Raw genomic sequence first — 70,306 nt, 5'->3', positions numbered from 1 at the left:
CCCGGTCCATCTTTCATCATCATATACTTGTTCTACATGTCAAGCTGTTTTACTGGTGCCATTGCTCTCATATCACTATTATCGCTGCTGTGTATTCTGTTACTATTGCTCTCATACCACTTGCTACTTTCACATCACCCCTCGTTGCTAGTGCTTTTCCGAGTGCAGCTGAATTGACAACTCAGTTGTTAAGACTTATAAGTATTCTTTACCTCCCCTTGTGTCGAATCAATAAATTTGGGTTTTACTTCCCTCGAAGACTGTTGCGATCCCCTATACTTGTGGGTCATCAATACTCTAGTGATGATCTTGATGAAGATTATGTAGAACTTGATGATGATTTCATTGATAAATGTAATGCTACTACTGGTACAAGTAATATTAAAAAGCTTCTTGCACAACATACTGTTAGATATAAACTGTCTCCTGATCCTAAATTTGCCACTTCTCCTATAAACATTAAGGATAAGGATTATGATTTTTCTCTTGATTTATCTCATATATCTATTGTTGAGAAAACACCTTTTTGTGGTACTGAAAAAGAAAGTGTTGTAGAACACATGATTGAGTTGTCTACTCTGAGTATCTTGTTTTCTGATGATGTTAAGAAGCGTACTTATTTCGTTGCTAAAAAATTTCCTTTCTCATTAAAGGATGATGCTAAAACTTGGTACAATAGTTTGACTCCTGATTCCATTGATAGTCCAAAATATTTGCTTGATGTTTTCTTTCGGAAATACTTTCCTGCTAGTGCTCAACATATTGCTTTGCAGAGAATTTATAATTTTGACAAGGGAGATGGAGAGAAATTGCGTGAGGCTTGGGCGAGATTTTGCTCTCTTATTAGAGCTCGGCCTGGACATGATTTGGAAAAGCATGATTTACTTGATATATTTTATAGTGGACTAACCATTGAGTCTAGGGCATACCTGGATAGTTGTGCTGGTTGTGTTTTCAGGAAAAGAACTCCAGACGACGCTGAAGAATTATTGGCTAGAATAGGCTGGAATCATGATGATTGGGCTACACCTGAACCAACATCGACACCAATATTGAAGAAGAGGGGTATGATTAAATTAAATGATAAAGATATGAGGGAAGCCAAGAAATCTCTTAAAGAAAAAGGTATTAAATCCGAAGATGTGAAGAATTTACCTCCCATAGAAGATTTATGCAAGATAACTTCCCCTTCATCCATGATTGAGGTACACTCTCTTCAACGCTTTACTAGGGAAGATATTCCGTATTCAAAACCTCCCGCTCAATGCTTAGATGAGTTTGATAATTATATTGTTAAGCAAAATAATTTAATATGAGAGTAGAGAATCATTTAATGGAAAATTCTCGAGCTATTAGTGAATTGCATGGTATTGTGGAGAGAACCTCCAATGATGTTAAGATGCTTGTTAAACATTTTCATATGGTTCAAACTCAAATTGATCAACTCACTAAAGTGCAAAATGACTTGTTAAAAAATAATTCTAAAGAAAAACATGCTTATGAAGTAACAACTAGAGGCGGTGTTTCTACCCAGGATCCTCTATATCCTGAAGGGCATCCCAAAAGAGTTGAACAAGATTCTCAACGAACTGAAACTAGTGCTCCATCTAAGAAAAAAAAACATAAAACTGTTGAAGAATCCTCTGAGCCTGTTAATGATCCTAATAGTATTTCTATTTCTGATGCTGAAACTGAAAGTGGTAATGAACATGATAAAGATAATGATAAGAATGATGCTTCTGATAAAGAAGAGGTTGAAGAAGAACCTGAAAAGCATGCTAAAAATAAAAAGTATACTAAAGAAGATTTTATTGCTAAGAAATATAGTAATAAAAGAGAACCTTGGGTTCAAAAGCAAATGCCTTTTCCTGCTAAGAAACTAAAATCAAAGGAAGAAAAACACTATAATAAATTTTGTGATTGGATGAAACCTTTGTTCCTGCAAATCCCTTTAACTGATGCTATTAAATTGCCTCCTTATTCAAAGTATATGAAAGATATTGTCACTAACAAAAGGAAAATCCCTAATGAGGAGATTTCCACTATGCTTGCTAATTACTCTTTCAATGGCAAGGTTCCAAAGAAGTTGGGAGACCCAGGTATACCGACTATTCCTTGTTCAATCAAGAATAATTATGTTAGAACTGCTCTATGTGATTTGGGAGCAGGTGTTAGTGTTATCCCTTTTTCTCTTTATAAGAGACTTTATTTAGATAAGTTGATACCGACTGATATATCTTTGCAAATGGCTGATAAATCTACTGCTATTCCTGTTGGTATATGTGAGGATGTTCCTGTTCAAGTTACTAATAATTGCTTAATATTAACTGATTTTGTTGTGTTGGAAATGCCTGAAGATGATAATATGTCTATTATTCTTGGGAGACCTTTTCTTAACACCGCAGGGGATGTTATTGATTGCAATAAAGGAAAAGTTACTTTCAATATCGATGACAAGGAGCATACCGTTTATTTTCCCAAGAGGATTGATAAAGTATGTGGAGTTAATACAATTTCTAATTTGAGAACCATCAAAGTGGGAACTATTGATTGTCCTATATATGAGCCTAAGCAAGGATATCAAAGTAGTATGATTGGATCCATATCAATTCAATACAAGGTAACATGATTGATTTGAGGTTTATTTCTTCTTATGCCATGTAAAATTTATTTGGTGGCAAGACTTGATCAACCTTGTTAACAAATACATTTTATATGCATAGAAGAGCTAAACAACATTTCTTTCTCCCTCCATTTGCTTTACTTGCTGTAGCACTACTTATTTTGCAAGATACTTTGTTGCTTAGGGGTTTGAAAATCTTTTCCTGTCCTGTAATAATAATTTTGACACCTAGAAATGTGCATTTTTCAAAGTTCTCAAAAATTCACAAAAATTATACTGTTGGTCTTATTTTTCGAAGAGGCATCTGGGAGCACCTGGGGATGACCAGTGGGGCACCACAGGGCTGCACCCCACCAGCCGGCGCGGCCAAGGAGGGGGGCGCGCCACCCTGTGGTGTGGGCCCCTCCTTGCCCCACTTACTCATCTCTTCCTCCCATTTCACTCTCTCTCCCGAAAAAACTCGTACTCATTTTCTCTCACTCGCGTTTCTGCTCAAGAGCTCAAGATTTCTCGATCTCTTTGCTCAGCCCAGATTTCGTCCGAAATTTGGCACATTTGCTCTCCGTATGTGACTCCTCCGATTATCCAAGTAGAATTTTGTTTGGTTGAGTATCTCTTGAATATTTTGCTGCTGTAGGTAACATGTTTAGTGAGCTTGCATGCTTGTTCTAAGTGGTAAAAACTAGTTTTGATGCATGTTTAGTACTCTACCAAGTTCCTATAGTAGTTTCCCTCAATTGTATGCCACCAAATCAAATTTTATAATGATTGTTGAAAAATTTCAGAAAATGGAGTGGAATAGGCACCAACTCAACCAACAAGAATTGGAGGTGCAACAGGTTATGAGAGTTCATCGCGAAGAAGGAGTATACCCCTCTTACTACCCATGCGTTGATTTTATGAGGAGTGCAGGAATCCTGCGGGATGTTCAAAATCTGATTGCTAATGCAGGGTTGTAAGGTTTTGTTGATGGTGAACCTTGCCAATATGCGAAACTAACCATGTCTGTAGTGCAGGATTTTGAATTCATTTGGTCCCAAACTAACCCCATGGTTTGATACAAAATTTATAATAAGACTGTCAACTTGCTTTTGATGATTTTTGTACAGCAATTAGAGTGCCACAATGGGGATCATGCGAGAAGGTTAGGGGACTACCGCAGGAGCTCTTGAGTCTATACAAGATGATTTGTCAAGGGAGAAGCTTCTCAGACGATAGTGGTAAAATCAGTAGTATTCAACTCCCAGCTATTCGCTACTTTGCTTATTTCATCACCAAGTGCGTTCTTGCTAGAAAGAATGCAAATAAGTTATCTATCCAGGATTTGGCTTTCCTAGCTGCTGCATTGCAAGGCGATAGGACTTATAACTTAGGTGCTTTGATAGCCTATAGACTTGCTACTAACCGTGAGAAGGGAGGAATTTGTGGAGGTCTCATCGCCTCTCGTTTATTATCTATGCATGGTGTAGAACCTCATCATCTTGATATTCAGCTCTCCATGGAGAAACTTGACATTGTCTCCATGATTATACATGACTTTGTTTCTGATTCATCTAATTTGGGTAACCTGTCTTACAAAATAACATTTTACAAGAAAACTAGGAGAACAACTAAGAAAACTGAAAGGCTAGTAGGATTACCTGCACCTGTATTGTTTAACCTTGATTCCAGGAAGGATTGGTCAGTCACTGAAGGTGAGCTGAATGCATACATAGAAGGGGAAGGCCATCATGCAGGGGATGGCACGGAGGAGGCCGAGGAACACCTTGACTTGTCATCCGATGCAGCGAGTTCTTCGCATCAACATTTTGGGCATGAGGATCCTTCACCCTTTTCTTCTGCACCAGGACCTTATTATGATCACGCCATGTATGATCCACCGGCGTGGAACCCTGACCCTCGCTGGGGTTGATCTCCACTTAGGCCAAAAGCCTAAACTTGGGGGAAGGTATACCGGCATCACTCATTCATTGCATATTATAGTTGCTGGATACTTGTACATACTTGTTTAGCTTCTTAAAGTGGTTTTCTAATAAGAGGGAGATGATATTTGGGGAAGTGCTGATTGAAAACAGATTCTGGACTGATACCAAAAAAAATTCTCAAAAACAGCCAGAACGTTATTTTACGAAGCCAATTTTTGTGCATGTTCCCCAGGTTGTTATCTAACTTTCATTAGTTGAACACTTTTCGAGCTGGGCAGCGGAAGAATTTCTTAAAAATCGATTACTGTACTGCTGTCAAGTTTGACGAATTTCTGCTGCTTGATGTTTATGTGACTCTTTTAGTTTTCATTTTCTTGTTTTTGCTTTGTTTCTTTCCTAAAACACAAAAAGACCAAAAATATTTCTGTTGTTTCTCTTTACCATTTGTTTATTTTGGTTTCTTGCTTTTATTTTGCTTTGTTCGCTATCGTTGGTTTGCTATAAGAAAATCCAAAAAGATTTTGCTTTGTTTGCTTGTTTCCTTTTGTTCTTGTTTCCAATTCGAAAACACCAAAAATATTTGATGTTCTTCTTTGGTTTTGTAAAGTTCACTATGGAGTTCAGAGGTCTTCGGTGGTTGGAGCTTGGCTTTCATTCCATATTATTCAAACTACACAAGTGAAAAGGCAATAATGACGATTTACGACAATTCGACTGTGGTGAGAGGCTGGTGTGAACTCTATTTGTTTTCATTTTTGTACATATACTCATCCATGTGAGCATGCTTAGTTGGTTCATGTGAGGTATATGTCATTTAAGAAAGTCTAGTAGTTCATGATCTCTCATGATTAGCTCCAATTTATTAATATGAGTAGCATGTCACAAATATTTGCTTGCATTGTTTTATTCATAGATAGATATGACATTGTGGTATCCTCCTCTGAATAATTCACTTGAATCAACATGGCACATGCTCACGCATGCATATGACTGAACAAAAGTCAATTAAGCCTCGATGATTTACTTTACCTCAGAGTTCTTGTGTCACTTTTATGCCTCCGTTAATTTATTTTGTCGCAAGCATGATTATGACGATTCATTGCTCTCTTGATTGTCGCTTCCCAGTCTATTGCTAGCCTTCACTTGTACTGAGCGGGAACGCTGCTTGTGCTTCCAAACCCCTAAAAACCAAGTTATTCCAAAGTGTCCACCATAAATAGCTATGCATGGCATTTCAAACCATTCCAAGTAAATTCTCATGTGCTACCTTTAAACCCTAAATTGCAAATAGACACTCCTCCATGGTATGTGAATGTTGGAAGGCACCCGAGGATTCGGTTAGCCATGGCTTGTGTAAGCAAAGGTTGGGGGGAGTGTCATCCATAATGAAACTAAAATATATGTGTAAACAAAAGAGAAGAGGGATGATTTACCTTGCTGGTAGAGACAACGTTCTTCATGGGAGCTGACATGGGCATACCCTTCGGGTACCCATTATTGGTATACCTGGATCGGCTTGGCCCAATATGGAGAAGGCCCAACAAGGCAACCCGAAGAAGTAGTCGACTAGGACTCTTGTAAAACCCTAGGCTGGTTGCATATATAAAGCTAGCCAGGGCACCCGAAATAAGAGGGGGAACAGATAGACAGAATATAGACAACATAGCTCCGCCTATGGCGGCACCATGTAAACATATTATGCTCATATACTGGATTGCTAGCAGCACGTAGGGATCCTCCACCGCGGGGACCCGAAGCTGGATACGTCGTGTGCCTAATCTCGTCCCCGGAATCTCCATCGTCGCTCTCTTCCGAAACCCTAGGCTACAATACGTAGGCATTACCGAGGTGTTCCCTCGTCAATTTGCGCCGTCTGTGGGAATCGCGGCGACTGGATTTTGTTATTCGAGCGAGATCCTTCTTCATCAACGATGCGCAGATGCGTTCGACCTTATCTTCTACTGCTGCTAGTTCAAATTCGACGATCAAGCTACACGGCCACGGAATTTCGCGAGATTCCGATCTACAGGGCAAAAACCTCGACGCGTGTCGGATCCACCATACTGCAGCGCCAAGGTCCAAGCTAGACTGGATTTTTACGGCACCTCAAGCACGCACGAGGAAGCAACAAGAAGTATTGTTCAAACACGACAGATGTTTGAGCAGGCAGATCCGACCAGATCCATGGAGATGTCTGGGTCAGCCTCCACTTTTTTTTTTAATCTCTAGCTGCAATTGGTTCCAATCAGCGCTGCACACAGTCATCGTGTTTCGTGGAGCAGCACCATCAATCATCAAAGAAGAAGAGATCGCATGGTCAAGTTTGAAAAACTACGATTTGTTACTAGCGGCTGTACTATAGTATTACAGTACTACGTGACGTGAAGGTCCTGGTCGATCAAGTGTTCAGAAGAAAAATCAAAACCGCGCCTAAACAAGCTGTACGCGCGTACCCGATTGTTATCATTTCTGGCGGACTCATTGGCGGTGGACTCCATGGCGAAGCTGACAACTTCGACTGTTAGGCAACACTCTCGAATTCGTTCTCGTTCGACATAAAGCTATCAGATCGGAATAAAACTTAGACTACTCGCCTGTTGCGGACTCGTCGGGGACTCGTCGCTACGAAATCATCACGCTCGGGGGCTCACCCGTCGAGGATCAACCATATCGGTTGTGTCTTTTTCATCGACTACGTCTCCTACATCGGCACGTTCGGGGGTTCGCCCGTCGTAGATCCACTTCATCGACTATGTTCCGCACGGAAAACAACTTTCGGCTAAACGACGTACGGCTCCGTTCCATCGGCTGCGTCTGCTTCTTCGACTGCGTTTGCCGGACAACCTACTTCCACGTCGACTCCGTCACACGTGATCAAAAAGCTAAGTGTTTCTTTCCCGAGTGTTAATTATTATTTACTTTCGCCACACCCGAATACTCGGGGCTGCGCCATTGCATTATTACAACAAATTCATCCAAACACTGGGGGCCGCGCCATTACTTTGTTACCACAAATATACTTGGTTACTTGGTGAATTTTTTTTCTTCGGCTCTGGATATATCTTCTCCGGCTCAGTGAAATTACTTTTTTCGGCTCAGTGGAATTATTTTCTTCAACTTAGTGGATGTATCTTCTTCGGCTCAGTGGATTTATTCTCTCTGGATTACTGGATGGTTTTCTTTGGGTTATTATTGGTTCACTTATACAATATTACCCGACGCGTTTCTGGGTCAACGGATTCATCTTCTATGGTTATTATTGGAATTATTTTCTCCGGTTCAATGGATTCATCCTCTATGATATCAACGGATTCATCTTTTATGGCTGTTACTGGATTCTTCGGGTCAATGGATTCATCCTCTATGATATCGGCGGATTCATCTTCAATATATGATGGTGTAATCTTTAATATGGATTCATCTCAAGTACTTTATCTCGGACTTTATCTTCAGTATTTCATCCTTAATGGCCTTCTTTCGGCGACACGGATAATACTCGGGGGCTCGACAACGACTTCGCCCCAAGTAACAATTGTGACACGGCGTCTAAGCAACAATCATGACATCACCCCAGCAACGCTCGGGGGCTCGGCTATTTCTTCATCAACAATTTGGCGGCATCCATTTTTTGCTATTTGGTGGTTTCTACTTTGGCTAGACTTCTTATCTACACTTGACTCATCGATTTCATCGTGTACAATAAGCTAAGTGTTCTTTTATTTTGCACAAAGTTGATTATCGTTTACTTTCGCCGCACCCGACACTCGGGGGCTGCGCTATACTTCTTCACTTTACATCTCAGGTCGACAGAAAGAATAATTGCGCATACAAAAAAGTCTTCAAGGATGAACCCGAAAAACTATCTTCAAGGAGGTGCCGAAGAATTATCTTCAAGGAAGTCCCGAAGAATTATCCTCAAGGAGGTCTCGAAGAATTATCTTCAAAGAGGACCCGAAGAATTGTCCTCAGGGAGGACCCGAAGAATTATCCTCAGGGAGGACCCGGAGAATTATCCTCAAGGAGGTCTCGAAGAATTATCTTCAAAGAGGACCCGAAGAATTGTCCTCAGGGAGGACCCGAAGAAATTTTCCTGAAGGAGGAACTCGACGAAATTTTCATCAAGGAGGAACCCAAAAAAAAAAGGTGGACAAATCTTCGGGTTCATTGACTCGTCATATTCTTCTGAGCAAGAGCATCGGTGATGAACCCGACAATATAGAAGAATCCAATATATTCGGTTGTCTCATCACGCCCGAGAAAAATATAGAAGAGCCCGTAAAATGGGTCATTGCATCAACCGAACAAGGCACTTGACAAAATATTCTCAGAGCGCCAAAGTCGCGAATAATCTCTGAATGCCGCAAAACTCTGCGTAGGTAAGACCCCGGATCCGTTCTGAGCGGCATGGCACCGTCTCTGACGTCGGTTTGCTACTTTTTTCCGTATCAACAGATACGAAGAAAAATCCTAACGGACGCGTTAGGTACCCGATAAAACATGACCGGGACTCGACGGAATGGTAAGACCTTAAGCGGCACTCGTCGAGTTAACACCAGTATCCCGGGATCATGTCCAGGGACGTGATCTTGAAGTAGGTTTTTGCGGATTGCCACTAGAGCGAGTTAACTAGTACCTGATCCGTCGGATGAACTAGCCCCAATTACCATTATCCCTGTACAATATAGATATGGATGTCAAATAAAAAAAGCAACGCCACGGAGTCGATAAAAAGAGGGGCTGCGCCCGAAATATAGTCAAGTTCTTTATCGAGTAGTACAACTTGAGCCTATGCCTAGGTGCAAGCACCTGCTCATAGGCTCGGGAGCTACTCTTATCGAGAGTATTGTTCACCCTCCCGATAAGATACAAGAAAGAGGAAAAGTTGTGGTGTCGATTAAAAGCAAGTTGAGCCTACACCCAAGTGCAAACACTTGGCTGTAGCCTCGGGGGCTACTCCCATCGGGAGCGCTGGTCGCGCACCCGATAGAAAAATAACTTCGAAAACATCTATGACAATCAAGGTTTGTAGACTCAACTCGATTCTACGACTCGAGTGGAGCCTACTCCCATCGGGAGCACATGGATTTCATCAAGTCTTCCAGAAATATAGTTAAGTTCTTCATCGAGTAGTACAACTTGAGTCTATGCCTAAGTGCAAGCACTTGCCCATAGACTCGGGGGCTACTCCCATCGGGAGCGCTGCCGCGCACCCGATAATTTCAAGAATCATCGACATTATCTACGCTACACATGATCTACGACATGGACCTCGCCTTGTATTTCTTCGACTTCGGAGATGGTTATGCTTGGAGTTTCTACGCAAGTCTTCGACTTCCCTATAAACTCGGGGGCTACTGACATGGGCATACCCTTCGGGTACCCATTATTGGTATACCTGGATCGGCTCGGCCCAATATGGAGAAGGCCCAACAAGGCAACCCGAAGAAGTAGTCGACTAGGACTCTTGTAAAACCCTAGGCTGGTTGCATATATAAAGCTAGCCAGGGCACCCGAAATAAGAGGGGGAACAGATAGACAGAATATAGACAACATAGCTCCGCCTATGGCGGCACCATGTAAACATATTATGCTCATATAATGGATTGCTAGCAGCACGTAGGGATCCTCCACCGCGGGGACCCGAAGCTGGGTACGTCGTGTGCCTAATCTCGTCCCCGGAATCTCCATCGTCGCTCTCTCCCGAAACCCTAGTCTACAATACGTAGGCATTGCCGAGGTGTTCCCTCGTCAGGAGCCACTCTTGAAAGTCTGGTTGACGAGGTAGTAAGAGTACCCACTATCATTCGTTGACAACAACAAACACCTCTCAAAATAATTTTACTCCTGTTTTACAAATGAAAAGCTCTAGCACATGTTAATCCCGGCTTCCCTTTACGAAGGGTCAATCTTTTACTTTTACATTGAGTCTCCATCCTTTCTTTGAGCACTTTCTTGAGAGCACTACTGTCATTCTTAGTATAATATGCTTGTCCCAAAATGTGATTAACTGTGGTATAACTTTGATGCTTTTATCTTTGATAATCTCTACTTACAGCCTTCCCATATACCTCAAAGGTGCCCGAGCATTTATGTTTTGCTGTACAAATACGGGCAAGCGAGATACCACTTTATCATATCCTTCTATGAACATTGCAATCATGCTGATAGACATGATTCATGATGCTCATTATTGGCCGAGGCCCCCACACACTAGGCCGGCGTGGCCCAGGAGGGGGCCGTGCCGCCCTATTGTGTGGCCGCCTCGGCTGGCCCCCGACGCCCTCCTTCGGACTACTTAACGCCTTCGACCTAAAAACGTACGGGGGGTTAGAAGAAATCGCCAGAAGACATCCAGTACGCCGCCACCGTCGCGAAACTCCGTCTCGGGACCGAAACTCCGTTCCGGCACTCCGCTGGGACGGGAATTGGAGGAGATCATCGCCATCATCACCACCGACGCCTCTCCATCGACCAGCCATGTTTCCCCCATCCATGTGTGAGTAATTCCCCGCTGTAGGCTGAAGGGGATGGTAGGGATTGGATGAGATTGGTCATGTAATAGCATAAGATTGTTAGGGCATAGTGCCTAGTGTCCGTAATTGGTACTTTTATGATATTGTTGCAACTTGTTATGCTTAATGCTTGTCACTAGGGCCCGAGTGCCATGATCTCAGATCTGAACATGTTATTGTTTCATGATGATATGCATTGTTTTATGATCTTACCTGCAAGTTGTATACACATATTGCTATCCGGAACCCGAGGCCCCAAAGTGACAAGAATTGGGACAACCGGAGGGGAAGGCGGTGATATGAGGATCACATGTCTTCACGGAGTGTTAATGCTTTGCTCCGGTGCTCTATTAAAAGGAGTACCTTAATTTCCAGTATAATCCCTAGAGGCCCGGCTGCCATCGGTTGGTAGGACAAAAGATGTTGTGCAAGTTTCTCATTGCGAGCACGTACGACTAAATATGGAACACATGCCTATTGATTTATTAGTACTTGGATACCGCTTTATTATTATCTGCAAATGCCCTACCTTGATTGTTACATGAGTTTCTCTCATCCATGCAACGCCCGTTCATCCATCCCTGTGCCTACAGTATTTTAATCCTGTTGTTTACTATAATCACTACTGCTGTCTTTGTTACACTGCTGCTGATATTTCACCACTGCTACTGCTATAAAACTGTTACTACTGATAAACTCTTGCGAGCAAGTCTGTTTCCAGGTGCAGCTGAATTGACAACTCCGCTGTTAAGGCTTACAAGTATTCTTTGGCTCCCCTTGGGTCGAATCAATAAATTGGGTTTTACTTCCCTCGAAGACTGTTACGATCCCCTATACTTGTGGGTCATCACACAATAACTAGTTTCAACATACGAGTGATAAAACAAAGGATACATAACATACCTCCTTGTCTCAACCATTTTTTTAAAGAAAGCTTAGTGATTATTGTTGCTATGTTGAAAAAGCTATCATTTGTTTGTATATCAGCAGAGGCGTGGATGGGTTTTTTCTTCATCTTTGTACATAAGACTTTTTAACTTTGAATAAAATTTTGCTGTGGGGCTGTTGCCTCACAGTGGTCGGTCAAAAAAAAAATATAGAGGCGTGGATCCTTATCATGGTCGCTCAGTTCTCCAAAATAAAAGTCTTGAGGATATTTAGCCAAAAAAATTAAACTCTCCAAATTAAAATCTGTCCATTATATATCTACATTTGACAAATAATTATTTCACATGAGACTTCAAAATTTCACAAAGGAAATGATACATCGGCCAATGCATTTTTTTTAGGGATTTCTATTTCTGTGCCCTCGGGTCCTTAGTTATGCTCAGTTTTTCCCAACTCCTTAGTTTTTCCTCAGTTTTCCCCAGGTCTTGTCTGAAACCCGCAGAAGGAGCTTGGATGGGAGGAATCCCGTTAAGTTGACCGTTAGTGGGGCCGCTGTTGGTGCCCCGCCGTGGACACGTCTCCACTTATCCAGATTATCGTGGGACCCACAACTTGTCCATGCTAGCGTGTCGGACCCACAGCTTACCCAGGTGACCGTTGCAAAATGGGAGCCTGGGCCAGCCCCGCGCCCGTGCCCGTGACATTGCTTCCCCTTTCTTTCCCCGCGTCCCATTGTTTTTCTTCTCCGCCAGCGGCAGCCCTTCTCCAGCAGGCGGGTGATGTCTAGTTTCTCTTCGACCTCCCGTTGATGCCCCTTCAGGGCTGGAGGATGGGAAGATCGGAGTGTAGTCCTATGCCTAATCCAGGTTGATGCCCCTCCTTGCTCTCCTCTACCGGAGTACCGGCGAGCCCTCCGGCAGTGCATGGCGCTGGCGAGGCACATCTGGGCAGTTGAGCATGGTGTACTCAGACGCCCAAGGGATCAAGTCGGGGTTCCCGGTCAGGATTTTTGATGCAGCAGTAGACAAACATACGATAGACCTATCGCTAGAAGCAGACCACACAGGTTTTCTTTTTTCAGAGTAGGAGAGAGAATAATGTGTAGCATTAATAGTACTTTGCAGGGATCTCAAGACACTTCAGATGTGTTCAGAAAAAAGGAGCTCGTGTGAGGTGCTCAGGACCAGACAACACTATTCCATGCGACGAGAGCATCACCACACTACCATTTATGAATCACCTGCTACATGTGGTGTGTTTGGTGGCCCGGGTCATCCCAGAAAATCTCTTCTCATCCCACTTTTACCAACTCAGATTGTGTTTGTTATCTCGGGTCGGACGGTAGAGCTTAGCCCACCTCATGCGAATAAGGGCTCTCAGCCTGGCCAGGTTGTGAAGCTCAAATCGAGCTTCACAACCGAGCTTGGCCGAGTCCATCCCGCAAACTGCCTCGAGAATCCCGCGACGCACCCCCAGACCCCAGCCCGTCTATCGCACCCGCTCCCGCATTTCTCCTTCGCAGCTCTCCCGCACCCTCTCCCGCTCCCACGCCCCTCCTCAGGTTGCCGGCCGCCACCGCCCCCGTGGGCACCGGCCGCCGCCGCCCCCGTAGCCGCCAGCCTCTGCCACTCCTCCATGGTCGCCGGCCTCCGCCGTCTCTCCCCTGGTGCCCCTCCCCTCGCGCATGACCGGCCGCCAGCGACCCGACCGACCTTCCCTGGATGCTCGCCGGCGACCAGACGACCGGGAATCGAAGATCCTCGACCCGTTCGACCGCCAACCGCCGTGCAGAAGCCCCCATGGCCGCCGTTGTACGTCCCCCGTAGGCATCCCTCCCTGCGCTGGTCGCCGGCCGTCGTTGCGCCTCCCCTGCCCTGTTCGCCGCCCGCCGGTGCCCCTCCCCTGGCCGCCGCCCTCCGTCGCCCCTTCCTTGGCCAACGCCCTTCGCCGCCCCTTCCTTGGCCGCCGACCATCGCCGCTTCTCCGCTGGCCGCAGGCCGGCTCCCAGGTGTAGGTTGTAGACAAAAGGGACTCGATTGCTTTCCATTTTCTCTTCTTCAGGGTCTTTTTGCAAAATAGCTAGACCTCTTTGTAAAACTGCTATGTACTATTCTCAGCTCAGCACAAATGGTACCAAACAACATCTCACGGAAGAATATCTCAACGTATACGAGCTGCCAAACACGTGATAAAATCTCACCTCAACTTAGCTAGGGTCAACATGTTGAGAGGAGATAGATATTCTATATTCCCCCGGGCTACCAAACACACCCGTAGTAAACCAATCACTGGTAGAACCTAATTTAAAGAGTGACTTTCTCGACAATAAAGACTCGAGCTGAGCAGACTGCCGCATAGTACAGAGAACAGAACCACAGGTTGCAAGACATGGCAGTGTATTTGGCCGGCACATGCGCATGCAGAGGGCAGGCCGTGACAATGTTCAAGGTGTGGATCGCATAGTCGAACTTGGCAGTGTATTTGGTCCCAGCTACTTAGCGTGTTCCAATGTTACGGATGCATTCAATGTCACGAGCAGTGAACTGCTACAGCTCATAGCTAGACCCGCTGCATCCTGCTGCACATCAATGAGAATCCTGCTGCACATCAATGAGAAGTCAGCGCCTAATTAGGATTTAAACCGGTTCTCAGCACGTTTCGATGAGTCTTAAACGCATCGCGTCACATGCCAGGGGCGGCAGCACGAATCTTCAACGCTCCATCCGATGGCAGCCACCGGGGGCAGTGTCACCCGGTGGCAACAAATTCACTCTCGTTTTAGGAATATGCTGTTTTACAGTTTTCGTTTACGGGATTGTTCTGCGCCATCAATTTTTCGACCCGTAAATACGAGTTCAGTGAACTCCGCGTTTTCAGTTCGCGTATTTACGAGCTCTGCTAGAGATGCTCTAACGTGTCCGCTCTAGGAGACAAAATAAAACTCCTACCGGAGACAAAATAAAAGTCCTACCGCAAAACGTCTTGAGGGGTAATGGATAACAGTTTTCAGTACCCATTTTTAGGGGATCTCCTATAATTTATCTAACTAGACCGTTTAAATTTCAGCTTATTTTGGCTTGCCTTCAGGAGAAATTATTCTCTACTTTTTTCAAGCAAAACTGAACTGAAACTCAAACTTGCTCCGAACCGTTTTGGTAGAAACCGGCATCAATCCTTAGTTAGTAAGCTTTATTTCTTGCCTTTATTAGGCTGGAACCGTAGATGAGCATTACTAATTAAGTTTTCTAAACTTATGGATGAGTTAGCCGCGTAACCTGAACCTGATCCCATATGTTGTGTTACACTAGTCATTGTGTTGCTTGGTGTGCCTATGTTTCTCGCTATTCAGCGCGCCCTCTCTATCTCGATAGTGTATACGCATTTAGAAATAAAAAATATAAAATGAAGATTATGTGATTTTGAACGCATGTAAGCAAAGGGACGCATACGAGAGTGGTCGAAGGAAGCATCAAAAAAATTGTTGCCAACTACCAAGCTATTCTACTTCTACCGATCTGCCGGCTAGGAGCCCGTTGGATTTTCAGGAATATTGAGTCTCAAGACTGCCATTGCTAAGCCCTTTTTCATGGAAATAATTATGTTCATTACATGAGCAATTGGGACTGTCCGAAATGATTCTATTTTGAAGGTTGTTCCTCCAAATATTTACAGATACCGCGAGAGATTTAAGGATGAAATTACCTTTTTTTATTCGCGAGGCAAAGAGGAAATCATTTCCTGTCTTAGCATCATGGGTAGATCATTTTAGATAGATTCTGCTCTTTGCTTTTACTTTGGCCCTATGGTCCTTTAAGTTGATGCTTTCAAGCAACTTTTTGTACATAGTTTTTCTTATTTTTTGAAATAAAGAAAAAATACACAGTTTGAAAACCCACTATTTAGCCTAAAAAAATTCTACTTGTGACGACAAAGTAAATACAAACCCGAGATTTGAGCAGCAGCAAGTCATGGACAGCCGTGTAAAGGCAAAGTCTCTACATCAGACTTGTATGCCGTGCCGTGCAGTACTACACATGAGAAGACCAAGATTCAACCCGAAGTCAACTACAGCAGTAGTAACTCGAAGATTAACAGGTTTGGTTAGAGCAAGTTCAATAGTATATAACTACCAGTTGTTGGCTGTAAACCAAGTGGTGTGTCATCTATAACTAACTTAGACCTAACATGTACAAAAGTGAGCTATAAAAATATCATACTTTATTAATGTATGATCTATATTTCACTCTTACAAAGTGCCTAAGCTGGCTCTTGCATAAGCTCACTCTTCTTCTCTCTCCACCTCTCTCTTCTACCTAGGCAAAAAATATTATTTTAATCCTTATAGTCAACTGATTAGAACTTATTGTACTTACTTTTAGGCTAACAGAAACTACTCAACTTGAATAACTCGGAAAAACAACGGCACACTAACGGCAAAAACACAAGGCTAAACTGAAATGTACCTTTTTTTTCTGACAATGAACTGAATGGACCCTAACTTGCGATTGCCTCTGACAGAACAGAACAACCGGACTGAATGCCAACACTGAAGCTGACGGACACATGCAATGCAACACAAGGAAGGGAGAGCGCGAGCAGAAACACATCGCGCCACTCCCTCTCTACAGCAGCCCAAATGATGTTGCTCACGTACGAAAATCCAGAGAGCTAAGCTAGTTGAGCGGCGCCATGCTGGAGTGGTAGCCGAAAACCGCCACAAAATCGTCGTCGATCTCGCTTCCGATCAGCTCCGCCACCGTCGTCGTACCTCCCGTGCGCATGTCGTAACGCAACACCTGGCGACGCCACACATCCGCATCCTCCACCTCCTCACCAAAGTCACCGGCGCCGTCGACGCCTTGCTGCTGCTGCTGCATGCGAGTGCCCGGCCTGTGCTTGATCCGCACCGCCAGGCCCAGCGCCTCCTCCACGCCGGCCTCCATGCCGGCCGGCACCACCGACCACAGGAAGCGCGACGAGGGGCGAACCACGCCGGGGATCTCGTCCCAGCTCCTCGAGTGCACCATCTCCCACCGCGCCGGCGACGACGATGATAGCGCCCACACGGCCAGCCCCGAGTCGACGCTCGCAGACACAATCCCGACCCGCCCGCGCCACGCCACCAGCTCTCGTTTGCCCTCCAGCCGCCGACCTCCACCTCCTCCTCCTTCTTCTGCCAGCAGCGACGATGGCGGCGTCGGCAGCTCGCCCGCGGCGTCGGCACGGGCGTCGTACCACGCCACGCCGTCCAGGTAGGAGAGCCAGTGCGCGCGCCCGCCCAAGTACAGCGGCCTCGGCAGGAAGACGTCGTACGGCGCCAGGCGCACCTCCGCCCCCGAGACGCGCCGGACGGCGCCGGCGCTCGCGAAGCTCCAGAACCTCCAAAGGCACCACTTTTCCTGGACGGGGACGACGATGTGGAAGCCGTCGCGGTGCGCCGTGGCCGGGTCGTACGCGAGGCAGGCCCTGAATCCGTCGCCTCCGGCGTACCTGACGGCGCGGAACGCGCGGGTCGCCGGGTTGACGACGAAGAAGCCGGCGCCGCCGCTGGCCATGCTCACCATCAGGCAGAGGACGCCGCTCGTGGCGGAGCAGAGCCGGAGGCGCGCGCCGGCCACGGGGAGGAAGGAGAGGGCGGCGTCCGGCGGCGCGACGGCGGCGGCGGTGGCGCCGGGGGTGAGCACCTCGAAGCGGCCCTGGTGGAAGCGGGCGAGGACGGCGGAGGCCGGCGAGGGGCACCGCGCCTGCGCGCGGGCGAAGGCGGGGTCGTCGAGGATGAGGCGGCGCCACGCCTTGCAGACCGCGGCGAAGCGGAGGAGCGCGCGGAAGGGGAGGCGCGGGAGGATGCCGTGGAAGATCAGATCGTCCGGGAGATGCACCGGCGTCGACGGGATCCGCCGGACGCCAACATCGTTGGCGTCCATGCCTCGAATAGGAACACAAAAAGATTGCGAGGTGTGCAAAGAAACACAGTACGTTTAGGGTTTCCTAGTACAATTATTATGCGCGTGCACCAGAACGCGGATTTTCTGATGGAAACGCGTCCTAGCTAGTAGAAATTTCGTGGAGCACTTTCACTCGACACATTCCGCCCTCGTCAACCCACTTATGATTTTTTATAACAAAGTAAAAGCTTTGCCTCGCCCGTTAATTAAAAAATATCTAATTTTTATGAGAAAATCAAGCAAAAACCTACAACAATAGGACCACGCCCACCCAAACACCATCTAACCATACTCATCACAGGTTTACAGCCAGGCCTAACAGAAGAGTCGGACAAGAGGGCCGCACCCACGCATGACAACACAATGATCACATAGCCACATGAACGAACACTCCAGACATAACCCATCTACACCGCGCCGACAAAGGCTAGGGCAAGGGAGGGGACAACCATCAAGCAACTGCATGTAGTACCCTCTTCTTGCTTCTACACTCATTTGGGCTAGCGCCATCACTCTTGGACGTAACCTTACACCGAGGGTAGGCAGCAGCCCCGGCCCTATGTATTTTGGTGCCCTTGGGCGACGTAAAAAAAAGGGCCCTTTCAAAACGATATGTGATATATATAAACTCTCAGTTTGTTCGCATATTACAGTATAAATAATTATAAAATGGCAGCAAAATATAAAATGTATTTTGCACTAGTTTCATTGCCTCAAATAAAGACCAAATTACCATGAGTACTTCGACAATTATGCTTCAATGCTTCTCCGCGCATTCCTCGATGCAAAATCATTGACAATTCTTTCAAGATCAAATACCTATAGTGATGAATGAATTTACATCAAATTAAAACCCTATAAATAGTTCTAGATTAGAAGGAAAAATTAGCCGAAAATCAGTAGAGGACTTACAAAGAGGCTGAACGGGCACGGTGGCCGGGGCGCCGGGCGAGCCGAACGCAGGGAGGGAAGACCGAAAGAGATCGGCCGGCGCAGCCCCTGCCTGGATCGGCCGGCGAGGCGACTGGCGAGGCGAGGGCGCGACCGCGCGAGGCGATTCGATATGTCTGGGGAGGAGCCGAACGGAGTAACTTCTACGTATTTCGTTTCTAGAGTTGGGCCTGCTGACCATTTTTTTCCAGCCCATATAGCATAGAAAAATGCCTCCATCTTGGGCCCCCCAGGCCTGCAACAAAAGCTCCGAACGTAGGTGTAAGCTACCACCTGCCTGCTAGACTCAGGCGAGAGAGACTATCACATCGACATTAGCACTCTTCTCAAGGCCAAGCGCCTCAAACACACGATCATGTCCATGCCCTTGCGCTTAGAGGCAGCCGACACATCAGGCAGTGACGACTGGCAACAATGAGAGAAACAACCGTAGAGGTGCTCTTCCTTAACCACGACTTTTGCTCAGAGGAGTCAAGCGCGACCGAAGCCTGCGCTTTGGCGAGCCCCAAATCATCATAAGGACATGCCTCAGTCGGCTCCAAAGAATCACCAACACGCGCCAACAACGGCTTGAGAGCTGCCACCTCTTCACGAAGAGGGCGAGACGCCTCCTCAACACGGGTGTCAACCAACTAAAGGAGCTCCATGCGCATCAAGGCAACATGGGGCTGGAAGAGAGAGTCCAAAGTGGTGTTGACCTTGAACTGCTTGCAAGTCCTAGGAAAGGGTCTTGGCAACACCGTTGCAACCGAGTGGCCCGTGACCACAGCCCAACTTCGGCAGGACGAGGGACGACACGAGGCTGAGCATATGGGGAGAGGCTCCGCTAGCAAGGAGAAGAAGCGACCAAAGAATGCTACACACCACCCATCGTTTATTTTTGATTCAAAACTTTCTACTCCTTTTATCTAAAAATATGTGTCTTAACTTTTTCTAGATACGGATGTATCTAAAGGTATAATTGTTGCCACCCCATGGCGCTCTCCGGGGCTATCCACGATGCGCACGTCGCACACGTGGGTTGGGTCGCTCGCCCTCGCTTGATCAGAGATTGGGCCACGCGTCGTGGAGCGGTTGGATGCAGATGGTCGTGGGAGGAGACAAAACGAACGCCCCCAGGCCAAACCCTATCCCAATCCCCACAACTTCTGCTCCCTTGCTCCCGCTCCAGGCCGCCGCCACCTCCCCAACTTCCGCTCCCATCCCCTCGCGCCCCCTCCCATCCCCGCCGCCACTCCATGTGCTATGGATCCTCCTCTGCGCCGGCCTCCTCGCTCCCGTCCAGAGCAGCACCGCCTCCGCCTCGCGACATAGAGGTCGCGGCCTCCCGAAGCAGCAGTGCCTCGCGTGGTGACCTGGACGGCGAGGAAGTGGAGCATCCTCCCATCGGCGGCGGAGAAGATGGACTCGACGTGGAGCAGCACCCAGCGCGGCGAGCCGTCCTTGCGGTAGTCAGACTACCCAGCTCCCCCATCTCAGTTTTTTTTTTTTTTTGCTTTTCCTCTGTCTCAACTTCCTTTGACTACTCCTCTCCCTCACCTCATCCTCCAGATCCGCCGCCATCTTGCCGTGCTCGCCATCCCTTCAGTCGAACCCGGTTGTTTTCCACGATGGATGTCCTTTGCCATGGATTGGGTTAAGGTAGTGGCCTGGTTGACCGGTGGGGATTTTATTCGTTGGGGATTTGATTCCTCTGACTTCCTTTTGGTCTTTTCTGCTTGGTTTTGTTTCTTTCACCTTTGTCTCCATCAAGTCTTCCTTCAATTTTTTATTTCTTTCCATCTCAGATTTCGTATTCTACTTGCTTTTTTTTTCGTGTTCTTGTGGTGTTTGGTCCTGCTCGTTTTTTGCTTTGGCCCCTCTTTAGATTATGTCTTTTGCTTTCTTTCGGATTTCTTAATTCTATTTTCGTTCTTGGTTCTTTTTTTGTGTTCTTCTGCATTTCTTCACGCTTGGTTGGTGAAGACAATGGACACAAAGAAGATGCTAACAGGTGCCATCGACATCTTCACGTTGTGCATCTCTCCCACTCTTTGGTGTTTGCTTCTATTGGATGTGGAAGACAGACGAGAAACCAGATCCTACTATTGTACAAGTTATGGTTGTGGTACTACAATGATCCTCATGGGCTACTTAGTTTAGCCGTTGTATCTTGCGACCGCCGCTACCTCCTTCGTGAACTTGTGGTGAGGACAATGCTCTAAATATCCGAAAAATTATATTTGGCTTACATCTCCGTTAATTCATAAACAAAATAAATATCTTCTTTTAGCTAAGCTGTTTATTTCTTGAATATTGCAGACTATTGTGCTCGTCTGCCTGGCAGGCATTGGATTTGGTCACTAACAGAGGTAGGTCTCGTCACAAGGTGCAATACTTTCATTCTATGTTCATTTCCGGTTGCACGACATGTGCTTGATAAACATTACAGTTGTTAGGCTGGGAGCATACACTAGAGATAGGCTCATGAAATTCATTTTGAGGAAAAAATTGTAAATTTCTAGGTATCCACAGTGCAGTAGGTAGAATCGCAAGCTAGGATGGAGGGGCTGTGCAGAGATCGAATACTAACAGTCACATTGGTTTCTGATGCGACATGATCAACTGTTGTTTTCTATTTTGCTTCTTCTACTTTGTTCAGAGAAAATGGTATATACCCATGTGGCCTAGAATTCTTGGCTCGTTTCCTGGAGGAACAGCCGCGAGAAGAGCTCCTCTTCAGTACCAGCAAGGAGAAGATATTTTCAGTGTTGGTTATAAGTTTGATTTGGTGTGAGAAATTAACCACGGGTGTACAAACTCCCTATTTGGAAATGATACTTGGAGAAGAGCAAAAAGTAATTAGCTTCATAGTTAATATTTCATACTTTGATGGTCCAATAGATTAAATCACAATGCCTTCCTTCGAATTTACTGTTTTGGTTCTGTCCAACGTTTTGGTTGATCCTATCATTCATCCAATTTGTACGATATGAGAGCTATAGTAGTTGCACTGGAGTCATTGTGTGCTCAATCTTTAATAACCGAAGTTCTTGATGTGCAGGCAATCTTGAAGTCATCAAAGGCGGTGCATGGTGGATTCGATCTGCTGTCTAGAGGTTTCACAATGTTCCATCATACATGAAGTTTGAACTTGACATCAGAGGTTGCAGTGATGATTTGAGTGGAGTATATGGAACCAACTTTAGTCCTATGCACAAAATAAAAGGAGGAAAGGTGTCTCAAGGTAAATCAAGTCAAAGGCTTTAGTACCTCTAATTTTTTTCTTCCAAATACATGATAATGATTCATAAGATTTAAGATATTGTAATATTCTATTAATGCAAAAAATACATTTAGTAGTTATGTTTTTCGTATAATCCTAAGGTCCGTGATACCATTTCTCTTTCTCTTATAATGCAACAACAGGTTGTTTCAATTTCCAAGATCATTTCTTACGGTCCAGTTTTCTTGCTGCTATAAGTACTTGGTTTGCCTAATTTCAACCCTATATTTTTAATTTGTTGTTTCCACTGTGTGCTAAGGTTTTTGTCGGCAGGCTTCTCTACAGCTTGGGATGTATCATGGCTTTCTCTCCACTGGCGGCGTAGCTGTAATGCATCTGCTTCTTTCTCCACATCTCTCCAGGCAGTGGCTACAGGTACCATATTTTATCTTTGTAGTATTGGGCATGCCATGAAAATGGGCAAAAGATAGATTAGATCTCATGCTCCAGTAGGCATGGAAATTCTATTTTGTTGCATTACTGCAACAGTCAAATTTTCATTGATACGATTAATTCGGTTGTCAATCTTGCAAAGGAAAAATATTAGTATGAGCAGAGTTTGAAGCAATGCTGGTAAAAATAATTAGGGATGGTTGAGTTTGTCGTGGTCTAATTCTTATTGATGAAATTGTGAACTCTTTTCCTTTTGTAGGCCACCATCATGTGATTGAAAGTGGATTGGTCAGGAACAAGGAGTGCGGCCGTGCCTGGTGATTAAAGGCTGCAGCAACGATGTGTCCTTCAGTATGTCCTTTTTTCTTGTGCTCTGCTCCGTTCATTTTTCGGCGACGCTGTGCTACAACAAGAGACTAGCGTTAGTGGGATATGAGGTGTTTGGTCAGAAATTCATAAGGTACACATCATTTATGCTGGTGTTTGCTACAGTCTTCTATATATGACTCACAGCTGCTTGAATCGATTTTTCACAATTATCACGTCATATAGTTTTTGATATTAAATCTAGCCCGACTATTTTTCATGTATCCGATGGAGAGATGCACGAGAATGTTTATTTTTTAACTGATCCAGCATGTATTTTCTACTTAAGTTAATTGGTTAACTAACTATAATTTTATTTTCTGTCACGCAATATATACTATTAAACTTCAGCTCACATCAGTCCAAAGACCTAGGTGTTTTTTCACTCTCCTTTCATTTGTTCATCTCCAGATCCGGAATTACAAATTCATTCATGTGTATGTGGTGACACAATGTTATGAATTGTTCAGCCAATTCTAGAGTTCAGCGTGCTCCATTATTCTGAATTTTGTAGTGTCAGTATTTGGCACATGTTGGTCCAGTGCCTGTTGAATGTGCAATTCTATTTGAACAAAGATGTCTTACATAATCAGGTCCCGTGATGTTTCTTTCCCGGTCACAGTTGCTAGCCCCAGACCCAGCCAATGAAGTTAGGCTGGCATGCCATCATGATCAAAACATGATGTACAGTGTGATCTGTTTTCTACATTGCAGCGTGATATAGTAGTCTCTAATCTATCTCATGAAAGGTTGTACTCTCCCATTGCAGCGTGATGTAATTGAGCTAGCTTCTCCTATCTGTAAGCCCAATTTCTGTGATATTCATGAAGCGAAGGAACAGCTCTACCGATGGTTGTTTGAAAGAAATAGTATTATTGTTGTCGTGAGGAACTACTGAGAAAATCTCTACCGTACATTGTCTGGGCCTCTTCGCACCAGCCCAGTACTAAGCATTACCACAACAAGGAGTTCACAGCGCTGACGACGCAAGAAGTTCAGGTTATATTATCTCTGCTTTATTTAATTTCCCCCTTTTTTTCCCTGTTTTCTAGAAGTACAAGTTATATTACCTGATGTGTCCTCTTTTGTTTTCCTTCTGTTTTCTATAGATTTGAGGGTTTAATTCTTGACATGGATGCTCTCAAAAGTATCAAATCTAGCCTTTTATTGTCTTAAGTTATGCTGGAAAAAAACTTTTGTTTGTAAAATGGATGGTGGCTATTCACATTTGGGTTGAAGTGGTTGAAGTGCTTTTGTGCTGAAAAGACCTTAGTGCATATATCTTTTCGTTTGGCTGTTCTCTATATCTATAGTTTATCTCGTCTCACTTCTCTTGACACAGTTCATATCACATTTTCAAAGGTAAGTAATATGCTCAGTACCGTTTGTAATAAGAATATAATTTATCTTTTTGCTCTAATCCTTCAACACATATTGCTGTTCCAATTTCCATTCCCTAAATTACTTAATTTTGTCATAGCTAATGACGTCTAAACTATCTGTAAGCTCCATTCTGTTTAATGTTCCATGCAAGACTTAGAGGATTTCAGTAACAACCTTGACCTGTACAGCTTGCTACATACCAGGACTTGAAGTTAGCATTATATTTTCTGTGGGTACTTCGCTAAATTTATTAAGTACCTTTTGATGATTCCAGAGCATATGATTGACTTTAGTTTTCAACATTAAGAAAAATCAGGCCTTCTGGACAGATGCAACTCATGTATCAGTCAGATACAGAACCCAAGTAAGATACAGGTCAGTATAGAGATGAAAAACTCTATCTTCCTTATAAGATGGTATCGTGCATACATAATATGTTACGTCGGAAGGTAACCCACAGTTGACAGGCTCGTGTGGCAAGCCACTCCATCCATGGCTCACATCGGGCAAAGAGTCAGATCAATTTTTTCTCCTATTATTTGTTCATCTTGAGTTCCAGAACCAAAATAAGCCAGTAAAGATTTTTCTAGCTGCACAATAACCTTTTTGATACAATCTAAGAATTCAGCCATGTGTTCTTGGTTTACATTGTTGGGAATTATTCAGGCACCTATAGAGATTGGCGTGCTCCATCATTTCAATTATTATTGTCAGTCTTGGGCACAAAAGAATTACTAAATCCTACTCATGACAAATCTACACGAAATCAATCACAGCGGAAAAGATCCTGAGATCGACATGAAGCAAGGATAGAAAAAGGCATGAAGATCAAGGAGCAGAAGCATATGATCGCGGCTGACCTATATTGTTTAATATTGGCGAGAAGCCGCACCTGGTGTTCACCCAAGATGGCAATGAAATGATGGTGAGGTAGAAGGTACCCTTCTAAGGCAGCCCTGATGGGTAACATGATGTACCTGATGACATGAGATCTGCATACTGGTGCCCAATGCAACTATCACAAGCAATAAAGATTTCAGATATGCTTATGTTCTGTCCCTTTTCACTAAGGATAAAATTGTCTGACTTAAACAATGTAACCAAGAAAACAAATATCTGATTCTCACATTTGGGAGATCCAAAAATGTTCTAGCTTATATAAGAACAAAATTTGTTGCTTCCAAGTAACTAAGTATGAGATTCAGTAGTTATAAAGATTTTTAATGTTAATTGCTTCCAGTATTGTAATGTTGGCAGTAATTTTTTCTTGCCTTAATATTAAATGAACATGGGCAAAGTATTACGGGATCGTGTATCTAGACAAAATTAAAACACCTATTTTTGGACAGAGGTAGACTGGTAGTAGTACTTATATGTTTTATCGTCTGAAATGGAGTTCCCATTTATTGTCCGTTTGGGATATTCTTGTTCTTGGTGTTAAAATCTTCAAAACGAGATCACTCTTGGATGCGTTCTGGAAAAAGTTTGAAATTCGAATTAGGAAACAATAGTGAAAGCTTCCACCAATTTGATTACTAACTTTGACGTGTTTATAGCAGAACGACACATGGTCAGCACTCAGCAATATACAGATTTCTTCAATGTTTCCTGTGGCACCATATACAAGAAACTATGTGATCTGGGTTCGGCAGTCATCTAGCTCGATCTGCACTGTACTGGTCATCAACCTTTTTTTCTTCCCTTTAATACAAAGGTGCACAGCTCTGCATATTCAAGTCTTGTAGCACTTTCCACATACATATAACCCCACAAGCCCTATCAGCCGGCCATCACCCCCAACCAAAGAATCTTTTAAAAGATTCTCAATAGCATGTATAAATTCTTGTTCATCGAATCAAAAGAGGCAAAAAGAGACATGCTTAATTTTGTGTATGTATGGTAATTCTAACTGGGAAACTATGGATTGAAAGTTGATTCCAAGGTTAAACTAGAAATATATGAAACAAGCGGGTTCTGATGCATACCTGTTCCACAAACAGTGACTTTGCATGGCATTTTATTCCGTCGATGCTCCAGTCATGCACAGTGGGAATACAAGAAGTTACAGGAAATAGGATCTCATCATCTTTCCCTTGTACCATTCAGTCCAGCGATTTCTATTGGCATCTTACCAGACTGTTGTGAATAAACAAAGTTCAGCTTCAGAAAAGCACTTCCAGAAAGGCCAGGGGAAGGAAACGAAGTTGGCAAAAGTGTACTCCACCAGATCATTAGTAAGGCCAGGGGAAGGAAACGAAGTTGGCAAAAGCGTACTTCACCAGATCATTTGTAAGATTAATAAAAAGTTCAGTTAAGGGGGAAAAAACAATGAGAGCTAATTCATAAAAATGACTGTCAAAGAACTATGTTTGCCCACTTACACTTCAAAGATACTTCAAAGCTGAAAGGGAAAAGTTGAGAAGGCGCAAGCCAAAAGGGAAAAATATACTAGGCTCAACTTTACTGCAAGTTCAGCTCAGATATGTTTTACTGGAAGTGAGATGATTGTTCAGAGAACTGCTAGAAATGACTACAATTTTACAACCCAAGTTTCAGAGGCAGTGAACAAGCCACCAGAGATCATCTAGAACAGCAGGTCAGCAGCAGTGTTACACATTTGGTACAAAAATTAAAACAGTTTCAGCTGCTTAACAGTTTCAGCCAACTGACACACCCTGCTAAGTGTTCTGCCTAAGAAATAGCGAACAAGTCAAAAGCATAATTTTATATGCCCAACTGACACGCCCTGCTAAGTGTTCTGCCTAAGAAATAGCGAACATGCCCAGCTTAGGAAGCCGAGAGAGGGATGGGCCTCACCGCGCCCTGTATGCGACGAAACGCGGTCTTGATCCTCTCTTTCAAGGCAGCATTTTCACACTCAACATCACCGCTCCTCCCGTCCAGGCGTGCGACAGCTCCATCCACGGATATGATGAGCATCCCTTCCTCCGCGACCTTGACTTCACCGAAGAGCGACACCATAAGAGCATGCACGACCTTCCGCGCCACCTTCTCCGTCTCTTCCTCCGTCTTGACCGCCTCCTCGACAGGAACGACCTTGGGGCCCTCGCGGCCAATGTTCAGGACCATGGCCACCACGGAGTCAGAGACCATGTCGCTGATGGGGTCGGAGGACCACTGCAGCGTGACGTAGCTATCTGAGTCCAGGCGGATGGTCACTCGCTCGTGGACGATCAGTGCTGGAACATCTGGTTCTTCGGTCGACAGTTCCACGCTCTCGTAGATCTGCTTCAGCCTGTACTTGATGACCTCGAATGAACCAGAGTAAGGGACGGCGATCCGCTGGGTGATGTTGGCGGTGGATAGCTGCGTGTACACGCGTAGGTCCTCGGGAGCCATGATCTGGTACGTGAAGCCCTTCTTCACGAGTAAGCCGCTGACTTTTTCTTCCACCTCTGGTACCTTTTCTGCCAGCCTGCCGATCGTCTTGGCCATCTTCTCAGAGCTGAAGTACATCTCCACGGATTGGCAGTTCTTGGGAGACACAATCTTTGTGTTTGTTCCGTCAAACTGGGTGATAAGTTTCTGTTTAAGCCTCCCCATCTCATTTGCTTCTCCGTGTACAAGGATAATATTGGGTGGGCGAAGCTCGTCCAGGAAGCCGCTCGTCTGCGGGAAGTCAGCGTGGGCTGAAAAGGAAATGTAGAAGATCTGCATATGAAGAGCAGCAGTGAGCCCGTTTGCTAGCGTAACTTCTCTCGGCTCATTGATAATGGTCTTCGCAAGGGAGCCTTCTACAGCATAACCAGGAATAACACATGTGTTCTTCTTATCTGTGCACCACTTGTCAAAGAGCTGCCTGGAGAGGCCACTCTGGAGACCACCTGGACTTGCCATCACCACCGACGGACCCACATCATGGAAGTTGTCTATGCTGTTCAGCGGCTCGATATGCTTGAAATGGAAGGGATTGGACTGTGCAAACTGGTTCCTGATCCTTTCATTCATGGAGTTTATGTATGTCTGGTAGACAGCCATACACTTTTTCGCGAGAGGGGAGGCGTAGTAGATTGGAATCTTATGGAGCTCCGGGTGGTTAGACCAATACTCATCCAAGATAAGCAACAGCTCCTGTGCTCTACCAAGAGCAAATGCCGGGATAAGAACACGACCCCCCTGAGAAACAGTGTTGTGGATGGCATCAGTGAAGCGCTTCTCTCTGACATGACGGGGTTGGTGCTGCTGAACACCATAAGTTGACTCGATAATGCAAATATCAGGGGAGAACTGGGGGATCTCAGCAGCTTTCAGGTGCCGGTCTTCTTCACGGGAGTAGTCACCAGTGTAAAGAATGCGAACACCAGCAATGTCCACCATGAACATAGCAGCACCAAGTACATGGCCAGCAGTATAGCACCAGAAGCGGATACCATTTACTTCCAGTGTCTGGTGGAAGTCTATGACCTGCATGACAATTAATATATGTTAAAACACAATATCCATTCTCCCGTGGGTAAATTAAAACTTTCAATCCTCAAAGCAGAATCATGCATTAGCTGTAGAGGAAAACAGAATCCTGGTATTTGGAAAGCAATGCCCATAAATTGTAGGCTTTTTTTAATTTGAACCAACAGTCCAATGACATTTCAAATGTTTTGACTATTCAGAATCATACCAACACACAAGCATTCCAAAGACAGAGGCAGGAGCTAGCGATGGGGGAAACTGAAACTAAATTCACTTTAAAATATCAACCAGACATATTGTCAATGACTCCAGTTTCTTAAAAAGCACAGTTAGTATCCTTCTTTGTTCCGATCGTATCGCTTAATCGCTCTTTTGTTTTCCTTCTTAAAAAAGTTCCAATTTTTTTATCGACCAGTCACTATCTACCATCCTCCTTTGGTAAATTAAGACTATTAATCTTCACAAGCAGAACCATGCATTAGCTGGCTGTGATGGAAAATAAAATCCTGGTACTTGGACAGCAATGCCCAGATATTGCAGGGTTCTTAATTTTAACCAACATCCCAATGACATTTTAAATGTTTTGACTAGTAAGAGTAGTAAGTTGTAACACATAAGAATTTGAAAAGGCAGCAACAAGCAGGAGCTAGGGTGATGGGGAAAAATAAATCTAAGTTCACCTTAAAATATCAACCAGACATATAGGCACTGACTCCAATTTCTTACAGAACACGGCTAGTATCCTTCTTAGTTCGGATTGTATCATTCTTCCTTTTCCCTTTTTAAAAGAAAATGTTCTGATTTGTTTCATCAACCGGTGGTTGTCTATCATATCATCTTATTAGCAACAAATTCTTCATGCATCGAAATGAAACCTCGACTGAACTCAAGTCACTCACATGCGCCAAAAAGAAGCGAGAAGAGAGCACAAACCTCGATCTTGTCCATGGAACGGATAATATCCTGCTCATCGAAGAGCATGTCCTCCACGGAGACCTTGCTGACTTTGACGTAATCTGAGAGGAGCAACCTGTAGATGGCCTTGGTGGCGTGGGTCATGAACACGCGACCCTTGAACGTGGTCTGCGAAGCAGAGCAGAGTAAAATTCAGACATCACTCGCCAGACTTCCGATGTAAATTAAATCGGCTAGCGGCAGCGGAGCATTGCGTACCTTCTCCAGGAAGTAGGGCAGCGAGGCGGCGTGGTCCAAGTGGAAGCTGCAAGCAATTTGAATTCAAGCCCGGACGGAAGTTAAGCGGAGATGGTGGGTGCAAGCGGGGAAGGAGGAGGGAGTAGGATTACTGGGTGACGAGGAGGACGTCGATGGCGGAGGGGTCGATCTCGTCGAAGTAGGGCAGCGCCGCCATGCCGGAGTAGGCCGGGTGGATGCCGCAGTCGAACTGGGCAGCAGCCAACAGAGAGCAGCAAGGAGTCAGATTCCACGAACGATTCTGAGCTGAGAGGGGAGGTAGGGTTCGGAGGGGTGCGTACGAGGACGGTGCGGCCCTTGAAGGTCATGTGGACGCAGGAGCGGCCGACCTCGCTGCCGGCGCCCAGCGGAGTGATGACCATCTGGTCGCCCTCCCGCCCGCCCGACGCCGGCCGCTTCCCCGCCGGCGGCGCCGTCGCGACGGATGCCATTTTTTCCCCTTGCTGAGAGCTGAGACTGGTGGTACTGGAGCTGGACCGGGGAGACGATTGGTTAGGGTTTAGGAGGTCCGTTCGCGTGTTGCTAGCCCACCCGTCACGGCCCAAAGTCTAGCAGATTAGAGCCTAGGTCAGCCTGGATAGCTGCAAGAGTTTTCTTTTCAGCCCAACAATTAGGCGGCCTAGGTAGCCTAAAATAAGAAAATCTATTAAAAAAAAAACTCAAAGGAGCATTTTTTTCCCTTCCCAAATAAGTCATTATTTTCTAGCACGTGTGCAAAATTCTAACATTTCTCGCCCGCAAATAAAATCTTCCATTACTCTCCCAGAACAAAAGCATTGCTACGGGATTGTTTTCTTTTTAAAAAATACTTGAAAAATCTACGGGAGCTCCTATTCGCAGCGGCGAATAGGATAAGGCTAGTGTACCCATCATAGATGATGAGCTTAGTCCATAACTAGTTCTAGTCTGAAGACTAGGCTTTTTTTTTTGAACTGTCTGAAGACTAGGCTGGTTCAGTATTGAACTGCATACTAGGTCAAAAGTGGAATATCTCCTCCTGATGGATGGACCAAATTCATGCCAAATCCTAAGATAATGTTAGAAAAAGGGTGAGCCACGGATCAGTATATCCCACTTGTAGTGTCGCCATTGTACGGTTTCCTTTTGCAAAGGTATATTGTCGCTATGTATGGTTTTGGTAAATTAATGACAACTCCTATGGAATAATTTTTTTTAGTTTATATGAAGGAATATTTAATAGGTAATTCTTGTAGTCCATATGTTGGATTCAAGTGTGGATAGCACGAATATAAATACATGCATTGGGTATTGGCATCAAGATCATCCATTTTAAGAGAAGAATATTATATGATCAAGATCTTGAGAGTTTGATTTCAAGAGATGAATTCAAGATATAGCTCTAAGACGGTGTTATGGTAGTATCATAAGTTGTGGTTGATCAAGGTTTCGAGCATGCAATCAAATGAGAGTTCTCTATGTACCTCGAGATATTTGGATAGAGTATGAGGAGATACAAGTTTGACCGAGACTAAAAATGAAAATCGAATTCAAATTGGTCGACACATGAAGCATAAAGAATGTTCCAATTTGGACCATATGATCTTGTGGTACGGTAAAAGTTTTATCGATTGTGATTTGTGAACTAACCCATCATATATGTGTTTGTGTTATCTATGTGGGTTAGGCATCTCGAGAAGATATTATGCTTGAAACTTGTCATCCATTTGGTGATAATGGACATGTGAAGATGTGCTTCAATGAAGTTTTTCCATAGTGGTGTATGGGGAAGAAATTGTCAATAAGCAACAATGATCAAGTGAAAAATTTCGGCTTGAATGGAGCTTGAAGTTTTGTCATCGAAATGAAGTAGGATGCGCAATATATATAAAGGTATGACCTTACTAGATTTTTCCTTCTATCGGTCTCAAGGTGGTTGTTGGGAGACTGGGTTATAGGATAGATAGTCGCACTATCAACTTGATTGCATCATCTTAGGGAGCTCAATCTTTTGCATACTTTGCATGCTCCATTCTTTTTTTTTTTTGCTTCTTGGTATTTCTCGGCGTAAGGTTCTTGAGCTTGTTGCTAGCTTTTCAACAAACCTAAGTTCATCAAAAAATGGAATATTTATGCATCTTACTTTTCGAGTTTGGACATTTTTATCGGTTCGTTGCGTAGAGAGGTTTCATCTCTAAATTCATATAAAATTATCCTGCGATGATTCCTAATATTCGTCGTTATCTTTTCAACACAATTGGTTTCATCTTAACCAGAGTTCGGGAACTTTGTGAAAGTTTAGTTCATTCGAGAAAATTGCTAAGGGTTTCTGTGCGAAACCGGCGGTGTCGGGCTCCCCACCGAAATCACTTCAACGAGCCATTTCGGTTTTGTTATTTGCCAAATGGGCTACCATGAAGCCATTCCAGCGTACGCCAAACCGATTCCGACGGACCGGATTGGAACCAGCGTGGGAACCGGCCTAGTCTTGTGTAGTGGGAGGTATTCCAACATGCCGGTTTGTACGCCGGACCATATCGCCGGAAGGGTCGGCACCACCGATTTTACCGCTGGATTGGGTTACAGAATTTTCTCTAAATGGATAGTTTTATCCCTTAGACTATAAATAGTTCTTCTTCCTTCTTGAGGAGGGAAATTCAACTATTACAGTTGCTCTCTCTCTCATACTCCATTATTGAACCTCAAAACACATTTGTCCTTTGTGGTACTGGCTTGAAGAAGAAGTGTTTCAAATATTGTTCTGATGGTTTGTGAAGAAGATAGTGAGATTTTTTTTTCAAGAATCATCAACAAAAACTTTGTGAGAAAACAAATAGATAGGAAGAACATGGTCTCTCAGATTTTTCAAAGATAATGTTTCATATGATGTTATGCTACTTTGCAAACCATCAGCTCCGCGATTTTAGTTTCCTTTCGTACATCTCGATCTTGTTTTTTCCAACGACATCTTTCAAAATGTGAATATTTTTGTGAACAATGACCTTTTTATTTTTATTTTTATTTCTTCTATATTTTCCTTTTTCTTTTATCAAAAATCATGTCAAGTTCGTGATTCAATTTATAAATTTAGCTTAGAAAAATAAAAAAATACTTTTGCAAATACTTATGCATGTCAAACCCTATGATGATATTTTGTGAAATGTAGAACTTGTTTTTCAACCCATGAAATTTTCTAATCCATTTTTTTGAACGACTGAACATTTTTTAATGCATGAACATATTCTTTCAAACCAGTGAACATTTTTTGAAACAAAATTATTTTTGGACCTGCGAAAATTATTTTGAATCCATGAATGTATGTTTCAAACTTATTACCATTTTTACACTATGTATTTTATTTTTCTCAAATACTACGTCAAGTTCTATATTTATTTAATAACTTTAGTTTAGGAAAAGAAAAAATGCATAGCAAAACAAAATACTCATGCATGTCAAACCATGACCATTTTTGTAACCCTTGATCATATTTTTTTGAACCCGAGAACATTTTTGAATATATGAACATACTTTTATCGAATCCGAGAACATATTTGAATCTATGAACATACTTCTATTGAACCCGTGAACATTTTTGAATCTATGAACATACTTTTATCGAAATCATGAACATTTTTAATTGCCTTTTTCAAATCATTAAGTATTTTTTGAATCCAGGAACGATTGTTTTCAAACTTGTGAAATAATTTTGAACAGGTGAACATTTTTTGAACTAGTGAGTACTATTTTGAATATGAGAATGTATTTCTTGCAAACTTGTGAACCTTTTTTTTACTATTTTTTTTCTATTCCGTTGCTAAAATATTATGTCAAGTTTGCTATTTATTTTATAAAGTCATTACAAAAAAGAAAAATATTTTTGCATTGCAAAACAAAATACCCATAGATGCCAAAATAGCCCAGTACCAACATTCGGCCCAACAACTAATCGCTTGCAACAAACGTGCGGAAACCCTACACCACTGCTCACTCACTTCCCTGCTCCTCATTCCCCAAACCAACGCAAAATCCTCGCCTGCTTCATCCCCGGCGGACAGGGATTCGGTAACATTGAAACAGCAGGGCACGTCGTGCCATTCCCCCATGATCCACCGTCCACACCTAATCCAAGGGCAACCATGGCGCGAAATTGCCCCATGAAGCATGGCGCCTCAGAGCAGGGCGTCATACAACCACGACGCCCCAGGCTAGGGCGCCATGCTTTGCTTTCCGTAAGCCTGCTGGGTGAATGGCACGGCGTTCCCTGCTGTTTCAATGTTACCGAATCCCTGTCCATCCCCGGCCGCCCGTCCTCCACCGGCGGCCATGGAACCGCAGCCGATCATCGGCCACAACCTGAGCGATATACAGGCCAGCATAGACCGCAACGGCTTGCATCCCCGGACGCTGGACTGGGGCAGCAACCTGATGCTCTACATGGTGTACCACTACCTCCCTCGCCCGCCCGTCTCCCCCTCCGCCGCCCCTTTCTCGCCCTCCGCCGCCTTCTGGATGCACCAAGGCGTCGACTACATCAGCCGCTTGCCCGACAATCTCCTCCGCAACATCGTCTCCCGCATCCCCGTCAAGGACGCCGCGCGCACCGCTGCCCTCTCCTCGCGCTGGCGCCCCGTCTGGCTGTCGGCGCCCCTCACCCTCGTCGATAGCCACCTGCTTCCGGACTGCGGCGCGGAAGGGCCGTACACCATCGGCGCCCCCTCTCCCCGCGCCGTCACCGCCGCGGCGCATCCGGGCCCCTTCCACTGCGTCCACCTCACCTGCACCACCATGAAGGAGCACCGGGGCGAGATGGCGCGCTGGCTCGACGTCCTCGCCGCCAAGGGCGCGCGTCAAAGAACTCATATTTGTCAACCGCCCGTGGCCCATCGACCTGCGCGCGCCTCCCCGCCACGCTTTTCAGCTGCGCCTCTCTCACCCGCGCGCCTCTACCTCGGGGTCTGGAGGCTCCCGGACACCGCCGCCGTACCGCGCCGCGCCACCTTCCCCAACCTCCGGGAGCTCGGCCTCTGCTTCACTGTCATGGAGGACCGGGACCTCGCCTTCATCCTCGAAAGAAGCCCCGTTCTGGAGATTCTCGTCATCTCGGGAAGCCAGACTGGAGTGCGCCTCCGCCTGGTCACTCACAGCCTAAGGTGCCTCCTAATGGGCTTGACCTACTTGGAGGACATCCAGGTGGTGGATGCCCCTCGCCTGGAGAGGCTCTTTCAGTGGACAACTTTTGGCCAGCGCACTACCAAGGGTAAGCTGCGCCGCTCCGTGATCAAGATTGGCCATGCACCCAACCTGCGTATACTGGGATACCTTAAGCCAGGAGATAGTGAGATCGAGATTACCAAAACTGTCACTGTGGTACGTTCCTAGGCACCACACTAGCTGTCATCATAAACTTATGATGATCTTAATTAGTTTCTATTTGGGTACATTGCAGGATGGGACCAATGAGAAAATTGTCCCCAGTGTCAAGATCTCGGCCATAGAGATGCAATTTGGACTGCGCCGTGCTCTGAAGAAGGTGTCTGGCTACCTCACAACTTTTCCAAATCTCGAGACGCTCCATGTCCAGGTAAAATTGGTTTTCTCCTAGATAAAGGCTAAATTTGGTTTAGCTTAACTCTGGCCACTTGAAGATTTGCTGCATTAGGCATTATGCATTAGCACTACTTATATATAACTATAACATGGACAAAAACTCAGAATATATAACTGTAATAATTGCTGATGCATGATATATCCTCATTTATATATTTATGGACCGATTTCGGTTGCAGTCCAAGACCAAGATAGCTGAAGAGCCCACTGGCAAGGTCAATCTCAAGTTCTTGCAGGAGGGCGGTCCCATTAAATGTGTGGTGAGACGCTGAAGGAGGTGTTTTTCTGTGAGTTCCAAGGGTCGAAAAGTGAGGTTGCTTTCCTCAAGTTCATCGCGGAGAGGGCTCGGGTGCTGGAGAAGATGGTGGTTGTGGTGGCCAGTGAATGTTTCTCTTCGGGGGCTAATGTGAATGTCAAACTGAAGCCCCTGATAAATGCAAAATGGATTAGTCAAGCCTGTAAACTTCAGCTCTTCAAGAGCCCACACGCTGGCGGGGGATCTCCAGTTTTCTCCCACCAACTAGCATCTGACTTTTCGTTTGCTGACCCTTTTGACCTCATCGACTATCAAGAATCTCTAAGTGTTGAAGTTAACTAGTAGCACCGTTCCTAGCTGGTAGAAGACTACTGGCACCTACACTTTTGCCGGACTTGCAGCAGCTAAATACCTGCATTTCATGGGATTTCTCTATCACGTGGTATGGTTTTCGCGATCTCTATTATGTTGCACAGTTTGTGCTAAGTAAGTAGTAATTATGTGGATGTATGCTGGTGGGATTCTGAGAGTAACAGAATCAGATAAAGTTTCAGCTAAGAGCTACAATGTTTCATATCATTCGGAATTTCCTTAAGTATGTTCCTTGGAAAGTCTGGCATATCTTACTTTATTTATCTTTAACCTTATTCTGTACTTTGCAAGTCAATTGACAGCAGGGCTATCTAGGAGTATGGGTTTTTCTGATTTAAACAGCTCCTGTTCTATCTATTACGTTGTGCAGTTATTGATTTTAGCATGATTTGCTTACCATACATATATAGGTCTGAGCTTGGTACTCTGAAATTACTGGGGAATTTCTCCATTCCATGCTGCCGGGCCTTAATGTTGCCATGATCGGTGCACTGCTTGCACATTACCATTATCTATTAAAGTTTCTAATTGCTTGTCATACATGGCCATTTCTTAGTTGGTGATTTTTTTGCTTGTCTCGTTATATGGACATTTACTCCTGTCTTACTTTATGTAGCTTTTTTTGAAAGTTTTATCTAGCTGTCTTTTGTTTTCTGGTACTAGCAGTATTTGAACACCTTTGCATAACCGATATACTTAAGTTGTGCGCATATATATTCGGGTTATAACTTATACATGTCTAGGAGATATACTACTTCAGATGCTTGTGTGCTCAAAACCAATTAGTAATGCTAGCACTTGATAGAGGCAATTTAACCGCTATGGTTCTTGGACCCAATGCATCCAATTTGGTTTCAGTGCTGCTTTAGATTCTTGGATGAACAGTTTGGTTTACTTAGAAACAACAGATTGAACAACTTGATAGAGGCAATTTAACTGATATGGTTCTTGGACCCATTGCATCCAATTTGGTTTCAGTGCTGCTTTAGATTCTTGGATGAACAGTTTGGTTTACTTAGAAACAACAGATTGAAAATCTGAAACATAGAATTTAAGATTCAGAACTACTATGCAAGTTTAGTCTGAAATTGTTATGCCCCTGCTATATCTCACACGCTCTACTCAGAACTTGCTCTCAAATCAACACAAGTTCAATGATACAGAAGGTTCTAGAAAGGACTAGAAGGAAGGGCATGAGATATCTGCAGAAGCTCCCTCGTCTCCTTACTTGCATGAGATGAAACACATCTCAACTTCTCAAGAATTGTTTGTCATCCATGTAGAGAAAAAAAGAAGGAATTGTTTGTCCTCCCAATAGCCAGTGCTCTATAAATCGAAGCTAGTAGTATTACCCAAGATTTCCTGTACTCTTGTCAGCGCAGTGCCATTACTAGTTTACTACCTTGTGCTCTCTGCTTAAACATTGGTTCATTAGACATCACATTTCCCAAAGAAAGATTACGTGGCTATATAAGGTTCCAAGAGTCAACCCCGTTCAGTGCCCCTTCAGGATCTGTACTAGATTTAAGGGTTACACAATGACCACTGCTGAGCCTTTGCCCACAGGGCCGGCCCTGAACCATGGCAGCCATAGGCAGCCGCCTAGGGCCCAGGCCAGGAGGGGGCCCAAGATCGGAGCTTTTCTTTACTATGCGCTGAAAAAAAATTAATACAGATGAATAGGCTCAGCGAGAAAAGGACGCAACAATTACACAAGCGAGTCCGCCGATCGTTCCAACTTTTATCGGGAGTCTCCCACGAAGCCACGACTACATGCTGTGGTCGATTCTCTTGAAAAAAGTAGAAACGGTCGATTGACTCAGGCCTGGGACTATTCGTCTGTCTACCTCGTTTCTGCGTCTCACCGATCGCCTCGCCTGCCGCTCTGCGGCCCGATCGCCTCGCCCACTTTTTGCATTACTTTTTTTTCATGTATACAGTGCTTGACACCCATGTGCACCAATGTATTTTCGTTTTGCGTACACATATATTAGCTTTAAGGGGCCCTTTTGTCGACTTTGCCCAAGGGCCCCAAAAAACATAGGGCCTTGGGCAAAGTCGACAAAAGGGCCCATAGGCTGTTGGCCTCATCACCGCCTAAGCCACATGCTTGATGAGATGGCATCGCTCCATAAGAGGCCTGACAGGATCAAGGAGGGTGAGGAGAGGAGATATGGCCACTGGACATTGGCAAGGAGAAGTCAATGGCACAACTTCTGTTAAGCTTCTCCATTTCCTAATTTATTGGGACATGGGAGGTTTTTTGATGATATGGACACGATTTGTTGCAACAAAACGACCAACGATCTTCCGCCCCCTTCAACCAAGAGTTGTGCAAAGGACACGATAATTTGTGTGCTAGACTAATCTAGTGCTATATAAAATATCATTTTGTCACATGAGTGCCTAGGCACCTGGTTCGTTCGAGGCAAGTATATGTTGGCATGTTACAGATGCTTTCAATCTCAATTGTGATCACATATAGATCAGGTGTCATATGGCTCAATACATTGACTTACTTGTCACAGATGTAAAAACTTCTGCATTGATGACACACCCAACGTTTTCCAGATGACATAAGGATACAACAGTGCCGGCAAGAATACTGCAAATGGACCATAATGAAATCTTCCTTCATTCGATAAATGGTTCCCCCAAGCTGCATACATCAAAATTGAAGTCATGTAAAGGTGCCATCCAATTTAAACAAACAATTACGTTTTCACGAAGACGAAAGAGAGGATTTCGAGAGAGATATTGTTACAATTACCGCGTACAGCTGAATCACTTAATAAACTTACCTTTTCCATCAGCATAGCATCCTTGGAAGCATTCCCACTTGTCTTACTCTTCTTATGAAGCTTTCGGTCATCTTCTTCTTGACGAAGTTGACTGATCATATCTTCAGCAGCTCCTGGCCAGTAATCTCCATCGAAGTAAGGTAAACGGGAAGCGGTAACTTTAGCCTTGCACTCCCCCATAGTAATGAAGAAATAGTCATACAGATTTGAAACCTCAAGAACAATCTCTTCCTTAATAGCTTTTCGGAGCATAGCTAGGTACCTGAGTGTAAAGACATTAGAAATCATGCAACCAGGGGCTAGATGTAAGCACAATAGCCCACGTCTCAATCTAAGGTCTTACCACTCCCGTAATTTGCCAGATTTTGCAGTCTTCCGAATCTCAGGACGGCAATATAAAATGTAATCTTCACCATTCAAAGGTGGGCAAGCCCATATGTAACAGCTTGTGAATCCACGCAGCTTGCAATATTCAAGATACCCTATCTGCGCGCATAGAGAGCTGTTGTAAGATCGGCAAAATTGTAGCCCAAAGAGGAGGAAGGCATCATATCTAATATTCATGCAGGAATGTTCCAACAAGCCTAGAACAGAAAATATTGGCAATTGTGATTAAAATCCAGCATATGCAGCAAGGTACCAGAATTTCATGGTAGACAAACTTGCGTAAGGCCTCTCCGGTGGCTGCTTTAATCTCAGGTCTGAAGTATTTCACAGAATCCAGGTATGACAAATAAACACAACGTTGGTTCGGATAAGCACATTCAGCACCAAATTCTTGAACATACATTCCAAATAAGCACACTTCTACACCTTCTATTTTCTGGAACAAAAGAACAGCCTGCCAAACATTCATAGGGACAGAATCATGGATATTGAAGTATGTTGTCACCAAATTTTACCTTATTTACAAATTCTTACTTTGGACTTGTATGGAAACTCTGCCGGGTAATTATCTTCTTGAAAAATTTCCAAAAAACATGGTTTAACTTCAACCTTCATATCCACTGATGAAACAACTCTGACCACAAGATCTTCTGCCCCAGCAACCTAACAATAGGGAACAATTAGACTTTATAGTGATGGAAAATTCCTAGCAAAATGCTGCACGATGATGCCAAAATGAATTGTGTCTCGTATTAAGGTGTCAGTACTTACATGGACTCCAAGGACAGGACAATCATAATAGTAAAGGTCAGTATTCACATGGTGTGTAGGCACTTATAAAACACTTGCAGCTTATTTCGTCACAAAGGTGATACATAATACTAATGTGCATTAAGGTCCCACTTATTGTTGAGAAACATAAACAAAGTACACACGCACTTCCAACAAGACTTAGTTTCACTAACCTCGTCAAAACTATGTCCTGACTGAGATGCCCGAGCCAGTCTCTCCAGCTTAAGCCGTTTATAAAGCCGTTCTTCTAGATGATCGCTAAGCACAGTTCTTGGTAGATCAGTTGCCCCAAGAACGGCACTCTGTGGTAAAGGCATGCGGAAGCCACGTTCCACTTCTTTGATGCGGCAATACTGGCAAGTATACTGCCTTTTGTGTTTTCGCGAAAAATACGGGCAAGCATACGGTGCATGTCCTCCATCATTGCTTCTGCCATTAAACAGAGCACATATCTGATGCTGCCAGCATTCACATATGTTGCACTGAACCCACTGTTGAATGTACCATTCAGAAGATTTCTAATGTCTTTACACAACAAGTATAACTAAAACTGTAGTCATACAACATAAGAACAGAAATGAGAACTAACCCATTTTTCGGTTTCTCCATCATTTCTTTTTTTCTCAAATCGGGCCTTCAAAATATTATGTCCTTCAACGTCAATGGTATCACCAGGGGACTCATCATAACATGGAGTACACAAAAAGTGGCGGATAGTACCATTATTAACAGTAAAGTATGGTGCATTTCTCTTTATCCGAGCACCACAAGGGGAGCAATGTATCAACGGAGGCTCAAAAGTAAGCTTTTCCAGTTTGCAGAGCTGGCATGAATTTTTGTTGTCAGAAGACATCATCAATTGATTCTTTTCAGCTTTAGCCTTGCTCTGTCAAATGGTAAAACATGTAAAACAGTTCCTTCTAAAAACATGTATTAGGCTTATGACAGGTTTCATCATGGCAATTCTATAATGGGAGTATTCGCACAGAAGCACAATGCACACAACAAAAACAGATAATAATTATCATAAAGATGAGTGGAAATTTTGGTAAAGCAACAGTCTGGTTCTTCTTGTGTAAGTGTGTGCAGTAATTAGATTTTATGTGAGAAAGTGAGGTAGGAAAATTACTTTTTACCCACTGGAAAGTACACTCTTGTATGTTTGCGTATCTAAAGAAGGACAATAAAAGGCACAAATAACAACTGATCTGGTGATTTTTGGGGGGTAAATACCTACGGTAAAGCAGGTTATTTCCAAGTAAAATACATACCTGGCCAACCCACATACTTAGAGTGTCTATATGTGATAGGGGTGACAATAATCGAATCTTAGTCTGTGTCTCATTCATCTTATCAACAATATCCCATAGGAGAGACGCCTTGGCGTGACACTTGCATGGTCCATCTTCCTGATAGAAATAAGAACAGGAAGCTGATGAACAGGGATTAATTACAAGTCTACATCTTAATATCTAGGAAGGTCATGAGCAATTTAACCATGTGATGTGCTCCTCTAGTTCCAAAAACAAATATGTGCTCTCCAACAACAGAGCAACCAAGCTTGCAAGTGCAAATCAGATAAAAAATAGTACTGTACGACAAGGAATGAACCTGGGAAAGAAGGATAGCGCTGTTGACAGAGTAACAGTGGTTGATGAGGCACTGTTTCAGAAGGAGAATGGGCAATGCGTCTAGGACTTATCTTTTGAGAACGCCGGTTGGACATCCCAATCAATCTCAAAGTCAACTAATCTGATGTGATCCACTGTTTGGGATGGCAGCTTTTATTTAAATGTTTTTGGAATCCCTTTAATTGTTTGTGGACTGCTGTGCCATTCAGACTTTTATATTGCCCGGTCAGTACAACATTTCTGGGCTTTGTTTTGTTACCCACTTGACTAGACACTTGCATTAATTATACACGCTCTAACAGAACTAGGTGACAAAAGACCAGTGCCATGATACCCAAATGAGGCATTCGGATTTTATGAGTTCCATCATTTGGATGCCATGAGCTGACACGCTTGCTCTTGTACAAGATGCACCACCAGTACGTGCCCCGCCACCCCGGCGAACAACATCGACCATACCGTCCTCGCAAAATATGGCCAGCATAAGAATCTGCACGGTGCAGCATCTCGACAAGTAACCACATAAAATTTACTACATGGTGCATTGTGAATTCTACAATGAGTGAATTGCAGAGAAACATACCTTCAAGTGGGGGTGTAAAAAAATTTACAACTCCATGGGATTTTTAACACATATCCCCTCCGTTTCCAAATTAGCTGAAGTCCAAGTCTATAGAAAAATATATCAACACCTATAACAACAAATTAATTTCATTAGATTCATCATAAAATGTTATAAATAGGAGCATTAGTATAATTGTTTATAGGCTTCTTCAAACCCAAAAAAGTGTAACTTATGACATATATATTACTTGAACCACCTCCCGGTACCAAGTCCAAACTTTTGCTCTAGAGATCTGATTGTATCTTGCAAGAGAATGTGACTTACAGAGTACAATATACATGAGTGAGGTCAAAAAATGGTACAAATACGGTTCTTTTAATCTACTGACCTAAACCTCTACTTCCCAAGTCCCTGATCAACCAGGAAAACAAAACAAAGACTTCCGACTCATCCGCAATTTTCTGGTAAAACTTGTGTCTATGCATCACGGAGTACAGATGAGGAGGTGCCGTTCACATGTTTGGCACTCTCGTCGGATCTTTGCGCCAATGTCATCAGTGATCATTCAGGCCTTTTATCCAGAGATATTCTTTAGGCCTTCTGGATAACTCTGAGCTTTGCACTTCTACACCTCTGATTTAGTTTCTCTTCCTCTTGTGAAGGGGTTATCGGTCTTTTTGTCAGCACAGTGCCATTAGTACCTTGTACTCTCTGCTTAAACCATGGTTCATCTTCATCGTCAATATCAGCATACGCCAAGTCTTCAACGTCCTCATCGGCTTCGCCTCCATGAATAAGTTCCAGGAATGTCTGCTTCACAATTCTATCCTCTAAACTGTGGAACGAGATCACAGCAAGACGGCCATCTGTTGCTAGGCAGTCAAAACAAGAATGAATTGTGTCTTCTAGAATTTGGAGTTCATCATTAACTGCAATCCTAAGGGCCTGAAACACCCTTGTTGCTGTCTTAATCCAGCCTTGCCGTCCTGTAGTTCATAAACTTGTTGTGAGATTCTTATTAATTATCTGCGCCTTGCAAAAACTACTGATTTACTTCCCTCTGTAATGTTATTGCAAATGCTACAGATAAACCTTGAGAAAAATGTACAAGTAAAAAAGCAGTAATTTGCATACATCAATGGTACACAAGCAAATCATTTTTTTTAGCAAATTAGCAAAAATTTATCAGAAAAACAAAAATAAAAGGAAACCTTGCCCCGTGTTATCACAATCATAGCTTCGTATATACCTCCTGAAATGGTACATGTTCTTTGGATAAGTTTGACAAGCTCCCCAGTAGAATGCAAACCCCCTGTTTTCCGTTCTTTAACAATTCTCCTCTGAAGGGATTGCCAATTGCTTTCCTCCCCATAATCACGGAGGATACGCCCAACTTCAAGCTCAGGCCAGGAATTTAAGATATCTTCTGCTGTTAAAGTTGCCTGTCTAATTTTACTAATTGGTTAGAAGCAGTAAACCGTTTGGACAGAAAACAAATGTCTAGGTTGAGTTGCACCATTAGACATTTTTCCTTTTGGATATTTGACACCCGAGTTCAATATAGTACAAATGAACATTTGATTGACAAATTTTAATATAGAGTATTAATTAATTCTAATATGCAAATAGTGTGGGCTTCTACAGAAAAATATTGTCCTGGGTTAGCAAATATTACATAGAGAAATAATAATTGCCATGAAAAGTTACTATGGAACTCGTGCATAATAAATGGTCAAAGTGAAACACAACAGAAATGAACTAAGGTGTGACTGTTTTACAAATTCCTAGATAGACTGCGTGATTGGCATTCTAAATATGACTGCATCTAAATATTTTAAGCGTGTGCTATCTGCTACAAAAATATCTTTTTAGCAAAGACAAAGAAATATAAGATCTAAGTTGCTTTAATCCTTATGCAAGATGCAACACTATGATTGTAGTAATTAGCAAGAAGCATAAAGCATTCATAGATGGTGCATTTTAAGTAAGGATGTAAGTAGGAGTAAATCAACACTGACCTTAGGGTCCATACGCATATCGAGTGGACCATCATGCATGACACTAAATCCCCTATCTGACCTGTTAACCTGCATACAGTGCAACAGCGAATTCAGATCTGCACATGTTAAATGCCAGAGGCCTATCATCAGTTTCACCACATTTTACTGAACTCTTGACCTGCATGGATGACATGCCAAGGTCTATAAGGATGCCATCAACTCCACAAGAGCCATCCGCAAAGCTCTCGTGGACACCACCAAGAACATTCTTTATGTACTTGAAATTCTTGATGTGAGTGTAGGCGCGCAGCTTCTCTTGCGAAGCATCCTCTCCTCCTTCATCCCTTGTCCTACTGGCAAGGAAAGCCTCAATGTGGCGCTGACCAATCTCCAGCGCAGAGGGGTCAACGTCCATGCCGACGTGCAGCTCCATCTCCGGGTGCGCCTCCATCATCTGTTATTACACAAGTCCAAGAGGCATTCCATCAAACAGCTTATAGGCACGAATGGGAATGCGGCATTTGAAGCCACGGCAAGTAGAGGCATAATCCTACCGAACTCGAGCAGCTTGTGCGCTTGACAGAAGTAACGTAAATAAATGGGAAGGGAATGGGATTACGGACGGCGAGGGAGTGGCCGGCGGCGCCGAGGGTGCAGTCGACGAAGGAGCGGAGCGGCAGCGGGCGGCGGAACGCGGCGAGGACCTCGCCGAGCAGGACGGGGACGTGCTGCGAGTGGGAATGGCGCCGGTAGAGGTCGGGGTCGAAGGCGCCCTCCGAGCGGGTGCGCCGCTTGAGGTGCTCCTCCAGCTCGCGCCGCTGCGGCCGCCACATGCTGGTGTCCTTGGCCTTGGTCCTCGGCTTGGTCTTGCCGGCGGATTTGCACGAGACGGCGTCGTGCTTGCGGCGGTGCGGAGCGGCCGCGACGCCGGCGAGGGGCTGCGCGGCGGCCGGGCGGAGGTGGAAGGGGACGAGGCGCCGCGCTGCCATCGCCATGAGAGTCAGGAGGCCCGCGCGACGGCGCGATGAACGGATAAATAGCGAGCGCCGCACGATCAGGGATGGACGGCTTGCTAACCTATTCTATTTTCTTACTTACCACGTGTATATCAGGCCAAAAACGAGAAATGAAGTAAGAGTGGACAAATGAACACTGAGCTACACGAGTAGATCTTTATTTTAAAATTTTGAAGTTATATTATAAGTTTTTAAAAAACTAGTAAAAAAAGTTGTGGATGTTGCTACTGATAATATGCACAAAACATGCAAAATTTTAATGTGAAATTCGATGTATTTTAGACTATATAAAATAATAAATATGTGGATCTGAGTATTGCGACAAATTATAAAATATATTAGATTTTATCATTTTTGTGTAGCATAGAATACAAATAAATTTCAAATTAAAGTACTGCATGCATTCGTTACATCTAAAGAATTAAGATTTTTTAGTACTTTAAAATGTACCTTTTATTTTTTAAAACATAAAGAACTTAATATTAAGATTTATCCGTACAATAACTTTAGCAATTTGTACTATATATGCAAAATCTTAATACGAACCACTTTATATTCTAGGCTACACAATAATAATAAAATCCGACAAATTTTATAGTTAATAGTGCGCATTTCAACACCATGTAATTTCTAAGATTTTTTGTGTAGCCTAGAATATAGAAATTTTCTGTGTTTTTTCTATGGTGCAACCAAATGACATCTGCAATTAAGTTCTGTGTTTTTCATTTCTATAGGAATTCATATGCCATGACATACTATACATGTGTTTTTTCTATTCCTATGTTTTTCAAATCCTTTAAATCAAACAAGCCTTAATTTTCACGCCACCATTCTTTCATGGTGTCTTCACCACCAGGTGGTAGCGCCATGAATCCCTCAACCAGAATTCTCTCATGTAGAGAAATCTTATTAGCAGATGGCCAACATCTTCCAAGACTTGATTGCAGAAGGCACACCACACACTTGGGGGAATGTTGTTGTCCTCTTCTTTCTTTGTACGTACTCTAGCAGATGTCCAACATCTATTCCACATCAACAGCCATACAACCTCGGGTGCCTACACGGCAGCGCTATCTTGCGCAGTTCAATGTAACCACAACAACAATTATGCGGATACCGCCCTCAGCAGCGTGGGTGAGCGACGCATCGCCTGAAGGCAACCCAGGTGGACCGGCCCATTAGTTGTTCTCTCGCTCAAAAGAAGTACTCCCTCCGGTTCATATTAATTGACTCTAATATGGATGTATCTAGACACATTTTAGTTCTAGATACATCCATATTGAAGTCAATTAATATGAATCGGAGGGAGTATCATAGTTTTTCACTTTCTACATCATACAAGCTCTAACCTGGTGGTTACAACTCCTAATCAAATTTAATTTTGGGTAAATTTAAATTTAAATAAATTTGAATTTAAACAAATTCTAGACCTGTACAAAATTTAAATTTGAGCAAAAAATGTTCAAAATAAAAATGTTCAGAAACGGTAATACGGAGTACATCTCATCTTCGCTCGTCATTTCTCTACTCGTATTTTGGGGTAGTATAAAAGAATGGGTTAGCTCAATGACTGGAATCTTAACCTTTGGAGCACTTTTACCACTGTCAAGGATTGGGATTTATTCCGTCCCTTGTCATCCTCGTATATTGGGAAATGTGGAACCAAAGGAACAGAAATACGGTTTTTAGAAACACCTCCACAATGTCGACAGCAATCTTCATTAAGGGAAGCAACCCATTGGAGCATCGGCGCATCGGCAGGGCGAAACATTTGGGGAACATCTTGCCAGGAGAGTAGTCTTTTTTTTTGGCACCTTGGGCGTCGGTTTGCAATATCTCTAAACCTTCTCGCTTGATAATGAATGAAATGGGCTGAGCTTTTGCCATTGTTTCAGAAAAGAACACCATACATTGGTTCGTCCCTTTGATTTCTGATTTCAAAAAGGGCCCTGCTCTCGTCTCAGCTGACGAAACCTCTCTGTCTCTGTTATCCTCGTACCTGCTGATCTCTTCTATCAATCTCTTCGACTGATAGAGTCTATGCTATTGGTGAAGCTGGTTCTACCACAACAACAGGGTCTGCAAATGGATTTTGAACTAACAGGTCGACTAGTTTCCACTGAATCTTCAAACATCATCAGAGTTGTTTAATTTGTAATAAAAAGAACTGAAAATAGATATCCAAACATAATATGCATGCCTGGGAAAAGTACCATATGTATTCATAAAAACATTTTTGAAAACAGCTTGGGTGCTAATGTAAGATCAGCATTCTCTGTTTGGATTCCAAGGAACTGAAAGGCTTAGTCTGGGACAGAGGATTTCAGGCAAAGCAAAATCATTTTTACAAATTTCTGCCTGCACAACTAAATTCGTCCCAGCGAGAAAAATAGAATTTTCGCAATAGGATTTGGCAATGTTGATGATCTGGCTGGAGCAATTCAATATCTTGCATTCCCTAGCAAGAAAAGGTGGACACAGATATGCATTACTTTCCTTTATACTTTCAAATAAAGATTTGTCCTACAAAATGGAGGGGGGCATAAATCAACAGACCGAGCACATCCCCCATTCCTTTTACTTCCTACTATACCCCTCCTGACTGAGGTTAAAAAAGACTAAAATGGAGGGGGACACAAAACAGCTACACCATTGTTTTTCAACAATAGAGGGTCCAGAAACCTATTATACATGGCAAAGCAGCAAAACAGAGATTAGTCCAACTAGTACAGGTCAAAACGAAAGAATCACCACACCCAAGGGGGCTGGGCCGGTTGGTTCCTATCGACGATATCAGCGGCACAGTCAGCACGGGCGCAGACAGTTACTACCACCTAGTGGGGCGCCAAACCCCCTTCACCCTTCCCTTTGGAAAAAGGTGGGCTTCTTCCAGGCCATATGTTAAATCATCGGCGAAGAGTGCCCAGTGTCTTCTTCCATCTCCAGGATAAACAATCGCCTGAAAGAATCCATCTGAGCAGCTTCTTCCCCTGGATCCTCCAGTTCAACCATCCCAAGCTTCTCCTTGGTGTGGGGGCGCAAGAGGACCGAGAAGCTGGATAACTTTCCTATCTTCTTTCCACCAACAGTATATACCTGTACATACGCAACTAATCATGTTGAGGCAACTTCCGCTGCTCTCTGCCTCATCATTTCGTTAACAGCAGCTCTCCTTCTCGAGTCAGACTGCTGCTGCAACCTTCTAAGGTGCTCCTTGAGATCCCTGTATGTTTTTCAGATGTGGTGGTCAGGTGTTACTCAACAGATTGAAATACTAATATATGCATAAGAACAAGAGGTGGGGACAAATCATAGACGCGCCAACACACCTGCACCGCGGCACACTGCATCCGGAATCTCTGCAAGCTCGGGCATGGAGCTGAAGCATGTACCACATTTTCTTGCACAGGGCGCACCCACCGGAAGCACGCGTTTTGCACTGCATCCCATGCCGAAATAGCCCCTTGACTTTACGGCAGTTAGGATATTGGCAGCTACCGGAGCGGCATGTCGAGGCATGTACCAGAAGATCAAGCATTTTCCTTAGCTGCAGAATCATGGTAAAAAGAAAATCATAAGATAATTCTTAACAAATGGATTAAAGATAAGAAAATTCCTTATTTGAACAAAATGCAGTTCCGTAAAAAATCTTCCTTTTTTTAGCAGGAAAAAAATTCTTCCTTATTTAACACCAAGTCTAAATATCTTTCCTAACCTGACACTACCGTCCACTCCGTTACAATTTAATATAATACGCCAACCTACGCTGTCGGTATGCAACTCAGAAAAAGGAATTGTCAAAACGACAACAAAAACTCAGAAAAAGGGACCGGGCGTCCCTGTCCCGACCCCAACCCTAACCCACGTTCCAGAGATGTCATCCATGTTCTCCTCACCGCCGCCACCCCGATTGATGGCTGCCGCCCCTCCACTACCTACTGCACCAACTCCGGCCTAATTCCCCCTCCGAGGTGGTGTTCAGTGTTCACAAGCATGTTGTTCGAGGCGCCGTGGCCCGTGGGGAAGTACTACACGTGGTAGATCCTGCTGCTCCATGGCTGAGACGAATTGGTTTACAGCGCCAAGAACTGGATCGGCACCAATGCTGGTGGTGGCTCGTCACGCATTTCGCTGGGTACAAGCCATGAGGGGAGCACAGCGCGAGCTACGAGGCTGCGCCGACCGGCGAAGCATGGAGCACACGCTCAACTTCTCCGATAACCAAATAGTCAAGCTCTACGGATTCCAGCATGAGTCGCTCAACACCACAGTGGTGTGTCACATCAGGAACGAGATCGGTTAGGGCCGCCAAGCCATTGTGATCTTTGAAGTAGGTTCTTCGATTGGTTTGGAACTTTGGATGTAAACGTGGATCATGCAACATACTAAACTGCTCACAGCATAGCATAAAAGGAAACATGCAGATGGACAAAGTGAATACTCAATTATTATTATTTTATTACTTGCAAAGTGAAGACTGAATTACTAGGACAACAAAGTACAAGCAAATTTTACACACCAATGTGCCACAATACTGCAGCATTCCTCATTATTGATAGGGGGGACATAACAATTGAGGAACAAATTACTGCTAGTAACCATCTAAAAGGGCTTACCTGCGAAACCCGCATTTGCCGAGCTTCCTTGTTTTGGGCATCACGATCGGCAGCAGATGGATGATTTGTCAACTTGTGAGGATGATTGACTGCTCCTTTTTGGTAACAACCATTGCACACATCAAAATCTGGACAAACTTCGCACCGCCAGCCTTGACCAGTTTCAATATCATGATTACAGACATTGCATGTAGTGACGAACGCTGGTGCAGTAGGATTGTGCAGGTGGTACAGCACCATCATTGACGAATGCTTAGCACGGCGAAGGGTGTCATATTGGTAATGGTTCCCTTGACAAAGACTCAGAAATGCCTGCCTGGTGTCAAAAAACTCGCTTTCTAGGATATCATCTCTGTCCTTTGTATCATCAGGTATCCCAACAATGTCAACCTAAATGACGAACATCAAGTTATATGTTAAGTGATTCCTCCTTTTTTCTTTTTTGACAAAGAAAAAACGAGTTTCGGTTATTTACCGGATGGAGCTTATGTGTGTCTCTACTGTTACTCGGATGTCTTTCCCTCTCTTCAAGCTGGTGTTCTATACTGTAACACCTGCAACAAGAAAATACTAATTTCACGAATAGAACATTAAAGCACGTAAAGGTCTGTCTATCGTAAACAGCGTGTTCCAAGAATATCTACAACTTGTCCCAAAGATGCCTCTCATATATCACCCTTTTTCAAGCACATCTAATTAATTTCATCACAATCTAGCAAATACAGCTGGGTTATTAAGGCATCACCTAGTGTGAAACCATGGATGGGATGGGCATCAGACCCCCCCCCCCCTTGCCTTTCCAGAAGAGGATTATGGGGTCATTCATATAGGGTTTCTAAGAGTCACTCAGTTCTATGCATGGGGTATGGGGAGATTTGCCCCTTCAGAACGCTGGATAATGACTGCTGCTGAGCCTTTGCTCATAGGCTGTCAGCCTCATCACCGCCTAAACCGCCTGCTTGATGAGATGGCATCGCTCCATGAGAGGCCTGATAGGATCAAGAAGACCAAGGGGAGGAGATATGGCCACTGGGGATTATTGGCAAGGAGAAGTCAATGGCCACGGCGATATTTTTGTGGGTGTCAGGAGGAATAAAAATGCAGATCTACCTATAAGCATTTTCATTTCCTAATTTATAGAGAAGTTTAGATAGGATTTGTTGCAACAAAACGACCAAGGATCTTCAGTGGCTTCAAAGAGATGTGCAAGGATACAATAGTTTGAGGGCTAGACTAAGCTACTTGAACTGCTGCTATATAAATATAATTATGTCACATAAGTGCCTAGAACCTGTTTCGTTCGAGGCACACGTCGGCTCTATAGCTCAAGTGTCATATGGATACAGAATTTAAGAAATTGACTTACTTGTCACAGATGTAAAAACTTCTGCATTGATGACACACCCAACGTTTTCCAGATGACATAAGGATACAGCAGTGGCTACAAGAATACTGCAAATGGACCATAATAAAATCTTCCTTCATTGGATAAATGGTTTCACCAAGCTGCATGCATCAAACCGAATTCAAGTAAAAGCGTCATCCAACTGAAACAATTAATTACATTTTCACAAAAATGACAGAGGGGGTTTTGAGAAATAGTGTTATGATTACTAATTCACCAGAACAGCAAATACAACAGAATCGCTGAATAAGCTTACCTTTTGCATCAGCATAGCATCCTTCGAAGCATTCCCACTGAGATCGGTGTGACCAGCAGCTTTAAGAGCTCTTTTTGTAATGATCTTCTTTGTCTTGCTCTTCTTCTGAAGCTTTCGGTCATCTTCTTCTTGACGAATTTGGTTGATCATATCTTCAGCAGCCCCTGGCCAATAATCTCCATCGAAGTAAGGCAAACGGGAAGCGGTAACTTTAGCCTTGCACTCTCCCATAGTAATGAAGAAATGATCATACAGATTTGTAAGCTCAACAACAATCTCCTCCTTAGTAGCTTTTCGAAGCATAGCTAAGTACCTGAGTGTAAATACATTAGAAATCATGCAACCAGGGCTAGATGTAAGCAGAATGGCACACATGTCAATCAAAGGTCTTACCACTCCCGTAATTTGTCAGATTTTGGAGTCTTCTGAATCTCAGGGTGGCAATATAAAATGTAATCTTCGCCTTTCAAAGGTGGGCAAGCCCATATGTAACAGCTTGTGAATCCACGCTGCTTGCAATATTCAAGATAACCTATCTGCACTCATACAGAACTGGTGTAAGATCGGGAAAATGCTAGCTCAAAGAGGAAGACATCATATCTAATAGTTTCATACAGGAATGTTCTGACAAGCATGGCAACAGAAAATATTCACAATTGTGATTAAAATTCAGCATATGCAGCAACGTACCAGAATTTCATGGTAGACGAATGTACGTAAGGCCTCTCCGGAGGCTGCTTTAATCTCAGGTCTGAAGTATTTCACAGAATCCAGATATGACAAATAAACACGACGTTGGTTCGGATAAGCACATTCAGCACCAAATTCTTGAACATACATTCCAAATAAGCACACTTCTACACCTTCTATTTTCTGGAACAAAAGCACAGCCTGCCAAACATTCATACGAACAGAATCATTGATACTAAAGTCTGTTGTCACCATATTTTTACTTCAGGTAAAAAATCTTACCTTGGACTTGTATGGAAACTCTGTCGGGTAATTATCTTCATGAAAAATTTCCAAGAAACGTGGTTTAACTTCAACTTTCTTATCCACTGATGAAACAACTCTGACCACAAGACCTTCAGCCCCAGCAACCTAACAATACAGAACAATTAGAATTTATAAGTGATGGAGAGAAAGTTCCTATCAAAATGGTGCACGATGATGCCAAAATGAATGGTGTCTCGTGTAAATCAAATTACAGCAAGTCCACGTCTCTCTTATAATGCATAATCAGAATTCAACAAGACATGAACATAAAACATCAAGACATATGAATATACTTAACGTATACAAAGCTCATATATGCTACTGCCAAAAAAAACAATAGTTGTTGATTTTTCATGCCATCCCTCACTTTTTGTAGCCCATTTTTGTTGCTGTTTTTTTCCATTGGGTTGTAAACAATCAGCTGAAACAAGTTTGTACTATATGACAGCACTGCAAGCTTTAGAGAAATACAACTTGGTATGTTTTCATATAAGCCTTTAATCCAAAGTTGTACCACCACCTTCCAGCCAATATATGGGTAATTCATACAGCATATCGCCATTCGACTAGCTAATTCTCCAACATGGAACACCTTATTACATACCAGGTGGGAGTACACGGTTAGATAAACTGCTAGTTCATCCTGGTTGATATATTTCATTTGGTCTGTTTTTATTCCTTTGCGGCTCCAGTATTCGACACCATAGGCAGGACAATATAATAGTACGTGTAAATATTTACATGGTGTGTAGGCACTTATAAAACACTTGCTGCATATTTTGTCACAAAAGGTAATACATTATACTGATGTGCATTAAGGTCCAACTTATTTTTTGAGAAACATAATCAAAGTACATATGCACTTCTACCAAGACTTAGTTCCACTAACCTCGTCAAAAGCACGTCCTGACTGAGATGCCCGAGCCTGTCTCTCCAGCTTAAGACGTTTAAAAAGCCGCTCTTCTATATGATCACTAAGCACAGTTCTTGGCAGATCACTTGCACCAAGAACAGCACTCTGTGGTAAAGGCATGCGGAGCCCCTGTTCCACTTCTTTGATGTAGCAATACGGGCAAGTATACTCTGCTTGTCCTCCATCATTTCTTCTGCCATTGAACAGAGCACATATCTGATGCTGCCAGCACTCACACATGTCACACTGAACCCACTGTTGAATGCATCATTCAGAAAGATTTAGTACACAACAAAATAACTAAAACTATAGTTATACAACTACCATAACAGAAATGAGAACTAACCCATTCTTCAGTTTCCTCATCATTTCTTTTTTTCTCAAACCGGGCCTTCAAAAAATTCTGTCCTTCAACTTCAATGGTGTCACCACGGGACTCATTGTAACATGGAATACAGAAGAAGTGACGCGTATCACCAGAACCAACTGTATAGTATGGTGCATTTCGCTTTATCCGTGCACCACAAGGGGAGCAATATATCGGCGGGGGCTCAAAAGTAAGTTTTTCCACTTTGCAGAGCTGGCATGAATTTTCATTTTCGGAAGACACCATCAATTGATTCTTTTCAGCTTTAGCCTTGCTCTGTCAAATGGCAAAACATGTAAAATGGTTCCTTCTAAAAACAAATATTAGGGTTACAATACAAGTATCATCATGACAATTGTTTCCCATACAGATAAGTAGAATTTTTCTGGTGCAACTAATTAAAGTTTAGTAAAGCAACAGCCAGGTAAATTTTTGTGTAAGCATACACAGTAGTTAGATTTTATGTGAGAAAGAGAGGAAAGTTATTGTCTCCCACTGGAAAAACAAACAAACAGGACACTCTCGAATTTTTGTGTGGCTAAACAAGGACAATAAAAGGCACAAACATAACAACTGATCTAGTGATTTTGGAAGAAAAAAAATACCCAGTAAGCAAGTTATTTCCAAATAAAAGACATACCTGGCCAACCCACAGCCTTAGACTGTCTATATGTGCACCAATTTGTTCTGGAGTGAACAACTCAGTCAATGAAACACCTTTTATCTTTGGTTTTCCTGATTTCGCTGTGGCGTCTGCTGAGTCATTTGTTTCATTCTTAACCTCAGGGATATTTTGACTTGGTTCTTTGTCAATTGACAAGATTTCTTGCTTGACATGAGATTTTATCTCATTTGAAACACCAGGAATCACATTATGCCTCGCTGTAGGCACATTTCCATCAGTACCATAACCGGTCTTTACAGGATTCTGCAGAGGTCGCATGTCAACCTTTATATCCGCCTCTCGTTTCAGGTACGGCATCTTTTTAGTTTGCTCAAGCAACTCAGGATGTGTTTCCTCTGGCAAAAACCCTGGGATCACATTAGGATTGGAAGCCCTAAGTATTTCATGCTCTGGGACATTGGGTGATGCAGGCCGCACCTTCAAACGTTTTGGAACAGATTGTTGACCATCAAAGGATTCAACAGAAACTAGGTCAATGTCCATTATATCACCTTCTACCCCATTCATGATTCTTTGAGTCATATTCTGCTGAGCAACTTTAGGCTCAAGGGCTCTTTGCTTATTTGCCTGTTCAGTTGAGAGGCGCAAAAATTTCTTTACATTACTACATACAGGACATTGCTCATCAACACATGTCTTATAATGCTGAATTAACATTCTTGACTTACTGCACTTCTTCTGAGGACAATCTTTTCGTTGGCAGTTGTCCAAATGTTTCACAAATTCCTGCAGGTGAGCACAGCGAGGGAATTTACAACTTCCAAGAGGCGAAGAACATCCTTTTGCATGAAACAGCAACAGTAGCCACTTCAACTGACGAATATAATTGATATTTGCAGCAGATTGTTCAAATCCACCAGTAGGGAGCTTCGGCAATGCAGGATCAACTGAGGCCACAGCGCAACCAGAAACACGCCAGTCAGATGAAAATGGCTGCTGTGCTCCGTCCTGGGCCATTGTTCTCTGAGAAAAGTCATCCTGTATCTGCTTTTCAAGAGATAAATTGCTAGTGATAGAAGCCTTTTCCATTGTTTGAGGCCGCCACTGGGGCTGCTGCATCTGCTCTGGCTGTGATCCTTTCAAGACATAGCTGACATCATTCGAGCTGACATCAAGCTGCTGATTAGGGGGCAACAATGGCTGAGAATCATGAGAACCAGAAGCACTGAAGTTCTGAGATCCAGAAAGATGTCCAAACAGCTGCGCTCCCTTGACATTATCATGTGCACTTCTTTGCTGGTACTGACCCTGGAAATTTTGAAGTGCAGCAGATTCAGTAGCTTGTGAAGATGCCAACTCAGTGTGTGCCAGAGATCCCTGTTCTGATATTTGCATAGAATGGCTGGAGTTCAGTTGAGACTGTTTAAAGGAATTGCTCCTCAGCATAGTTTGCTGATGTTGTGAATTTGGCAGCTGTTGATTAAGATGATATTGGTTTTGCACAAACTGGGAATTTGGCTGCACCTGCTGTTGCTGCATTGAGAGCTGCTGTCGGAGCAGTTGCTCCTGAGTCAACTGGGATGACTGAAAATTAAGTTTTTCTGACTGATCCAAAACCTCAGATTTTATCTGAGGCTGTGCTTGCATGGATTGCATGTTTAGCTGATTGGTAAGCAACATGGAATTCATTCTTGATCTAGACTGGTAGTTTGCAGCACCCATGTTCTGATTATTCGCTGTTGTTAAAGTAGAAGAACCAGTACCGTAGAAACTTCCAGAGCCACCCATGTCAACTGATGCTGCACAACACAAAACACAATTTACTTTGTCACAATCCGGTAATAATATAAATTTTGCATTTTCACTATGCATGAATGTCCATGTGTGTCTGTCGATACGCAAGCTCACATCATTGGTACCAAGGTGGAAGCAATATCACTTCTACCCTCCATGGGTTAAAGGACTCTAGCCAACACATTAATTAATTATAAAGCCAATTACACAACAAGAAGAAACTAAAGTAAGCAGTTGTGTGTTATTTTTTATCTGTTATATAACAGAAAATGCTCTAACAGAGTTTGTACAATATATGACTTAGATAATTAGAAGTTGAACATATTGCTAAGGAATAATCAAGCCATCACTAGCTTTTGATTTGCACTTCACAAACACGACATCAAGTTTATGACACAAGTCGCGATGATAAGGCAATAAAAGATGGGACGCATCAGTGAGCATACTTGATATTCTCTGCGTAGGAAGCTGATTGAACTGCTGTTGCAAAGGCCTGGGCGAACTGCCAAAAGAGGACATGTTCATGTATGATTCTGGTGCTGCATTTCTGTTTGTAATTTGTGTGTTTGACCCATGCAACCCCATTCCACCGTTCACATGTCCATCTGATAAACCAAATGCAGAAGAATTGTCCAACATGCTTGAATGTATTGCAGAGTTACTGTGACCCCCAATATGCTGGATTTGATGGCTATTCTGGTTGCTTGTAAATTGCTTCTGCTGCTGCATATGTGGTGTCATAGCCGACTCACCATTGAAATATCCAGTTCCATTTGAATAGTCGGGATTTGCAGGTACGTTTTGTTGATTACTGAATCCAGGAGTTGGGATCATATGGGTTACTTGTCGCTGAATACCCATTTGACCCATCGTAGATGGGACATTACTTGTGGTAGAATTTAGTGGGGCACTGGTAGTTAGATGCTGGTAGCCGTTAGACATGGAACCTGTAAGGAGCAATTAAAAATTAGTAGAGCCATGTAAAATGGACGGACGGAAAAATGAGACCAAAACAGTTGGCTGCCACAGCACCACATGGCTTCAGTTTCTCGCAAATAATTTTCCAGTTATAAACAACGGAGACCTCCAATTGCATGCTCCAACTGGATTGTGGATATAGAAGTATTTTCTGGATTTTTTTTAACTTAAAGCTATTAAGCTAGACTCAAAACATGTTGGTGTTCTTCTACCAGAAAGATTGCATTTTTCCAAATATACGCCGGTACGAGATTCCTAGGCTAGAAGCTTAAAGCAGGCTACAAAAAAGTACCAAAAGTGACGGTACACACAACCCTAAGGATATCAACACAAGCTGAGTAAAACAATCTGCACCTGGCATGGAGTTACCCATGTTGGTATTCTGAGGAACCATGCCCGCACCAGATTGCGAAAGACCCATGTTGTCTGTATAAGGCATTCTAGAGTTTCCAGTTGCACCTTGCGTGATACCAGGTGTCGGAATCATTGTGCCATAACCAGAGGAAGATCCAATCTGCCTTGACATTTGTTGGTTTTGCTGATTCTGTTGGTTCTGAGCGCTCAAGGTCTTGATAGCAAACTGCAGCTGTGGCTCCACTGGCGCCTTCATCATATTGTAGTACTCAGCCTGCCCAAACAATCAGAAAATGATGAAACTGTGCTCAAGGTTCAGTTTTGGTCGGCTAGGGGTTTGATTGCTTCATGAAACCATATATAATTACAAAAGAGAGAAGGGGCAAGAGAGAAGAATACCTTGCTTGGGGATTTTCTAAACAGGATTTCCTCTAGCCTGCGCGCGAGTTCCGGCAGCCTTCGCCTCCAGTCAGCTGATGTCTGCTTCCTTCCTATGTAGTCAAATCTGGCAATTTACGAACAAGTATCAGACTAGAAAATATTCCTATGAGATTGAAACCATCGGCCGTGGCAGCAAAACTAGGTTTTTTTTAGCTGGGATGGTGATTCAACTGCAAGACCAATTCCAAAATTTTATGTGCAAAGGTCTTGTGAACTTTAAGGGCAAACATTAACTTTGGTAGTGTGTCATCACCTCGGTAATTTTGGGAATGAAATAAGTGATGCCTAGCAAATACTATGTGTGATGTGCAGTATAAATAAAATTTGTATGGACAGGCCTCACTAAACTAACTGGGTACAATTAACACCTAGCAAATATTCATATACCAAATAAATAGCCAAGTGGCTGCAAGAAGTAAGTTTTTTTAAAGAGCAGCGAGTGACTGAAAGAAGATACCAGAGGAAGAGGCGCTTACATCTTCTCGCGCATACTGTTGCGCATCTGAATGAACTGGGGATCAATCCCGGCGCCAAGGCCCATGGCATTATCGTGCATCTGCTGGTGCTGGGGCAGCGGCATCCCGTCGGCGCCGACAACGCCGTTGCTGCCGCCGCCGCCGACGACCTGGTTCATCTGCGCCCCCTGCCCGGACATCTGGCCGGACAGGTGCGGGGCCTGCCCCACATTCATCCTCTTTGGTGGTAGCTGGGCGTCAGGACGGCGCTGCAGTCATCCCAGCGCAGAGCAAGCTGAAGGAAGGAGCCACCCAAGGCTGGAACCTCGGAAAGCTGCAATCTTTGCACACACCAGAGGCTCAGGTGCAGGGGACGACCTAGCCAGACACAAAACCCAGCCCAATTCAGCTGAAAAAACAGTGTACCAGACGGCGGGCAGCGGGCGGTGGGCGGCAGGGAGTGAGCGAGGGGGGAGCGGCGATCAGGACCCTGGCGGGGCGACCCGGGAGACCCGGGAGAGCGAGCCGGGCAGGCGAGGCGGCGAATTGGAGTGTCCCGGCCGAAACCCTAGAATCTCGGGTCGGGGTGGCGAGGCCGACGGGGGCGGGCGCGGGTGGAGGGAAAAAGCAGCGATTGGGGTCGGGTGGAGGCGGGTTCCGTACGACGGCGGGCGGGCGGCGGCCGGAGGGGCGGGGATTGGGGATTTGGGGAGGAGATTGTCGACGCGGGGAGGGGGAGGAGGAAGGGGAGAGGAGGGGAGAACGGGGACGTCGACCAATCGCGGATCTAGGCGGATCCGTGGGGAAGGGAGCGAGTCGGAGCCGGAGTGGCTGCGGGGTGGGGCCGGGGAGCGGCGGCGCTGGGGCCGGCGGAGCGGGGAGGGTGGAGGATTTGGTGGCAAAAACGGCAAGGCGTGCTCTGCTGCTCTGGGAGTCTGGGGCGCGCGTGCGAGAGAGGGAGGGGGGCCCCGAGGGTGAGGCTGAGGCTGAGGCTGAGTCAGCAGCAGCACTTCCAGTGATAGTGTGTTTTGCCGCACGTGCGCCGAAGCTGCCGGGTGAGCGTCGACACCCTGTGTTGCCAAGTGTTCCTAGTTCTTGCGCCCGGCCTGGGAAGATGGGGTTTTTTGCAGCAGCCAAGGGATGGATGCTCAATGTGGCGATTCGACGCGCCCTACTCTATATTCTTGGTTAAAATCTTTATCTTTATCTCTATCTTTACTATATATCTCTATCTATCTCTACTATCTATATCCCTATCTCTATCTCTATCTCTACTATCTATATCCCTATCTCTATCTCTATCTCTACTATCTATATCCCTATCTCTATCTCTATCTCTACTGTATAAAAAGGAGGAATTGGTTCTCTTTCCTCCGGTCGAAGATTTCGTCCTACATATTTTCACATGACCATTTTGCCCTTCCACCACGCCTTCAAACAATTAGTCACCGTACCATCAGGGAATAGAATCACCGCACCATCAGAAAGGAAATCAGAAAGGAATCACCGCACCATCAGAATTGAGTACCATTAGAAAGGAAACTCCACCAATTACACAGCTAATTATCTCTACTACCTAAACAAGAATGTGAGTGTTCCGTCGTCCCGCACGTGCACGCGGCCAACTGGGCCAAGCCCAACGATCTCGTGTCACAGGAACGGGAGCCCAGCACCTGAAACCGTAGCCCCGGAACTCGGCATCCTCCTTCCCTGCGCGGATTCCACGGCCCGGTCATGACTGCTGCCGCCACCGACCATCCCGACGATCTCGTGGTGATCCATGGGGAGGGTGTCAACAACCTGTGGTGCGTCGCATGTCGCTGCAGAATGGGGAGGGGGTGCACGATGGCGATATTCCACTCCGACATAGGAACCCACTCCAGCTGGATCTTCACCGTGGGCGTCGCTACTTCCACACAGGGCGCGATCGGTGGTCGCTGCCTGGTCTTGGATGGTCAATGTGGCGATACGAACGCGCCCTTGCTATTCTATATTACTCCCTCCGTCCATATTTAAACACGAAAATGGCAGTTTTGTAAAAAAATCCTTAATGTTTTTCCGAACGAACCCTCGGTCCACTCTCGTCCTGTCCTCTTCCCCGATCGTCTACATCCCTCCGGCAGCCACCGCTGCTCCATCCCTCCGGCAACCATCACATCCCCGCTCCCTCCGGCAGTCGCCGCCGCTCCTCCAGCAACCCCCGCATCCCCGCTACCTTCCGCATCCCTGCTACCTTCCGCATCCCCGCAGCCTCCGCCTATTCATCACCTCCCCCGACGCCCTAAGAAAGAGGGATTTTTATTGTTCTGCGCCGTAGCTTCCTCGGCGGCACAGCGAAGAGGAGGTCTACGCCATCATAGATCTCGAGCTCTCCGATCCGTTGTCTTCGCCATGACAGGGGAACCGTGCGCCACAACTACGAACTTGATTTGAATGAAATGTAAAATTCCTTATTTCCCTTGTCTTTGGAGCTGCGGTGCTTACTGGTAGGAAGGGACGGTGAGTGCTTCTTAGTTTCCACCTCTGCTGCTCGTATGAGGTCTCGGGTTGTTACAAGTAGGTTCACCGAGATAGTTAGAACGATTCCAAGATTTCCTTGTGCCTCGAGTTGGTCTTTATTCATGTGGAGTAAATCATATTCTATCCCTCCTCTTTGATTCATTACCCCAATCATGCATGATTGTAGTGTGAGGAAGCTTCGAGACAGTTTGTTGACCTCGTAGTTCCTGTATTCTTCCTCCACGCCATGTATCAACTCCCTGATATTGTTTGGTGCTCTGTTATCAGTGAGGGACTGCAGAGACCTGAAGAAGCATACCTTGGCCTGGCAACCGCAGTTAAGAACATCACTTTTCCAATGTTGTTCTTATTCTTCATTGTGCGCAAGGGTTTAGGTTATTGAGGGTGTAGATAGTATGTGTTCCTCTCCCTAGTCATAATGAACCATTTCTCGTCTATGTGGACCATGTTGTCCATATCCTTGAATGTTGTTTGGGAAGATGTCAAGGAGTTCTCATCGAGCATAGGGAGGCAGAATTTTAATCTCGGCATCCTGTTACCTTCTATCAGCAACGGCTTCAGGCTGTTAGTGTGGCGCTTCAACTCTCCCCACTTAAACCTTAAGTGTAAGGTTGAGCGCTTAACACCCAAAGACTTTGCTAGATATCGAATCGTTCTCCTTTTATTCAGTGGGATTGTTGTTACCCTCGAAAGTTCCAAATCTTTTCTCTTACGGCCAACATGTCCCTTCCTTTGGTTTGATACATCAACTCTTAGCCCTTTTTCAATCTGATCCTGGGATGTTGTCCAAATCCTCCCAATTGTTCGTATGCTTGTGTTCAGCATGCTTGCTATGAGTAGTTTATCCTTTGTTTGAAACCCTCCATCTCTTCTTTTGATCACTTCCAAGGCAAAATAGGCACCATATTTTTCCTCATTTGTGAGTTCCTTTCTTGAATGTCGAGGGAAACCATCCAAGCCTATCTGTTGCTCTTGCATCTCATCATCGGGTCGATCGGGGACATCATCCAAGCATGTCTGCTGCTCTTGCATCTCTTCATCGGGTCTATCGGGGACATCATCCAAACGTGTCTGCTGCTCTTGCATCTCTTCATTGGGTCTATCAGGGACATCATCCAAGATTGTCTTCTGCTCTTGCATCTCTTCATCGCGTGATCGGGGACATCATCCAAGACTCTCTTCTGCTCTTGCATCTCTTCATCGCGTTGATCGGGGACATCATCCAAGACTCTCTGTTGTGATGGATTTAAGTTGAGATCAAATACACCATCCGACCCTCTCATATGTGTTGGGCTGAAGTTGAGATCAAGTACACCATGCATGCCTCTCGGCTGTGCTGGACTCAAGTTGAGATCAAGTACACCATGCATTCCTGTCGGCTGTGCTGGACTGAAGTTGAGATCAAGTACACCATGCATGCCTCTCAGCTTCTCTAGCATCTCCTCATCAGGTTGATCATGGACACCATCTTGAGCTTCATCAATCCCAGCATGTGCTCTCATCCGAGGGAATTCAGCCATGTAGGTAGCATGTAGGTCAGTACACATGCATGTAACAGAGTGAGATTGGGGAATGACATGCTTTATTTTTTGGATGCAATAATACACCATTTGAATTGATCTTACTAGCTTACCGTGTACCAAAGGTTCAGAGAAGATATCATTTTTGCGCATCCGGTTATATTTCCACACATCCAATGCGTCAAGAGGTAGTTTCTTCCTCCTGGAAACAATCTGATGTAGTTTGCCACCAGCAATTTCCTCCAACAAATAGATGTGTATTCATAAGAACAAATTAACTTCACCACCATCCTTTACAAATCACATCTTTAATTTCTCAAGGAAAAAGTACAAATAAATTGAAACATACGCATTGAAGAGAACTATTGGTTCATCAATTTTGAGACTTCTCTTGTTCTCTCGTACTTCCAACATTCTCATTCTCTTGCTATTGCCTGTCAAAGTAAGCACAAAAACATTAAACAATACAAGAAGGGCACCGTTTAAGAAGGGAATAGTTTATTGCTACTCTAGATACTAACAGTAACCACACAAACAATACTAACATTGGAGTAGTTCAATATACTCTGAAGCATCAGATGAGCAAATATTTCAAACTATTTTAATGGAATAGTTCAATGTACGGTGAAACATCGAATGAGCAAATAGTTCAAACAATTTTATGGAATAGTTCAATATACTATGACTTTTCTACAGGAGTAAAAAAAGACCATGACTAATGTATCTTCATACTGTACCTGATGCTGCAGTAGATACAAGTGTCCGTAGTTTCTCTGAATCTTGAGTGGGATGCCTTGAAGTGTGATAAACTATGGATTTCTGGAACAATTTCTTCATTCTCAGAATCTTTAGCAGGGGTGGAGCAGCAGCAACAGTGACCTACACCGGCGCAGGGGAAATTAAAAGTTCATCGTCTATCTCGGGACTTGGTTCCCTTGCCATTTGCTACGAATTCCACTCAGCGGCAGCAAGGGTGGACAAGCTGAAAGAACATTTCACGCCCTTTTGGGTTTTGTGTGTTTGATGTCAACACTAGTTATATTTTTATGTGTGTTGATGTAGACAGGTACAGGTTTTCGAGAAATATACTTGATCGGTGAAATGGTATGGCACGTTCCGAAGTTCGAAGGTATTTTTATTTACGGCGGAAGTTCCGGCCCCGGCAGGCGGAAGTTCCGCCCGAGTGCTTCCGGCAGAAGCCCTTCAGCGCAGTTCTGTTCACAGGTTTTATTCTCTGGCCGGAAGTTTCGGTGATGCTGGCCGGAAGTTCCGGTCAAGCGGAACTTCCGCCCAACTTCTGGACAAGTTCCGAAAGTCAGCGATTTGTGGATTTTCGGAACTTAGCCGGAACTTGGCCGGAACTTCCGGTCACCGGAAGTTCCGCCCAAGTTCCGCCCCTATCTTTTCTGACAGGTTGCCTGACGAAGAATCTTCCTAGCGGAAGTTCCGGCCCTCCTGGCCGGTACTTCCGGTGCCAGCCGGAACTTCCGGCCCTCCCGGCCGGAACTTCCGTGTTACGAGAAATGGTCCAAACGGTCGGATCCGAGAGCTCCAATCATATAAATAGCTCTCTTCTCCAAAGGGACAAGTTGCTCAATCATTGCACAAGAAATCTGCCAAGCTTCACCTCCATTAGAGCCACCTCAAGAACACAAGATTTGCAAGATCTCCTTCCTCCCCCAACCAAAGCTCTTGATCTTTGGAGATTCGAAGGAGAAGCCACCGATCTACATCCTCACCGAAGCGTTCTTCATTTCCCCTCATTTGTTTGAGGGATCTCATGCTAGTGTTCCTATTTGGTTCCCTAGTTGATTTGTGTTGATGTGTTGTTGTTGATTGTTGTATTGTTACAGATTTGGGAGCCTCCAATTCGGTTGTGGATGTGTGCCCCAAGAACCTTGTAAAGGCGCGGTTTCCGCCTCGAGGAAATCCCTTAGTGGAAGTGGACTAGGCCTTCGTGGCGTTGCTCACAAGAGATCTGAGTGAAGTCTTCGTGACTGTTGGTCTGGCTTTCGTAGCGACCACACTCCTCCGAACGTAGACGTACCTTCTTGCAAAGGAAGGGAACTACGGGAATCATCTCCGTGTCATCGCGTGCTCCACTCTCGGTTACCTCTATCCTATTCTATCTCCTATATATTGTGTAGCTATATCTTGCTTAGTGATAACCTTGTCATATAGGTAAATTCACTTAGTTGCATATCTAGAGAATTTACCTTTGTGTCAAGCCTAAATTGAAAAGGAACTAAAAATTGGTTAGCACCTATTCACCCCCCCCCTCTAGGTGCGGCATACGATCCTTTCACAAGCTCGTACCTCAAGACCCAATGGCCAAGGATTGTGGACGGCGTGGAGACAGCAGGAACACGATGCTGCAACAAGGAGAAAGGGGGACTGCGACGCGGCGATGCGCGTTGAGAGGGCAGGGGTGTTAGAGAGAGAGGAGGGGCGCGTTGGGCGGGATTGAGCCGTCGGCGGCAGCTGGTACGGCGCGGCGGCAACTTTAGAGCAGGCGGCGACCGCTGGGTTTAGAGCCGCACATGGAGCTCCAGCAAGTGGAAGACGGAGAACGCGGAAGGACGCTGAAGGGCGCGAAGGGAAGGGAGTTGAAGGGCGCGGAGGGAAGGGAGCTGAAGGACGCGGAGGGAAGGAAGCTCCTTCCTCGCCCCCATCGACGGCGAATGGCGGGGAGGACGTCGGGGAGGACGAGCACAAGATGCGATTTTGGATTCATCAGATTAAGGCTAAATTTCATACGTTTTAGATGTACCAAGGGGTTATTTGCAACAACGAATATGAACTGCGGGTGGGCGTTTAATTACGGATGGAGGGAGTATTATTATTGGTTAAAATATTATAGTAATAGTACAATATCTAGGTTGTTGAATTACTGCATAAGTGTTTGTGTGGAAATCGTTGTTCGGGTAATGTAAAAGTGCTACTCTGGTGGCACGGTTCAAAAAAAATCCAGTGTTTGTAGGTGATCGTGAAGCGATAAAACAAGAGGGTAGTTGTAGGGCGATGGAAAAAATTGGGTAGTATACCGGTAGCACTACACTTTAGTTGTAGTGCTCGAAGCAAGGACAATGCGACACGGTTGAAAAAGGTGACGGATGACAAAGCAGGTTTTTTCAGAGATGCTATAGAGAAGGCATTTGTATTTTCGGTGACTAAAAGAGGCGGCAGCCATGGAGTACTTTGTTTCCAAAGTTGCTGCAAAAGAAGATGGTAGAGGTGGGAAGATAGAGCAAGTATGTCGTAGTCTACACCTTCCACTCCGCCCGTCAGGTCAGGATCATCATAGATGACTTCATAGCTGCCCTCTGGTGCTTCTGGGACCCATCTGTACTGAACAAACCCACTACAATCGTTGTCAAAACCTGCATCGAGTGGTAGGGTATGTGTGTAGGCCTTTCCAAGGACATTTGAAACAACATGTCGATAAATTGTGTATCCTCCTTCTTCGGTCTCACTGTCTAGCAAGGGTTTCAAAGTAAAGGGTGAGTACAAAGGTACTCAAGAAATTCAAAATAAAATGTGTTTGATACACTAGCTATGATTAATGATCAGGAAATCGCGGGTGAATGCATGTTTTGCAAACATTTCTTCAAATGGTTGCTTTTATTATAAAAACTATCCTCGTCGGTCTTCACATGTTGACCAGAACTTCATGGAGTTTGATGTCTACGCACGCTTCTATTCTTGTAGACAGTGTTGGGCCTCCAAGTGCAGAGGTTTGTAGAACAGCAGCAAGTTTCACTTAAGTGAATCACCCAAGGTTTATCGAACTCAGCGAGGTAGAGGTCACATATATCCCTCTCAAGCAATCCTGCAATTAAGATACAAGAAGTCTCTTGTGTCCCCAACACACCCAATACACTTTTCAGGTGTATATGTGCACTAGTTCGGCGAAGAGATAGTGAAATATAAGTAATATGGATGATTATAAGTGGTAATTACAGTCTGAAATAAAAATGGCAGCAAGCAAACATGTAGCAGAACTGGTTGTAAATGGTGTTTTAATGCTTAGAAACAAGGCCTAGGGATCTTACTTTCCTGGTGGACACTCTCAACAATGATATCATAATTGAATACATAAATATCTTCTCTTCACTATGCTACTCTGAATCACTCTCCGGTTGGATAACGAACACCAATTCACCGCGTAGGGCTGCAAAAGCACACCTTAAAGTTCGCATTCCAAACCTAGGGACACCCCACTCTATCACTTTGAGCATCCAAAGATAGTACTAACAAACACCAAAATTTCATAGAGACATCCAACACAAATTATAACTCATGATAAGTATTTCTGTAATCTTTAGCCTAAGAGCCACACACGGCGCACACTGTCACCTTCACACCGTGGGACAAGGTGTCTCCGGAGAGTAACATCTACTTATTCAACTAGATTACAAAGCTCATGATCACACGGAGATCATACCATGGGAGAGAGAGATAAACCACATAGCTACCGGTAAAGCCCTCAGCCTCAGGGGAGAACTATTCTCTCCTCATCATGGGAGTCAGCAACAGCGATGAAGGTGGCGGTGGAGTCGATGGAGAGGGCTTCGGGGGCAATTCCCCGTCCCGGCAGGGTGCCGGCCCCGAAACTTGTCTTCGATGGCGGCGGAGCTACGAAATTTTCCATGGATGGAGGCTGATTGATTTAGGGTTTTCGCATCGCGGGCAATATATATGCGAAAGGGCGACGTCGGTGGGTGCCTGGGAGCCCACACCATGCCTAGACGCGACCAGGGGGCTCGCGCCTAGGGGTGGTGTGTCCGCCTCCCGGCTCTTCTCCGTCTCCCCTTTGGACTCCGTCTTCGTGACAGAAAAATAGGAACTTCGGCTTTTGTTTCGTCCAATTCCGAGAATATTTCCAGAACAACTTTTCTGAAATACAAAAACAGCAGAAAATAGGACTCGCACGGTGGCATCTTGTTAATAGGTTAGTTCCAAAAATGCATAAAAATGCCATGAAGTGTAAACAAAACATATAGCAATTGGTGTAAAACAAGCATGGAGCATCAAAAATTATAGATACGTTTGCAACGTATCATAGTTCATTTCATGCCGCGTTTGTAGTTCCTTCTCGAAACAGGGAGTGGCAAGCCACAATTCAATACACTCTGCAGAGGTGCGTTACTTTTCTCATAAGACAACTTATCCTTGTTGCTAACCGGACATACCTTCACATCCACATTTCCTTGGTGTGAGGCCCAGTATAAGATCCAAGCCAATCATTGTCCTTTCTCACGGCCCCGCATACCCACCTATTTGAAGTGATGGATGAGTTTAGGTTTCGTATGCGCCATTGGTCACCTACCCTAATTTGGTGTATAAACCTCAGTCCAAACTCCTTCAATCCATCATAGACGATATAGCACCATTCGTTCATAGGACGGGGAACTTAAGGCATTCCCAACTGATACGTCCATTTTGCATCACTATTTTATATCATAATTTACTGTTATTCATTGATATATTCCATATTTAGAGATGATACTTATGTTATTTCATCTATTTTGCATGTTTCATGATTATTGGAGAATCATTCACCGGAGTCAGGATTCTGCTGGAAAAGGCACCGTCAGAATGCAATATTTCTGGAGATCAACAATTGACGGAAATTACACCGAAGATCTTATTTTTCCCGAAGACGAAGCTAGCCAAAAGGAGGGACCGAGGAGGGCCGCCATGGCCCCCCCCCCATAGGCCGGCGCGGGCCCTGGCCTGGCCACACCGCCTTGTGGGGAGGGGGCCCACAGCCCCCTTCGGCCGCCTCTCCTTCGTGTACTTCTTCGCACCGAAAACCTAAGCTCCGGGGGATAATCGCGAGGAGACACAGCCACCTCTGCGGGATGGAAAACACCAAAGAGAAAAGAGCTCTCCGGCGGGCAGGAATCCGCCGGGGAAATTCCCTCCCGGAGGGGGAAATCGACGCCATCGTCATCGTCATCGAGCTGGACTTCATTGGGATCATCATCACCATCATCTCCACCATCGACACCGCCATCTCCACCTCGTCACCGCTATAACATCTAGGGTTGAATCTTGATTGTTTGATAGGGGAAACTCTACCGGTATTGATTACTCCTTGTTATTGATGCTATTGAGTGAAACCATTGAACCAAGGTTTATGTTCAGATTGTTATTCATCATCATATCACCTCTCGATCATGTTCCATATGATGTCTCGTGAGTAGTTCGTTTAGTTCTTGAGGACATGGGTGAAGTCTAAATGTTAGTAGTGAACTATGTTGATTGATATTCAATGTTATGATATTTAAGTTGTGGTGTTATTCTTCTAGTGGTGTCATGTGAACGTCGACTACATGATACTTCACCTTTATGGGCCTAGGGAATACATCTTGTATTCGTTTGCTAATTGTGGGGTTGCCGGAGTGACAACAACTCTGAACCCCCGTTGGTATATCGATGCAGGAGGGATAGCGGGATCTCGTAGTTTAAGGTCGTGGTTAGATTTATCTTAATTACTTTCTTGTATTTGCGGATGCTTGCAAGGGGTATAATCACAAGTATGTATTAGTCCTAGGAAGGGCGGTGCATTAGCATAGGTTCACTCACACAACACTTATCAAAACAATGAAGATTAATCAGCTATATGAAGCGAAAGCACTAGACTAAATTCCCGTGTGTCCTCAAGAACGTTTGGTCATTATAAATAAACAAACCGGCTTGTCCTTTGTGCTAAAAAGGATTGGGCCACTTGCTGCAACTATTACTCTCGCATTTTATTTACTTGTACTTTATTTATCTGCTATATCAAAACCCCCTGAATACTTGTCTGTGAGCATTTATAGTGAATCCTTCATCGAAACTGCTTGTCAACATCTTCTGCTCCTCGTTGGGTTCGACACTCTTATTTATCGAAAGTACTACGATACACCCCCTATACTTGTGGGTCATCACCAACCCATGTGGAACCACCGAACTCACTTGGGTTATTAATCCTAGATGATATAACATCCCTGGCAATGGAACCTCCCCCATTATCACGAACCATGGTTTCATTGGCAACCACATAGGCATATTCATAATTGGAAAAGTAACATTTTGCTTTTAATGCAAGAATGGTAGGTATATTGCTTTGCAAGTAAATCATGTAAAGTAATCAAAGGCATGAGCAAGTGGTTAACTTGCTTGGGATACTGCGAGATACTATAGTTCGATGTGTTTGACAGACCCGGGACCTCGGGTTCTGAAAAGTAGCATCGTTATCTAGTAAGGGCAATGTTTAAAGATCCAAAAGATGCATGCTTTAGTGTTTTAGTTGGTATTACCTCCCCTTCATGGTTTGTTTAAGTTTCAAATCATTAAGGTTTGAATGAGTTTAAAATATTGAAATTATTAAAAGTTAGGACTTAATTGTACTTTCAAAAAGATTTATTAATTCCATTTAAGGCTTTTCTTGTATTATTTTAAGTATCTAAGAAAATATTTTAATATTTTTGATTTATTATTTATTCAATTCTTGGAATTGATTAATATTTCCTTTTAAAAGTTATATTTAGTTAAACTTTATTAAATTAGGAAATATAAAATTGAAGTGTCAAATAAAAGTATAAATGTTTTTATATTTTTTCCTTAAAAAATTATGATTTTTAGGGCCTTTCTATGGATTTTATAGATTTATTAAAATAAAATGATTTGTGGAAAGACTAAAATGTCCCTCATCCCACTGGTCAGGTCAACCCACCGGGTTAGACCGGACCAGCTTCCCCCGGACCAGCCGCGAGAGCATTGCCTCCCCATGTCCTCGTTGC

At 44.1% G+C, this 70,306-nt stretch overlaps 6 protein-coding genes across 8 annotated transcripts; 1 reads left to right on the top strand and 5 right to left on the bottom strand.

Annotated features, from left to right (window-relative positions):
• Window positions 1-16,621: 16,621 nt before the first annotated feature.
• On the bottom strand, window positions 16,622-17,872 carry LOC124689697. The gene has a single exon (XM_047223184.1). It carries the CDS (start codon window positions 17,870-17,872, stop codon window positions 16,622-16,624), a length of 1,251 nt encoding a protein of 416 aa, XP_047079140.1.
• An 8,816-nt stretch (window positions 17,873-26,688) lies between these two features.
• On the bottom strand, window positions 26,689-30,322 carry LOC124691723 (cleavage and polyadenylation specificity factor subunit 3-I). The gene is made up of 5 exons (XM_047224997.1): window positions 30,173-30,322; window positions 29,984-30,081; window positions 29,853-29,898; window positions 29,613-29,762; window positions 26,689-28,676 (listed from the first exon to the last, which is right to left on the bottom strand). Exons 1-5 carry the CDS (start codon window positions 30,320-30,322, stop codon window positions 27,039-27,041), a joined length of 2,082 nt encoding a protein of 693 aa, XP_047080953.1. The 3' UTR covers window positions 26,689-27,038.
• A 4,666-nt stretch (window positions 30,323-34,988) lies between these two features.
• LOC124686395 lies at window positions 34,989-36,323 on the top strand. The gene is made up of 4 exons (XM_047220345.1): window positions 34,989-35,216; window positions 35,296-35,430; window positions 35,636-35,748; window positions 35,785-36,323. Exons 1-3 carry the CDS (start codon window positions 35,010-35,012, stop codon window positions 35,726-35,728), a joined length of 435 nt encoding a protein of 144 aa, XP_047076301.1. The 5' UTR covers window positions 34,989-35,009; the 3' UTR covers window positions 35,729-35,748; window positions 35,785-36,323.
• A 1,849-nt stretch (window positions 36,324-38,172) lies between these two features.
• LOC124691720 (probable histone acetyltransferase HAC-like 1) lies at window positions 38,173-42,453 on the bottom strand. 3 transcript variants are annotated; one of them, XM_047224993.1, is made up of 10 exons: window positions 42,279-42,453; window positions 42,030-42,185; window positions 41,336-41,473; window positions 40,654-40,950; window positions 40,238-40,555; window positions 39,807-39,935; window positions 39,526-39,726; window positions 39,229-39,371; window positions 38,886-39,147; window positions 38,173-38,743 (listed from the first exon to the last, which is right to left on the bottom strand). In XM_047224993.1, exons 2-10 carry the CDS (start codon window positions 42,177-42,179, stop codon window positions 38,600-38,602), a joined length of 1,782 nt encoding a protein of 593 aa, XP_047080949.1. In that variant the 5' UTR covers window positions 42,180-42,185; window positions 42,279-42,453; the 3' UTR covers window positions 38,173-38,599. The 3 variants fall into 3 exon arrangements, with proteins under 3 accessions (XP_047080949.1, XP_047080951.1, XP_047080950.1); XM_047224995.1 differs by lacking the exon at window positions 42,030-42,185; XM_047224994.1 differs by lacking the exon at window positions 42,279-42,453 and having other exon boundaries at window positions 42,030-42,270.
• Window positions 42,454-42,478: 25 nt separating this feature from the next.
• LOC124691721 (ribosomal RNA small subunit methyltransferase H) lies at window positions 42,479-45,255 on the bottom strand. The gene is made up of 5 exons (XM_047224996.1): window positions 44,884-45,255; window positions 44,439-44,714; window positions 44,279-44,347; window positions 43,510-43,702; window positions 42,479-43,246 (listed from the first exon to the last, which is right to left on the bottom strand). Exons 1-5 carry the CDS (start codon window positions 45,253-45,255, stop codon window positions 42,852-42,854), a joined length of 1,305 nt encoding a protein of 434 aa, XP_047080952.1. The 3' UTR covers window positions 42,479-42,851.
• Window positions 45,256-47,763: 2,508 nt separating this feature from the next.
• On the bottom strand, window positions 47,764-58,727 carry LOC124691719 (probable histone acetyltransferase HAC-like 1). The gene is made up of 16 exons (XM_047224992.1): window positions 58,498-58,727; window positions 57,980-58,085; window positions 57,581-57,854; window positions 56,695-57,195; window positions 54,470-56,253; window positions 53,809-54,105; window positions 53,439-53,717; window positions 52,526-52,654; window positions 52,244-52,444; window positions 51,947-52,089; window positions 51,554-51,866; window positions 51,259-51,398; window positions 50,368-50,446; window positions 49,893-50,282; window positions 48,606-48,823; window positions 47,764-48,499 (listed from the first exon to the last, which is right to left on the bottom strand). The coding sequence occupies exons 1-16, from the start codon at window positions 58,710-58,712 to the stop codon at window positions 48,391-48,393; spliced, it is 5,178 nt and encodes a 1,725-aa protein (XP_047080948.1). The 5' UTR covers window positions 58,713-58,727; the 3' UTR covers window positions 47,764-48,390.
• Between the last annotated feature and the right edge of the window lie 11,579 nt (window positions 58,728-70,306).

The sequence above is a fragment of the Lolium rigidum genome, chromosome 2 (genome assembly GCF_022539505.1).
Source record: "Lolium rigidum isolate FL_2022 chromosome 2, APGP_CSIRO_Lrig_0.1, whole genome shotgun sequence".
Lineage (NCBI taxonomy): Eukaryota > Viridiplantae > Streptophyta > Magnoliopsida > Poales > Poaceae > Lolium > Lolium rigidum.
The sequence above is the reverse complement of the archived record's forward strand: the minus strand, read 5'-3'. Positions and strand labels throughout refer to the sequence as shown.

Bases quoted from the DNA above. Each gene is read 5' to 3' on its own strand.
- LOC124689697 (XM_047223184.1), bottom strand. From the start codon at position 17,872: ATGGACGCCAACGATGTTGGCGTCCGGCGGATCCCGTCGACGCCGGTG.
- LOC124691723 (XM_047224997.1), bottom strand. From the start codon at position 30,322: ATGGCATCCGTCGCGACGGCGCCGCCGGCGGGGAAGCGGCCGGCGTCG. The intron at 29,763-29,852 runs GTACGCAATGCT...TCTGCTTCGCAG, and splicing joins TGCCCTACTTCCTGGAGAAG to ACCACGTTCAAGGGTCGCGT. The intron at 28,677-29,612 runs GTTTGTGCTCTC...ATTGTCATGCAG, and splicing joins GTTCCATGGACAAGATCGAG to GTCATAGACTTCCACCAGAC.
- LOC124686395 (XM_047220345.1), top strand. From the start codon at position 35,010: ATGGGCTTGACCTACTTGGAGGACATCCAGGTGGTGGATGCCCCTCGC. The intron at 35,217-35,295 runs GTACGTTCCTAG...GGTACATTGCAG, and splicing joins TTACCAAAACTGTCACTGTG to GATGGGACCAATGAGAAAAT. The intron at 35,431-35,635 runs GTAAAATTGGTT...TTTCGGTTGCAG, and splicing joins TCGAGACGCTCCATGTCCAG to TCCAAGACCAAGATAGCTGA.
- LOC124691720 (XM_047224993.1), bottom strand. From the start codon at position 42,179: ATGCTGGCCATATTTTGCGAGGACGGTATGGTCGATGTTGTTCGCCGG. The intron at 39,372-39,525 runs GTACCTTGCTGC...CTATGCGCGCAG, and splicing joins TTGTCTACCATGAAATTCTG to ATAGGGTATCTTGAATATTG. The intron at 39,148-39,228 runs GTAAGACCTTAG...CTTTACACTCAG, and splicing joins TCTGGCAAATTACGGGAGTG to GTACCTAGCTATGCTCCGAA.
- LOC124691721 (XM_047224996.1), bottom strand. From the start codon at position 45,255: ATGGCGATGGCAGCGCGGCGCCTCGTCCCCTTCCACCTCCGCCCGGCC. The intron at 44,348-44,438 runs GTCAAGAGTTCA...CACTGTATGCAG, and splicing joins TTGGCATGTCATCCATGCAG to GTTAACAGGTCAGATAGGGG. The intron at 43,247-43,509 runs GTATATACGAAG...TATGAACTACAG, and splicing joins AACATGTACCATTTCAGGAG to GACGGCAAGGCTGGATTAAG.
- LOC124691719 (XM_047224992.1), bottom strand. From the start codon at position 58,712: ATGAATGTGGGGCAGGCCCCGCACCTGTCCGGCCAGATGTCCGGGCAG. The intron at 54,106-54,469 runs GTATGTCTTTTA...GCCATTTGACAG, and splicing joins TAAGGCTGTGGGTTGGCCAG to AGCAAGGCTAAAGCTGAAAA. The intron at 50,283-50,367 runs GTAAATAACCGA...TTCGTCATTTAG, and splicing joins ACACACATAAGCTCCATCCG to GTTGACATTGTTGGGATACC.